General features: G+C 39.7%; 1 protein-coding gene across 12 annotated transcripts; it reads left to right on the top strand.

Annotated features, from left to right (window-relative positions):
* The first annotated feature begins 3,684 nt into the window (after positions 1-3,684).
* On the top strand, positions 3,685-27,171 carry ASNS (asparagine synthetase (glutamine-hydrolyzing)). 12 transcript variants are annotated; one of them, XM_074036597.1, is made up of 15 exons: positions 3,685-3,732; positions 3,824-4,497; positions 6,224-6,259; positions 6,863-7,134; positions 11,528-11,765; positions 16,598-16,783; positions 17,043-17,144; positions 17,588-17,715; positions 19,501-19,627; positions 20,874-20,980; positions 21,652-21,752; positions 22,598-22,679; positions 22,776-22,931; positions 23,458-23,667; positions 26,913-27,171. In XM_074036597.1, the coding sequence occupies exons 4-14, from the start codon at positions 6,886-6,888 to the stop codon at positions 23,665-23,667; spliced, it is 1,686 nt and encodes a 561-aa protein (XP_073892698.1). In that variant the 5' UTR covers positions 3,685-3,732; positions 3,824-4,497; positions 6,224-6,259; positions 6,863-6,885; the 3' UTR covers positions 26,913-27,171. The 12 variants fall into 12 exon arrangements, with proteins under 12 accessions (XP_073892698.1, XP_073892700.1, XP_073892696.1 ...); XM_074036599.1 differs by lacking the exon at positions 6,224-6,259 and having other exon boundaries at positions 3,824-4,133; XM_074036595.1 differs by lacking the exon at positions 26,913-27,171 and having other exon boundaries at positions 23,458-23,799.
* Positions 27,172-72,089: the final 44,918 nt, after the last annotated feature.

Genomic DNA, 72,089 nt, shown 5'->3' on the forward strand with positions numbered 1-72,089 from the left:
CATCAATGGGCTAGATATAGCATAATCCTCTCCCAGGGAAGGGCACTGCATATTTTTGAGCAATAATAGAACATACCAAAAGTGCATCCCTGTGGAGGCACACTCACTGTACCTGTCCTCCCCAGCCCTCTTATCCTTCTTCCACACACACTGTGCCAAACACAGAACCTGGTCCATTCCCCCGACGTCTTGACTCTGGCTCTCAGACTGCCCCAAGTTATCGGAGGCTCTGCCCTCTCTGACGGTGCCAGTCCACATTCATGCTTGGTTTTCCTCCTTTACTGGACCACCATGATGCCCATCCATCTTTTCTTTTTCCCCTCATTAACTCTGATATTTGTCTGTTATTTTCAAGTTCACCCTCACACCATCCCAAACCCTTCAGTACCTGCAGAAGATGAGCCTCCTGCTTTTTATGGAAAACAGGGGCTTATAAGTATGAATTCTTCTAAAACTTGTAAACCCTTCTCTGCATTCCTTTTCCCCTCTCTGTTCTGCTTTTCTCCACAGCACTTATATATCATCATCGACATACTTAGCTTATAAATCTTGTATGTTGGTTAACATTAGGCATCAACTTGATTGGATTGAGAGCTGCCTAGAGTATTGTTCCTGAGTGTGTTTGTGAGGGTGTTGCCAGAGGAGACTGACATTTGAGTTGGTGGACTGGGAAGGAAGACCCACCCTCAAGGTGGCTGGGCACCAGCCAGCCAGTCAGCTGCCAGAGCAGCTAGAACAAAGCAGGCTGAAGAAGGTGGGATAACCTTGCTAGCTGAGGCTTCTGGCTTAGAAGCCTCTTTTTTTCTTCTTCCCGTGCAGTAAGCTTGCTTCCGTTCCTCCTGCCTTTGGACATCAGACTCCAGGTTCTTCCGCCTTTGGACTCTAGGACTTGCAACAGCGGCTTCCCTGAGGCTGTCATGCCCTCAGCCTCAGACTGAAGGTTGCACTGCGGGCTTCCCTGGTTTTGAGGCTTTTGGACTTGGACTGAGCCAAATGAATATATACATAATCCATGTTTAATTGTGGGACTTTGCCTTGTAATCGTGTGAGACAATTCTCTCTAATAAACTCCCTTTTACATATATGTGTATCCTATTGGTTCTGATCCTCTGGAGAACCCTAATACATCTTGTTTATTTTTTCTCTGCTGCCTTCTCCTCTTCTTCTAGGCTTACCTAGACCACCACCATTCCTTCCCCCTTTCCTATTCTAAAGTAAAAGTTGTTTTTTCTCACTTAATGCATGGTATTCTGCCCATCTCCCATGGCTTCCCTCAGTCCTGCTCTGTTTATTTTTCTTGCTCTCTTGAGAGGAAATTCCTGCCTCTTCCTTGGCTTTTTCCAATTGGTCTACGTACTGGTTTCTGTTGTTCTCAGAGACACACTGAGACGTTTCACGTCTCACTGTCACTTCTTAGAAGGGCTCTCTCTACCTGGTCTGCCTGCCGAGCAACCTCTTGGGGAGACATGGGTACTCCTGAGTCATTGAACTTGAGCTGTTTGGTGTTGGCATGTTAATTTATCTTGTTACACCACTTCCCACTTCCTTAACGTCAAAAGACAAGAATAATTATTATTTTCCATGGTTGATGTGAAGAGTACAAATAACTTATACAAAATGCATTGCAGTTAGGAGAGAATAAATGGCAGTGAATGCCCTTATTAATGTTATTCTATCAGTATCAGCTCAGATACCATCTGTTCTGTGTGCTCGACTCTGAATCATATCTAGTTCTTCCCTGGGTTCAGTGTGCTCTTTTCTTAACTGCTTTAAAACAGTAATTATTCTGATTCTAATTAGTGATCCTTCCCAGTAAAATTTTACGTTTTTAGATCTCTTTCTCCCACCCCTGCCCCAGCCTTAGCAGTATTTTCTTATTTCTTTTTTGTGGGTACAGGTTAAATCACTGGTCTTCTTTTACTTGTGGCTAAATAAATGTTTTGCTGGAAGAGTAAAGAGTTCCCAGTTCCATGAGATCTATAGTTCTACAAAATGAATATACACATAATCCATGTAAATATTTCACTTTTAAAACAATTTTTAAATATTTAGATAAAATTTAATTTGTGCATGTGTGTATGTGTGTGAGACCAGAGATGGCGCGGCGGGGGTGGGGGGGGGGTCTCACTATGTTGAGCAGGCTAGTCTTGAACTGCTGGCCTCAAGCCACCCTCTTGCCTTGGCCTTCCAAAGTGCTGGAATTGCAGGCGTGAACCATTGCACCCAAACTCACTTTTTGTTTTTGTCTCACGCATCCGTGTGAAGAGACCACCAAACAGGCTTTGTGTGAGCAACAAGGCTGTTTATTTCACCTGGGTGCAGGCGGGCTGAGTCCGAAAAGAGAGTCAGCAAAGGGTGGTGGATTATCATTAGTTCTTATAGGTTTTGGGATAGGTGGTGGAGTTAGGAGCAATGGTTTGCGGGCAGATCTCACAAAGTACATTGGTGGATCTCACAAAGTACATTCTCAAGGGTGGGGAGAATTACAAAGAACCTTCTTAAGGATGGGGGAGAGATTTGTAAAATGTAGATAGAAGACCTACTTTCCCACATTGCTTTCCCACATTACTTTCCCACATTGGTCTCAGGTTTAAAATACATCAATTAGGATACAGCAAAGTCTGTTTGATACTGAAAACTTTCCAGCAAGAATGATCCTTAGAACAAGTCATCTCTCATCTTTGCTCTTGCCTGTAACTACTAAGCGACTACTCCATCTTCTGCGCTTAGGGATTTTAAATTGTTGGCATTTTTGATTTAGCCGGGAATGCGTTGTGTGGGGATATCAAACCTGCATGCTCCCCGAGCATTGACTGTAGTCTGATCATAGTAGGTCATGCACATATAATTTTACTATTTCTCAATTTATTTCAGTGCTGATGCAATTAGCAAAATACGATTTAAGAGTGTTATGATACTCTCTTAAATCGTGATGTCTTTTCTTCATCAAAGCGATACTTAAAAGCACATAATCATCTTGTGGAGGCAGGCTGACAAAATACTTTTTGAGATTCTAAAAGGAATCTTTGTACTTAAAATGTTTAAGGACCACTGATGTATTTTGGCTTCATGTATCAATCAGATTTAGATTTTATTTTATTGTTTTAGAGATGGGGGTCTCCCTTTGTCGCCCAGGCTGGAGTGGAGCTCACCGCAGCCTCAAACTCCTGGGCTCAAGCCGTCCCTCTGCCTCAGCCTCCTGAGTTGCTGGGGCTACAAGGTGTGCCACCATTTTTTGTAGAGATGTGATCTCGCTGTGTTTCCCAAGCTGGTCTTGAACTCCTGGTTTCAAGTGATCCTCTTGCCTTGGCTTCTCAACGTGTTGAGATTACAGGCGTGAGCCACCACTCTTGGCCCCGATTTATTAATAGATTTTATAAGGACATTTTAGGCCTCACGCATCAGTTTCTTAGAACAAGCTTTTCTCTGCACTGCATACTAAATCAGACGGTAGTGCGACAAATAAACGGTGATGATTTCCCTAAGAACAAATCAAGTACAGAAAACTCCCTAATTGTCAGAACAGCAGGTAGTCTGGACGGATCTCTGAGGCTATCCTTAAACAGGTGCACTGAGACGCAATGTGCTGGAAACAAAAGAGCTCCTCCTTGCGCCCTCCCACCGCCCCACTCAATCCTGCTCCGCCCTGGCCACCCTGCGGCCCCGCCCCTATGCGCGCTGGTTGGTCCTCGCAGGCATGATGAAACTTCCCGCACGCATTACAGGAGCCAGGTCGGTATAAGCGCCCGCAGTCTCGCCGCCCAGCACGCTGTCCGCTGCCCGGCCCCCGCTCACCGTATCTCCTTGACTTGCTTACGCCCAGGTGAGCCGGACCCTGCGCTCCGCGCCGTGCGCCCAGCGCCAGCACACTCCTGGTGTGCCCTGCGGCTGCTCCGGGAAGAGGGGGAGGAGGATGCGTCCTTAAGCCTGGCACCCGGCAGACGCAGTTCGGGGGCGCCTGCTGATGCTGCGGCTCCTGCGGTAGAGAGGGCGGGGCGGACGCCTAGCGATTGTTGCGCAACTGGCAGGTAGCGGAAGGACCTCTCTGTCCTGGTCCCCTGAGGCATCAAGAGGGAACCACGACCGGGAGGCCGGGCTGCTCCGGAGAGAAGGCAGCGGCGGTCTGAGTCCCTGTAAATGTTACATGTGTACTTTTTTTACTATGTGGCGTCGAAGCCTGTGGACATTTTCGCAGTCCGGGCCCCTGCGGCGGACTGGTCGGAGCGTGCTGGTGGCCAGGGCGCAGTCAGGCGTCGCGTGGTCCTGATCTAGGAAGAAGAGACTCTGGCTTTATTACCGCCTCGGTGTCTGTGCTTTCCCCTTCAACTGCCCCCGTCCTCACCTGGACCCCTCACCTTCCTCCTCCGCTCTCACCCCGCCACCCCTGCCAGTTCCCACCCCTCTCTGTAGACTGCAAGACTTAACAAGTGACTTGCTGAGCAAACCCTGCCGAGAAGAGGTCTGTTTAGGGACACAGGCGGCCAAGTACAGAAAAAGGTAGAAGAACTAGCGTGCCTTTTTTAGTGGATGTCATTTTACAGGGCTGGCTTCAGATGATTGTTATAGCTTTAAATAAAAGGACAGTTTTCTTCTCGGCCGTTGGCCTACATTATTTCTTTACTGTCCATTGCCCTGGGCGCTTGACTAATAATTTAACAGCAGTTTTTTTTTTTTTTTTTTTAATTTTAAATCATGATTCATAGCATTGCTGTAAGAGTAATTAGAGGTAAAATAGGGCTTGAACTTGTCTGTAGTTGGTTACTTACTGACATCTTAACATAAAAGTAAGGTGAGAGGGTGAAGTTTTAAGTAACGTAAAGTGGAATAGAAATTAAATGCCCTGAAACTGCCATGTCCGGTTCGGTAGGCGCTAGCTACCTGTAGCTGTTGAGCACTTGAAATGCTGGCTAGTCCTAATTGAGGTGTGTTGTGTTAAATACACTGGATTTTGTCGTTGGAGTAGGAAGAACAGTGTAAAATATCTGCTTGATAATTTTTTATATTGATTACATACATGTTAAAATGATACTATTTGGGACATATTGAGTTAAGTATATTTAAAATTAATTTCACCTTTTTCTTTTAATGGGGCTACTAGTATATTTAACATTACATACGTGGCTCACATATTTATTGGACAGCACTGCTCTAGAAGTTTAAGAAGAAATAAGAAAAATATTGAGAACAGGTTGCGGTAGTAGGAACTTTGCCCTTCTATAAGACCGATACCAATAAAAATAATAGGTTAGAGTTTTAATTGGACTTTTCCTACTAGAAAAAATAAGTGTACTTTACATGCCCCTTTGTTCTCCCTCTTTCCCCTCCAGTTTAGAGGTTAGCGTGTATTTATTATAGCAGGATTAATACAGGGATTCACTAAGCGGCGTTAAGAAAACTTAGGTAAATGATTCCCTGATGACCACACTTGATTTTCAAAGCACTTTCCTAACCCATTTTTAACTGGTATAGAGTCAAAGGCAGATGGCTTATTAGTAGTCATCTCATTTAAATCTTACGGAATTTTTCCAGTAAATCTCAAATAATTTGTTGTAGGCTATTTGGGCTATTTGGTCAAGTGCATGGAAGGGACAGCATAGGACATGTGGTACTTCATTTCCAAATTGCTTGAGATGATTTTCATTATAACCATATATTATTTGGTTCTGGTTTTCTGGAAAAGCCAGCTAAACCTTTGGTGCTTTTAGATATAAATGAAATATCACCAAAGGATTGCTCAAAGTGACTTATGCAACTTGAATATATATTTTTCCCTTAGGGTGTTTATCCCAAATTATCTGGGCATTTGCTGCAATTTGCAGTTTTTTTTTAAAAAAAACACCAAAATAGTTATTTTTCAAGTTAGAGATGTTTTAATAAAAACAGTCATTTTGAGCTGGCAGCAGCCAAATAAAACAGCGCTTTATTTCACAGTTGAGAATTGGAAATTGGAAAGTAATTAACATATGTGAGGATGACTTACTTGCTTCCTGGCTTATAGGGATGAGCCAAGTTTTTATTAGGGATGTTGTTGCTGTATATGTCCCACCTAATTTGCTTCCTTACTGAACAATGCAACTTTGAGACAGAAATATTTGAGAACATTTTTGTCACTTGGGACATTTTGATAGTGAACATTTTGTATCTTCTATTAACTTAAAATGTTTTGTTTGTTATAAAGCCAGGATATCTGATATCAAATTAAATTGTTTTCTTTTCCCTTTAGATTTTCTTCAATCACATCTGAATAAATCACTTAGAGGTAACCTAGATGTAATATGGTGAAATGCTTAAAAGAGCTGTGTATCTTAGTATTACACTTACAGCAGTATGATTTTCTGTTGTATACATTATATTGTACCTGCAGCTAGTTCAGATAAAGAGAGGGCATTTAACTGTCAAGACAACCTGAGAGGAGACTCTAGTAATCTGGAAAGTCTCTTGGATCTTTGAGGGATTTTGGGATGGAGAGAGTGGGGCTGGGATCTCTGGCTAGGCTGGAGCCAGCCTGGATTTGTATCTATATCTTGGAAGCAAACTTAGAATGCAGAGACAGATGTGGCCTAGATGCTGCCGGCTCTAGCCAACCACTAAATCCTAAGGTGGGAGAGATGCAGGCTTTGACTAGGTGCTAAGCTGCTGTAGCCCATTGAATGTAGAGGTCACTGTATTTTCTGAATACCTGTAAGTAAATTAAATCATCCTCTACTCCGTGTGCCTGCCAACCTAATGGGGAATCGCTATAGAAAAGATGGTTTGAATTTTAGTCTTTGAAGTGGTTTATGCATGTTTCTGGAATCAAGATTTAATGCAGACTGGGATTGGATATTGAATATTTTTGATTTATCTGCTTTTATCTCCACAGAGAGCTTATAGCTTCATTGTGCCATGTGTGGCATTTGGGCCCTGTTTGGCAGTGACGACTGCCTTTCTGTTCAGTGTCTGAGTGCTATGAAGATTGCACACAGAGGGCCAGATGCATTCCGTTTTGAGAATGTCAATGGATACACCAACTGCTGCTTTGGATTTCACCGATTGGCAGTAGTTGATCCGCTGTTTGGAATGCAGCCAATTCGAGTGAAGAAATATCCGTATTTGTGGCTCTGTTACAATGGTGAAATCTACAACTATAAGAAGGTAAGGAGAAAGAAACCAGATGTCTGGATGCGATTAAACTTAAGAGTTTGTTGGTCACGATGATATTACTTATTCTGTATCATGCTTTTTACTTTGCAAGGCACTCTATGTTCATTAACTCATTTGCTCTAAGTATGTAAATAGGGAACTGATGAATAAAAAGGTGAGTGAAATGACATGGTCACAAAAGAAGTGATAAAAATGAGAATTACAGTTCAGTTTCTTTGACTCTTAGAATTTTTTTCTCCTTCTCCCCAGCTTTTCATTTTGAAAAAATTTCTAACATATAGAAAAGAACAGAACAGCGAGCACCTAGATTGAATAGTCATTAATGTTTTGCCATATTTGCTTGAGTTTTCTTTTGCACACACACACAAACACACACACACACACACACATTTTTGCTGAATCATTTGAGAGTACAGTACAGATATTATGACACTCCTAAATATGTAAGCATTTATCTTCTAAGAATAAGGACATTCTTCTACATAACATCAATGCCATTATTAAACCTAAGAGTCCATAATACCACCTAATATCCAGTTTATTCTTAAATGAAATTTCCCTAAGTGTCCCAAGAATTTTTTTTTTTTTGAGACAGAGTCTCACTCTGTCACCCAGGCTGGAGTGCAGTGGCACGATCTCAGCTCACTGCAACCTCTGCCTCCCAGGTTCAAGCAATTCTCCTCCCTCAGCCTCCCAAGTAGCTGGGACTACAGACACCTGCCACCATGCCCAGCTAATTTTTTGTATTTTAGTAAAGACAGGGTTTCACCATGTTGCCCAGGGTGGTCTGGAACTCCTGAGCTCAGGCAATCTGCCCACCTTGGCCACTCAAAGTGTTACCAAGAATATCTTTATAGCTGGTTTTTGTTTGTTTTGAGCTAGATTTCATTCAAGGTTCATGCATTTGGTTGTGATGTTTCTTGGTGTTTTTTGAGACTTCTTGATAGATACCCTGTCATGCATTGAGAGAGATTTATATCCTAATCACATTTTGGACATTTTTATCTCTGAACAAAAGCTTTTGTCATTGTTTGTTGCCTGCTCATAGGAACACTCTTAATAACAGTCTTCTCGTTTAAAAAGTTTTAAAATAGTTATTCAAGAGATTCCTTTTACACATTTCTTTATTCCTTTATTAAAGGACCTACTATGCACCAGACATCATTTTTCTAGGTGATTGGAGATGAAATGGTGAAAAGGAAAGGCAAGAATGTACTTTCCTGCTAGTGGGAGGTGGAAGAAGAGAGTATTACAACTTTTTTCTTTCTGAGTCAAATCAGTGTCACATACGTGAGAATGCTAGGTGGTGCTATGGCATTGTCAGCTTGGCTTTCCCCTTAAATGAAATAGGAAACGCCCTGCTTCACTTGAACAGTGTTGTTTCTTTTCATTAAAAAGTTACAAGAAGTTAAATATCTTGAAAATAATTAATTTCTATTCTGAATTAGCCAAATGTTTCATTTGTAAAAGTAGAGAAGTTTGTTCCATAAGCATCGAAGCTTATGTAGTTGGGGCAGCTAGCAAACTGTCTAATGAACAGAATGTGTATTTTAGGCTTATATAAAGTATTCAAAAATCCCCCCCCACACACACCTCCTTTTTGGTAAAAATAAAGTTTACCACTACAATGAAATACAGTCAGAGGTGTGCTGGGAGTAGAGGGAGACTGAATGAAAAACAGGAGAAATGGGGTCAAGGCTAGAGCAAAGAGCAGGCCCTCTCCCTGCAGGGGAGTATCAGGGGCCTGCAGCCAAGTCAGATGACAGCATGAGTTCAGGAGGTAAGATTTGAGGGCTTTTATCTAAGATGCAGCATTGGAGTTTGGTTTCAGGGGAGTAGGAAGCGATACATCCATTACCCAAAAGACCCTTCTCCCTTTTAAATAAATTACCTGCAAAGTTTAGGCCAAAGAGGTGGGCAAGGTAGATTTTGGAAGCTGTTGCTTGCTAATATCAGTGAATGCTTTATAGTCACTAACCCTTCAGGCAGTTCAGCCCAGAACAGTCAGCAGAAGACTGTTTCCAGACCCCACCTGCTAGTTACAGATCATCCCTGATAGAGCAGAGAGGGGTGACCAGGTAGTGACTTTACAGTCACTGGAGGCAAAGCCCATTTTTGGACAGTTCAGTGAGGGCTTATAGACAAAAGATTCACAAATGATGGAGTGAGCTGGATGGAGTGTGAAGCGTATTTATGGGTCATGCACATACATGACAGGTTTACTTTTTGAAATTTGAAAGCATGTTTTAAGCTTATCTAGGATTTCCACCTGATTTAAACCTCTTCTTTCTCTAATGTCAGCCAAAAACCTGAGTACAAGGTTCAAAAAGGAATACATCCAGGACTTTTCATCCTCATAGTTTGCCAGTGATGGTGGAGAGTGTCAGAATTGGGGAGTAGCCTAATCAAACCTTCCTATTCTGCGTGCAGTGGCAGACAGTCCCTTTGCTGTTCCTTTGGGGCATGCAGACTAATAAAGCGCCACCATCATTTTGTCTATAAGTAAGGAGTAGCTTTAATGCTACTGCAGTGGTGGAAGCCCTGGGCATTGTCGTCCACCCCTGGGGACCAGCAACTTTGTTTTGGATCATGTATCTGTTATTGTGAGGTAGCCATTTATTTTTCATGGAATGGTGCCAAATGATGTTTGTCCCTTTGCTTTACATTTTTCTAGCTAGGACTTTGAAGCTGAACTGGAGGAACTTCTTAGCCAATACTATCTTCTCAAACCAAAAATGTTTAGGTGCAGAAGACATGTTTTTTAGTGTCATGGCAACCAGGCAACCTGTTATCTTAACTTACATTTAGAGGTTGAGCATCCCTAATCTGAAAATCTGAAATTTGAAATGCTCCAAAATCTGAAACTTTTTGAGCACTGACATGATACTACTGTGCATTTTGATGTCACAGTCAAAATGCAGGTGTAAAACACACAGTTTATTTGGCATGCCCTAGGAAAAAAAGACCCTCTCAGCCCCCTTCAGCTGCAGTATAACTTTTCTACACATGCCCAGATTTCCTCGTGCAAGCATGCCCACAAAGGATAATAGAATGGCACATGTGCAAGCTGGACACGCCAATGGCAGGATCCAGGATCCCCACAGATGGGACCCCTGCGCATTACCCATTGTGTATTTTTGCTTATTTTCTGCTCTGTGGTGTTAAGATACTGAAAATGTCAAAAAGACCTGTAGATATTTCTTTGAGCAGCAATGATAAGGAAAAGTAGAAACATAACACAGAAAGTCAAGCTATAGGAGAAATTGGACTGTAGTGTAAAGGTTTAGATTACATGATGAAAATGTGTGATAGAGATATTGAAAGGCTAGAGCTACCTGCATTCATAACAGAACAAGAGGTCATGCCAGTCTATAAAATCAAAGAGAGACTTCCAAGACAGAAGCCGTTGTTAATGAGGCAGATGACTCTGGAGAAACACTTACAAAAGTCATTTGGCCAAGTGCCTCCTCAACCTCAGAGGACCCGCTTCCTAGTTGCTCAGCTGCTTCTGATATTTCTTCTCACCTAAAAAAGGAAAAAAAAAGATACAGTGTACAGTAACCTTTTAATCAAAACACAGCATTGTCGGTGGAGTCTGAAAGCCTGCCATTGTTTGTACAGCTGTTTAACTGCTGATACAGGTATTCTGGTGATACTACTATGCTACTTATTATTTTCTTACTGTATTAATGGTAGGTCATATTTTTTACTTACGTATGAATAAGTGTATAAAAATGATTGTTCTTTAGTAGCATATAAATTCAGTCAGGAATGATGGGCAATGATGGCAAACAGCCACAGATTTTCCACATGGTAGCTGAGATAGTGATACCTTTGCTTTCTGATGGTTCCATGTACACAAACTTTGTTTCATGCACAGAATTATTTGAAATATTATCTAAAATTACCTGTAGGCTATGTGTATAAGATATATGAAACATAAATGAATTTCATGTTTAGACTTGAGTCTCATCCCCAAGATATCTCACATATATGCAAATATTCCAAAATCCAAAACACAACACTTCTGGTTCCAAACATTTCAGATAAGGGAGACTCAATCTGAATATATATGTATTACATACATAGTATGTATACAATATGCATTTTCATCCCTCCACAGGTTACTATTCTGGCACATTCCCATTATATTCTGTTTCTCAGACTGCAACTAAAATTTTCATGGGTTCAGCTTTATGTTGAACAGAATTTGCAGATTATGAGTTGAAGCAAACCCTAGTTTGATAATGCTGTGATTCTCCTAAATCACCAAAGTGCATGAAAGGATTATAGAGCTCAGAAATACTGAAGCAACTTGGCAATAAGAAATTATTAGTGAATGTACAAGGAATCTAACATTTTGGTTTTGCTATTGCTTCATAAGATGCAACGCCATTTTGAATTTGAATACCAGACCAACGTGGATGGTGAGATAATCCTTCATCTTTATGACAAAGGAGGAATTGAGCAAACAATTTGTATGTTGGATGGTGTGTTTGCATTTGTTTTACTGGATACTGCCAATAAGAAAGTGTTCCTGGGCAGAGATACATATGGAGTCAGACCTTTGTTTAAAGCAATGACAGAAGATGGATTTTTGGCTGTATGTTCAGAAGCTAAAGGTAATAATAAATTTTTCTATAGACGTTCATTATTGTCTTGGTTGTATGTTTGCTTTTATATTTGAAAATCTCTTAGAGAGCAATCCAGAATTTTACAAGTGACTAATTAAGTTATGAGTCTTTAACCTTTTTTTTTTTTTTACAAAAACAGAGGAGTTGTACTCTCCTTTTCAGCACTTAAATTCTGTAATACTTGAAGGATGATTCTTTAGTGCAGTCATTTATTTTTTGCTATGCTAATATGCTCTACGTCTAGCTTGATCCTAAGTGCAGTTTTAAGTTTTCCTGTGTCATACTATAATGGTAGGGTTGACTCTGCGATTATTGCACTGTGGTACTTTGCTGCAGTTATAGCACAGCAAATATTAGGATTTCTAAAACAGCTTTATTGATAATTCACATACCATGTAATTCACCCACTTGAAGTATGCAGTTTGGTGGTTTTTAGTGTATTCACAGATGTTGGTAACCGACACTCCAGTCAGTTTTAGAATTGTTTTTCCACCTCAAAAAAAAAAAAAAAAAAAATCAAATCCTATGCCCTTTAGCTTAGTTTTTGCTGGCAGGATCAACTAGGTTTTTTGTTTTTGTTTTTGTTTTTAGAGATGGGGTCTTGCTCAGTCGCCCAGCCCAGGCTGGAGTGCAGTGGTCTGAACATAGCTTAGTGCAGCCTTGAACTCCTGGGCTCAAGCGATTCTCCCACCTCAGCCTCCCTAGTAGCTAGGAGTATAGGCATGCACCACAACACCCTGCCTCCTGTGCCCTTTAGCTTTGAATTCCATCTCTCCATATCCATTATCTGCACCCCCGCAGTTGTAGCCCCGGCAATCACCAATCTTTCTGCCTCTGGATTCCCTATTCTGTATGTTTCATATGAATGGGATTATATATCATATGGGCTTTTGTGACTGGATTCTTTCACTTGGCATAGTGCTTTCAAGATTTGTCTATGCCGTAACATGTATCAGTACTTACTTTTTATGGCCAAATGATACTCCATTACATGGATACACTGCATTTTGTTTATCCACTTGTCAGTTGATGGACATTTAGGACATTGTTTACCCCTTTTGGCTATTACGAATAATGCTGCTATAAACATTGGTATACAAGATTTTGTGTAGACATTTCTCTTGGGTGTATATCTAGGAGTAGAATTGCTGGCACACATGATAACTATGTTCAGTTGAAGAACTACCAGATTATTTTTTGAAATGGCTGCATTATTTTTTATTCCCTCCAGCAGTGTATTAAAATTTCAGTTTCTCCACATCTTCACAAACATTTACTGTGCGACTTTTTAATTCTAGCCATCCTAGGGTATGTGAAGTGGTATTTCATTGTGATTTTGATTTGTATTTTCCTGTTGACAGTGATGTCCAGCATCTTATCTTATGCTTATTGGCCATTTGTGTATCTTCTTTGGAGAAATATTTGTTCAGATCCTTTGCCATTTTTTTTCCTGCTAGGGATCATTTTATTTGAAAAACATAATAGACTCTTTTTTTTTGAGCAGTTTTATAAAAAATTGAGAGGAAAATGTAGAGAGTTCACATATGCTCCCCCTCCAGTGCCCCCGCCCAGTTTTCCCAACTCTTAACATCTTGCGTTACTGTGCTACATTTATTAGATTTGATGAACTGATACTTATATATTAACTGAAGTTCATAGTTTATGTAAGGGTTCACTCTTTGTGTTTTATAGATTTTTGGATTTGACAAATGTTTAATGCCATGTACCCACCATTACAGTATTATGTAGAACAGTTTCATTGCCCTAAAAAATCTCCTGTGCTCCACTTATTGATTCCTTCCTGTCCTCTTCCTCCTAAATCCCGCCCCAGTCATTACTGATCTTTTTACTTTCTCTTTCACTTTGCCTTTCCCAGAATGTCATATAATAGTTGTAATCATATAGTATGTAGCCTTTTCAGACTGGCTTCTTTCACCTAGCAGTATACATGTAGGGTTCTTCCGTGTTTTTTCATGGCTTGATAGCTCATTTTTTAAATTGCTGAATAATATTCCATTTGTTTGCATGCACTGCAGTTTGTTTATCCATTCTTGAATTATACATCTCTAATTGGGTTACTTTGTCTTTTTGTTACTGAATTGTAATAGTTTCTTATGTATTCTAGGTAGAAATCCCTTCTGTTCATCAGGGTTGCAGGATACAAGATCAATATACAAAAATCAATGGTGTTTGACACACTTTAACTGAATACTACATACTTAAAATGAGCAATCTGAAAATTAAATTAAGAAAGCAACTTCATTTATAATAGCATCAAAAAGAAAAAAATACTTAGAAATAAATTTAAGAAGTGCAAAACTTGTATACTGAAAACTATAAAACATTGTTGAAAGAAATGAGAGAAGATCTAAATAAATGGAAAAGTATCCCATGATCATGAATCGAAGGCTTAACATTATTAAGATGGCAGTCCTCCCTAAACTGATTTACAGATTCAACTTGATCCCTATCAGAATCCCAGATGAGTTCTTTGTAAAATCTACAAGCTGGCTCTGAAATTCATATGGAATTGCAAGGGACTAAGAATAGCCAAAACAATCCTTTGAAAATGAGGAACAAAGTAGGAGAACTCATACTTACTGATTTTAAAACTTACTACAAGACAATGGTAATAAGGACAGTATAATACTGGCAGAAGGATGGATGTATTAGATGAGTGGGATAGAATTGAGAGTCAGAAGTGAACACATACATATATAATCAACTTATTTTTGACAAGGGTGCCAAGAGTATTCAGTGGGGAAAGAAGTTCAAAAACTGGCACAGTGGCAACCAGATATGTAAACATATGCAAAACCTGGAGTTGAACCTTTACCCAACATCATATACAAAAACTATGGATACAAAAAAATGCATCAAATGAATCCACTTTTAACTAATCCACATAAATGTAAGGGCTAAAACTATAAAATCCTGAGAAGCAGACATAGAAGTAAGTTGTCATGACCCTGGATTTGGCAAATCTTTCTTAAATATGAGACCAGAAACAATAATACAAATTGATGAATTGGACTTCATCAAAATTAAACAGTTTTGCACGTCTAAAGGACACCATCAAGAAATGAAAAGACAGCCCACAAGTTGGAAGAAAATACTTACAAATCATGTATAGCACTTTTTGATGGTAAACTTGAGGAAGACATTTATTTTTTATCCCTTACCTACACAGTAGTAACATCCTAAAATCTCTCTCCCTGCCTCTTTTTGCCATTCTTTAAATCCTTTGTTACTTAATTTTCAGATTTAATATTGGCCAAAGCAGGGATAATGAGATCAGTCAAAGGGGTACTTAGGACGCTAGTCACAGTGTTTGTACTGATACCGCAACTGGCTTATTTTCAGGCATTTCTACTGTGATCAGATGGCAAAGAGCAAGTATATATATGTATGTCAGTTGCCAGGACTGCTGGGCAAGCCTGGTAAAGAGAACAGCGGGGAAAAGCAGCCTCCTACTGCCCTGGGCCTTCTTTGAGCCTGATGATCACTTGATATGGAACTAGAATCACATCCAGTTTACCCTCTGAAATTCCTTGATTGTTGTTTTCTGTATCCTTGACACTGTCCTTTTCCAGACCAAATTATCTCATCTGGAATACTGCAATAGTTTTCCTTTCTCAATGCTTTTAGAATAACCTGTCGAAAAGTCATCTGATTATAGTGCTGCCTGCTTAAAACCTTTTAATTACTCCCCATTCCCTGTCTGGGCTGCGTAGCTCACTTGAGCTCTGCCAGCTGGTGAGGGAATCTGGGTCCTTTTTCTGGTATTTGAATTCAGTGCTACACAGGTTACTGGCTGGGTAGACAGTCTCAAATTGTAAATCACGGGTATTCCATGTAGATAGTCTGTTACAATCTACAATAAAACATTGATGTTTGTGTCAAAGATCATGGTGTTGTGAGGTTGGGTACTGTCTGTGACAATTTATGGAGGAAATTTAAGTTATATGGTTTTATTCACATATAGTATATAACAACTAGTTAAGGGATAGATGTCATCATATCTGACTTTAAAGTAGCTAAGAGTGGATCATTGTACTTGTTAAAGGTCTGGGAACCATGGCTATTTTCTTTTTCTTTTTTTTTTGAGATGGAGTCTCCCTCTGTCGCCCAGGCTGGAGTACAGTGGCCGGATCTCAGCTCACTGCAAACTCCGCCTTCCGGGTTTCCGCCATTCTCCTGCCTCAGCCTCCGAGTAGCTGGGACTATAGGCGCCGGCCACCGCGCCCGGCTAGTTTTTTTGTATTTTTTAGTAACACGGGGTTTCACCGTGTTAGCCAGGATGGTCTCGATCTCCTGACCTCGTGATCCACCCGTCTCGGTCTCCCAAAGTGCTGGGATTACAGGCTTGAGCCACCACGCCCCGCCGGCTATTTTCTGAAAATAACTCAGTGACGACAAATGACTACCAGACTATCATAACATTAGGACTCTAGTTCATCCCTTTGCTTCATAAGTATGTCTTTTCCTTTTGTATATATTTGCTTTGGTATAGAAAATAGATTTTCTTGATTAGAAATCTAAGAAGAAGAAATTGAACACTGGAGGTTTTTCTATTTCTTTGAATTACTAAAAGTTAGTGTAATTTGGCAGTATATCCCTATGCCATTATGATCTCTCCAGTAAGTAGACGGTAGGGCTTAGGAAAATAGGAATTTATTTTTCCTATTTTGCTTGTTTAATGGCCATGTGTTTGTATTAAAAAGGGAAAATAAATAGGAATGTAGAGGATGTTAACTAATGGTGACAGTTATTGGGAAGAGTTACCTAATTTGAATAAAGGTATCTTTTTGAATTTGTAGGTCTTGTTACATTGAAACACTCCACGACTCCCTTTTTAAAAGTGGAGCCTTTTCTTCCTGGGCACTATGAAGTTTTGGATTTAAAGCCAAATGGCAAAGTTGCATCTGTGGAAATGGTTAAATATCATCACTGTCGGGATGAACCCCTGCATGCCCTCTATGACAATGTGGACAAACTCTTTCCAGGTAGCAGACACCCATCCACCTATTCCCCATCCTTCTCCAAGGGAAAAAAAATTATAAGTTGTACTCTCCCATCATTTGAATGATTTTAGTTTCAAAACCTATTTCCTATTTTGTTTGGAGGGAACACATTACGATTTGGCACACTCCACCATTGAGTAAATACCATCATGATAGATGTTGATGATTGTGTATTTCGTTTCAATAACTGATCCAGCCCAAGATTTTCTGGAGCTGTTTGGTTTACTTGCTGTGTTTATAGGTTTTGAGATAGAAACTGTGAAGAACAACCTCAGGATCCTTTTTAATAATGCTGTAAAGAAACGTTTGATGACAGACAGAAGGATTGGCTGCCTTTTATCAGGTGAAATCAATTTAAAAACCTAATTATATTTCGTGTGTGTTTAATTGAAATGATTTGTAGTCATCCCTTTTATTTTTACTATAAAATATTTTCTGTATGATTTAATCTTTCCTTCATTATCGGATGGAAACATTTTTTTATAAGCTGCATTTAATAGTCATAGTCATACTGCAACTTGAGTTACAGTGTAGCTATGTTATTGGTGTTAAGAGTGAGCCAGTGGATGTTTGGAATTCTGTGTAGTGATTTTTAACCAATTCAAATGCTACTATTATCACAGTTTGTATATTTTTCTCTTACTGAAGTTGATTTCAGCTTATAAAACTTGCGGGTTTTAAATGGTAAAACTATGATCTTGGTGTTTATCAGGAATATACATCTTCTGTCCCTGTCTTATGCAAGGCACATAACTAGGACACTTCCACTTCCCCTTTTGCATGTAGGGGGCTTGGACTCCAGCTTGGTTGCTGCCACCCTGTTGAAGCAGCTGAAAGAGGCCCAAGTACAGTATCCTCTCCAGACATTTGCAATTGGCATGGAGGACAGCCCCGATTTACTGGCTGCTAGAAAGGTAAGGTGCTGTCTCTGTCCCTTGTGTAGTTAGAGTAGACTTATTATTAGAATGGAAATGGAGTCAATAATGGATGATTCTACTTCTGCTGCTGTATTGACTGGGACAATTGTTTTAAATTAAATGTATTAAAATAGAATGAAATGGCTGTTGAATATGCACTGTGTTGTACACTGTCCTCTGTGTACTTTTATCTGTTATGACCCATACAATTCTCACAAAGACCCTATGATGATAATTATGCTCTTTTGAAAGTAAAGGTATCTGGGCATGGTGGCCTACACCTGTAATCCCAGCACTTTACGAGGCTGGGGGAGGTAGATTACTTGAGGTCAGGAGTTTGAAACCAGCCTGAGCAATGTAATGAAACTCCATCTCTACAAAAAATGCAAAAATAGCCAGGCTTGGTGGCGCCTGCCTGTAGTCTTAGCCTCTTGGGTGATAGAGCCTGGGTGATAGAGCAAGACCTTGTCTCAAAAAAAAATAAAGTAAGTAAAGGCGTAAGTCAGGTGCAGTGGCACACACCTGTAGTCCCAGATACTTGGGAGGCTGTGGTGGGATGTCTGAGCTCAGGAGTTCAAATCTAGGCTGGGCAACATAGCAAGATGCCGTCTTGAAAAATTTTAAAAAAGGTTTTTTGTTTGTTCATTTGTTTTTTAAAAAAGAATGTAAAGGCATGGTATCGTGGCTAACACTGCAGGCTTTGGAACCTGACTTGTGATTTGAAATCCTGGCTCTACTCATTGATGTAACAAAAATAATAGTGTCTGCTATGCGGAAATTTTAAGGTGAAATGATATAATTCATGTAAAGTAAGTAGGATAGAACTTAACATGTAGTAAGTACTTAATGAGTGTTAGCTGTTATTATTATTTTAAAAAGTACTGTATTTAGAATACTGTGGGCAGAGGGCAGCTTGTCTGTATTCAGTGGGCGGGAGACCTAGTTCCCACTATGGAGAACTTTCATAGCATGGATGAGAAAAAGCTAGAGAGTAGTCTCAATGCAAAGTGATCAATGCCGAGAGAATCAAAATAGCCAAGGAAAGTAGAATGAGGGGTGCGGCCATTCTATATAAAAATAACATCCTGGATATAAAATTAGGCATTTCAGAAGGACCAAAAAAGACCAAGCTTAGTGGGACCATGTTGGAGTAGAGAGAGATGAGGGGGGTTAGGTAAAATAGGGAGGGAGGTGCCAACTGGGAGAATGGCTGAAGCCTTGGCACCAGAGGAGCTGAGGGGAGACGGACTTCCTGGTGGTGGAGTTGAAGCAGGCGAGGAAACAGTGCTGGATGGGGCTTGTATGTGGTGGGCTGTAAAACCATTTTTCTTTTTTTCCCACCATTGTTAATTCATAAAGCTTTGTGAACTCCCGTCCTGTTTGATTTTCAAGGGAAGTTATTTTCTTTAACAAATAAATGGGTATTTCTAGCCGGGCGCGGTGGCTCAAGCCTGTAATCCCAGCACTTTGGGAGGCTGAGACGGGTGGATCACGAGGTCAGGAGATCGAGACCATCCTGGCTAACACAATGAAACCCCGTCTCTACTAAAAATACAAAAAAATTAGCCGGGCGTGGTGGCGGCGCCTGTAGTCCCAGCTACTCGGGAGGCTGAGGCAGGAGAATGGCGGGAACCCGGGAGGCGGAGCTTGCAGTGAGCCGAGATCGCGCCACTGCACTCCAGCCTGGGCGACAGAGCGAGACTCGGCCTCAAAAAAAAAAAAAAAAAAAAAAAAAAAAAAAAAAAAAAAAACAAATAAATGGGTATTTCTTTATATAATAAGGTGGCAAATCATATCGGAAGTGAACATTATGAAGTCCTTTTTAACTCTGAGGAAGGCATTCAGGCTCTGGATGAAGTCATATTTTCCTTGGAAACTTACGACATTACAACAGTTCGTGCTTCAGTAGGTAAGGTATTATAATATTATTAAATAAAAAGCTTTTTCTAATACTGAAAAAAAGTAAGGTTTAAAAAATTTATTTCAAGCTGTAGTTTAAAAATGTTATTTAAGGATGAATACAAATTAAATCCCTATGTTACTGATTATTTAAGACCACTTAAGAATTCTCTGAATCTCTTTTGGAGTGAAGGGAACAATAAATACATAGTTCAACCTCCACATTGTTGGTATCACTGCTGGTGTTTCCCCAGGGAGCAGATACATATTTTCTGCCCTCTGCCTCCCATTTCTCTTAGAGTTTCTCGGACTACAGTCTGTATACAGTGAGGCAATAGGTCTATTTGGTAATGCATTTTTGATAAGAAATACTCATTTTAGATATATTTTGGTAAATATTCCATCACACAACTTACCAGTCACTAGCTATCATTGCTCTGTAAACAATATTAATTTTATTTTGTAGATAATGTATCTACTGAGATTGGAAGTATACCCCAAATTAGACTGATCCAATGTTAATGAACCTTTGTATGCTACTGCCTCCCTTGAGAGACTTGCCTTGGAGGGCAAAAATATCTTTGGTATTACGATGGTTTATGGCCCTCCAAAACATCACAATAAATAAGCAGATAGACAGGATAGCTCTGGTATTGGAATTTCATGGGGCTGGGGTGGGGTTAGGAAAATAAGTGTCTATCACCTCAGCTCTGTAGCTGAGGTGATAATAAAAACAAGGCTGAGAAGAAACACTGGTTTAGAGGGATGCAGTGCAGGACCAAGGAGGCAAGTTTAATAACTTATATAGTCTCCCTAGCTTTATGTGAAATCTGGTAAATGGGGAGTGGCAGGGGGAAAGTACCTAACAAAATTAACACTAAACCACCAAAATGTCTATTCTTATTTTTGTGTCATAATACCACTATGAAAGGCATGATTTTTAGGTATTTGAGTCATTGTTCAGCTTAGCATAGTTTTGAGGTGAACATTCTTGTTCTAAAAACATTAGAATGTTAAAACCTGTTTTTATAAAATGACAGAATGGTTCTGGGTTATTTTATTTTACAGTAGTGCTTTTGGATTAAGTACATATAAATGGCTTGTAAATACAAGGTCATTATTGTGGAAACTACTGTATACTAATATGAAGTCCAGTATGGTAGTAACGCATTCAATTATTTCCAAAAATCAAATCAAAGGAATTTTTTGTGGAAGGTTATGTTGACATTAAAGTTAATTTCTCTCTCTCATTTAAGGTATGTATTTAATTTCCAAGTATATTCGGAAGAACACAGATAACGTGGTGATCTTCTCTGGAGAAGGATCAGATGAACTTACGCAGGGTTACATATATTTTCACAAGGTAACTACTCTGAAGTGGAGGAATATTCGTGCTATATTAAGAAAACTATGAAATGTTTGACTATTTCTGTCATCTTTCAGTATGACAGTAATAGCTTTGAGTATCTCGTGAGGTTACAAAAGGGAACCTGATAATGTTTGCTTTCTATCTCTTGAGGAAGAAAGAAATTTTAATGTGTAAGATGATTTTTATTCTTTAAAACTAGTTACAGCTGGGTATGATGGCTCATGCTTATACCCCCAAGCTACTAAGGAGGCTGAGGTGGGAGGATCACCTGAACCCAGGAGATTGAGGCTGCAGTGAGCTGTGATTGCGCCACTGCACTCCTGCCTGGTTGACAGAGCAAGATCCTGTCTCTTAAAAAAAAAAAAAAAATGCTAAAAATAAATAAATAAAACTAGTTAAGCTTGAGAATCACCTTTCTGCCATTTCTTAGCATCCTGTGGAATTATGACTGTTGCCCAGTGTGTTCATTTTATTCTAATATTAGCAGTTTGGTAGGAAGGAAGGCATGTTTTGTAAAGCACTGCTTACCTCTGTTCAGTTATTTACTCCCTTCCCTAAATTTGTTTAACTTTTTGTCTTATCCAACTTTAGGATTGGAGAGGGAGAAAGAAAAACTGCTTTGTGTGCCAAAAGCAAAACTCTTGGTGTTTTTGTTTGTGAAATAGGCTCCTTCTCCTGAAGAAGCCGAGGAGGAGAGTGAGAGGCTTCTGAGGGAACTCTATTTGTTTGATGTCCTCCGCGCAGATCGAACTACTGCTGCCCACGGGTAATACTTTTAGAGGCTACTGTAAAACAAAAACAAACACCAAAAAAAAGGAAAACCAAACCAAAACAAAAAAAAGCTCAATACCCTGAAAAAATAAAAATCAATAGCTGGTTGGCTATATGTTGCATATAGTTGGCTATATGTTACAAAGTGTGACTTTTATAGAGAAAATGAAGCTGTTTCTTCACTTTGTCCCAAAAGAATTAGGCCACATTTCAAAGTGTTGTTGTGGTATATGGAGAGAAGTCGTCTTCCATAGGTTGTTTGAGTTGGAGTTTTCACCTTTAAAAGGTAAGAACATTCTGCTCACATCTGAACAACCAAGATGGAAGAGGGAAGGCTGCTGCAGCAGCTACTGTTAAGTGTTTTAAAGAGAAGTAAAGATTATAAACATCATGTGACAAGTACTGAGTGCCCACCATGCCTATTTGGTGCTGTAGTGACCCTGAGGGGATAGGGTAGTGAAGATGCAAGGGGTTTGATTACATTATAACGAGCCAGGTTTCTTTGGTATCATTTCTGGTTGTCTAGAGTTATGTTGAAGAACTGAAGACTTTTACTGTACAGGATAAACAACTGTCATTAAATGTTTTAGTTGCCTCTGCTGAATCACACCTAGATCAGGATATAATATATATATATATATAATTATTTTAAATGAAGATTTTTTTTTTTTTGGTATTTATTCATTAGTGTAGAGCAGTCATTAGGAGGCTTGTATGTGACTGTATGACCTTAACATTTCTTAGGATCTGGTTGAATTGATGGGAAGACTGAATCAGAACCTAAACTGACAGGCACTAAATACCCATTTTAATTTAGATTTTCTTCTTTTCTCCTTTAAGCCTTGAACTGAGAGTCCCATTTCTAGATCATCGATTTTCTTCCTATTACTTGTCTCTGCCACCAGAAATGAGAACTCCAAAGGTGGGTAAATCAACTCAAGATAAAAACTGTCCATTGCCATCAGATTATGTTTGTAATTTTTAACTGATGCTCCTTTTTTTTTTTTTTTCATATCAGAATGGGATAGAAAAACATCTCCTGAGAGAGACGTTTGAGGAGTCCAATCTGATACCCAAAGAGATTCTCTGGCGACCAAAAGAAGCCTTCAGTGATGGAATAACTTCAGTTAAGAATTCCTGGTTTAAGATTTTACAGGAATACGTTGAACATCAGGTATAATGTCTTTAAAAACGTTTTTAGGAATGCGACAGTTTGGATGCAGAGCTGTCATTGCTGTTCATTCTGTATTTAGTTTGAATGCTTTGTCCCTGTCAGAGAGATTCACAGTCTCTGTAAACACTTATCTCTTTCATAGGAATTACATAAGAATTAAGTAGCATGAAGGATTATAAAGTAGCATCTGGAATTGAAAAAGAGAGGAGACTTACTACTTATCATCACTGATCTTCATTTATCAGATATTTGGGCACCTGCTGGGTGCCAGATCTTGTTAGGCACAAATGACTAAAACAGAGCCACTACGTATTAAAAATATGCATATGAGTGTTCTTTAAAAGGCACTGCAGCTATCCATATTATGAATACTTTAGCATTTTCTAAGTGATGGGTGATTCAAAGGGTCTCATACAATTTACAGTCATGTCTTATCTGAATGTTTTCTGTTTTGTGAGACCAGAGTCAACAAGCATTTCCTGCCATTTTAAAAAACTGTTTTGCTCCTATATGCTTATTCTTACAGGTTGATGATGCAATGATGGCAAATGCAGCCCAGAAATTTCCCTTCAATACTCCTAAAACCAAAGAAGGATATTACTACCGTCAAATCTTTGAACGCCATTACCCAGGCCGGGCTGACTGGCTGAGCCATTACTGGATGCCCAAGTGGATCAATGCCACTGACCCTTCTGCCCGCACACTGACCCACTACAAGTCAGCTGCCAAAGCTTAGGTGGTCTTTATGCTGTAATGTGAAAGCAAATATTTCTTGTTGTTGTATGGGGACTATGGGTAGATAGGGGAACAATGAGAGTCAACTCAGGTTAACTTGGGTGTGAAAAAAATAAAAGTCCTAAATCTAAAACATTGCTATAGTCATTTATGTTCATATAGTCTCTTCATAAGAGGTAACTAAAATGTTTTTGCTGTATCACAGTAAAATGGAGGGTAAGCTAGGAAAAGGGAAAAGGATCTGATGTCTGCAAGAACTCACAGCCCTCTCCTGGCAGATCTGCTTTAGATGACATTTGCGTCTTGTACCCGTATGGCTTCCTTCCAGTCCTTGCCTCATCTTAGGGACGTCATCAAAGGACTACACTATTTTGGTTCTGCCTACATTCCTAACAGCTGCCTAATTAGACTTGAGACTTGAGTCTTCTATAGGAGTTCATGACAGCTGTATTTTGCAAGATAGTAGTTCATTTTTTTCTCTTTTATGTGGAGCCAAAGCCACTTCTGGAGACTTGTCCTAGAGCAGGGGTCAGGCTTTTTAAAAATTTTTTATTTGTTTTTAATAAAGAACCAGATAGTAAATATTTTAGGCTTTGTGTACCTCTTTTGGGACTGTTCAGCTCTGCCATTGTAGTGCAAAAGCAGTTACATAGACAATATGTAAATAAACGAGCATGGGCCGGGCGCGGTGGCTCAAGCCTGTAATCCCAGCACTTTGGGAGGCCGAGACGGGCGGATCACAAGGTCAGGAGATCGAGACCATCCTGGCTAACACAGTGAAACCCCATCTCTACTAAAAAATGCAAAAAAACTAGCCGGGCGAGTTGGCGGGCGCCTGTAGTCCCAGCTACTCAGAGGCTGAGGCAGGAGAATGGTGTAAACCCGGGAGGCGGAGCTTGCAGTGAGCTGAGATCCGGCCACTGTACTCCAGCCCGGGCGACAGAGCGAGACTCCGTCTCAAAAAAAAAAATAAATACAATAAACGAGCATGGCTATGTTCTATTAAAAGTTACTTATAAAAGCAGATGGTGGGCCAGATATAGCCTGTGGGCCATAGTTTGTTGATTGCTGTCTAGAGGAACAACCAAACTAACTAAGCATTTCTGGTAAAAGTCTAAACCTACTTGAAAGAGAAAGTGTAATAACACATTCAAAGAACAGGTAGAAGATTTTCATTTGAATGCTCATTGATTGTTCAGGGACAACATTTCAAAATACATTATAAAGGTGAATTTAGCTCTTAAAAACTTTTGAAAAGGGAATTGCCTGTGTACAGGTAATACAAGGATGCTTAATGGAGGAAATTAAGCAGAAAATTGTCTGGTAAGTTGGAAGAAGGGTGTATTTTAGGCTAGCTGTAGGCCTTTATGATTAAAGAATATCTCTGAGAAACTGAGGAAATATCATTCATACTAGATGACTTTTTTGTTTGTTTGTTTTGTTCTGTTTTGTTTTAGTCAGTCTTGCTCTGTCACCCAGGCTGGAGTGCAGTGGCGTGATCTCAGCTCACTGTAACCTCCACCTCCTGGGTTCAAGCAATTCTTGTGCCTCAACCTCCCAAGTAGCTGGATTACAGGCAGGTGCCACTGTGTCTGGTCAATTTTTGTATATTTAGTAGAGATGGGGTTTCACCATGTTGGCCAGGCTGGTCTCGAACTTCTGGCCTCAAGTGATCTACCCACGTTGGCCTCCCAAATTGCTGGGATTACAGGTGTCAACCACTGTACCCAGGCCTAGTAGATGACTTTTAATAATAATCTTGTGTTTGTAGGTGCTTAAGTTGCCTAAACCTAGAATGATTTGATTCTAGGCATATTTATTCCTGGTAAAGCCTCAGACAGCCAAGCTAAGTGACATCGAAAATACTTGGGAAACTTCGTTGAGAATGATTACACAATGTACATGACAAGATTAATGTATGACATAAACCCCAAACTGCCAGTTTTCCAGGGAGTGGGGTTTGGCTCTAGATTTTTAACTTTAGTGACTGAGATCTGGCATATTTAGTTACCACCCAGAAGTTTGATAGTAAAGATACTTAGTTAAGCCAATTTCATAGCAGCAAACTATAGGTCAATTATAATGGTAGCACCTTTCTGGATTTCAAACTACACCCAAGGCTTACAGAAGGTTATTGGCACAAAGAATAAAGCTAGCTTTTTCTCTCTTTTGCAATTTAAATTGTAGAAGATTTGAAGAAATGGTGGCCTTTGAGTTGTTGTGCACATGACTTACTAGCTCACTTATTGGCCAAGCCTGTTTTCCTGGATATTGGTAATTTAGTGCCAAGGAGGCACTAATCTACACAGCATCTCTAACAACCAATAGTCCAGTTCTTTTGAACATAAACTAAAAGATTATTAGCTGATGTCATTCTGCCATTTCAGTCTGATGTGAGCACTGTCGTGAATGACCTGCCCTTTAGAGGTTTATTTCACTTTCTCTTAAAATCTGCTAAAAGGTACCATATAGTTTGACAGAATGATACACTTCTATTTAAAAAAAAAAAAAAGTAAAATCCACCTAAAATCTACTTGTAAAGTTTTAACGTTTTCTTGAAGATCTTTTGCTATAAAGGGACAATTGTACATGTGTGGTAGATGATCTTGGTTAACATAAGGCCTGAAAGTTTCTTAAGTCCTTTACAAGGAAAAATATAAAAAGGAATTAATCCTAAGCTTATGATAGCCCAGTCTCCAAAGGATTATACTTTGTGGGAAATTTGCTTGTATTAGACTGTGGTATGAACATCTTGAGGCCACAGAGTCAGAGCATGCTCCTGAATGCCTCCTGTCTTGGAATTGCCTTAGTTTGGTATAGAATCTTTGATAAAGGATCCTTGGAGCAGGTCCCTAGGAAGGGAAAGTCTGGCCACAAAGAAGCAAAGTGGAAGCTGGGCAGGGAGGCAGTTATATGTGGTTCTAGACTGTGTGGTGGAAAAATCAATACCAAGCATGTAATTAGCAGCTTTTCGAAGTACTTTTATTGTGTCAGCTCACTCTAATCTTAGGAAGTGTGGCAGATTTTATTTTCTAAAAGTGGCCATAGCAGTGTTCCTGGTCCCGTGTACTCTTCCAGAGCCTGGCTGCCCCTCTGAAGAAGCAGCCTATTTCTTCTCTCCTTGAGCCTGGGCAAGATTTTGCAATTGCCTTATAGTAGAATACAGTGGAAGTGATGCTGTGTGACTTCTGAAACCAGGTCACAAAAAGTGATGTAGCTTCTGCTTTCTGTCTTTTGATGTATAAGGAAACCCAGGCCACATGGAGAGGCTGCATGTGAGTTTGGGCTGACCGCCCTAGCAAAGGGCTCAGTCGACAGCCAACAACGGCCACCAACTGCCAGCTGTGTCAGGGAGTGAGGCTCCAGATGGTTCCAGCTGCTAATCTTTGAGTCTTCTACCAGGAGCCCACACATGGAAAGGAGAGAGGAGCCATCCCTGCTGTGTGCTCTGTCCAAGTTCTTCATTCACAAATCTGTGAGCATAATAAAAACCTGTTTGACACCATTAAGTTCTGTGGTTTCTTACACAGGCATGGTAACTGAAACAGATAAACACTGTTATCCCCATTTTACACATATTAAATACATTGCTCATTTGGCTAATTAGTAAGTGGTGGAACCTTAAATTAGCCAGGTAGGTTGACTGCAGAGCCTTTGAGTTGTTCTTTTCTAAATACTGTCTTGTAATGTCAGCCTGAAACCATAGTCTAGGTCTCTGGTGTGAGTTGGGAGACTAAGGAAAAGGGCTTTTATTGGGAGCAAGACCCGGGATTGCAGGGAATCTCCCAGGGATTGCACTGAGGCTAATTTTTTTCTGTAATGACATAGGCTAGGTGATACTGAAAAAACAATCCCAAAATTTCAGTGCATTACCACAAAAGGGTTTTTTTTTTTCCTCAAACTGTATGTCCACCTTGGCCTATGGAGGGCTCTGCACATTGTTGAGGGGGTTATAAGCACTCTGGAACCCAGGCTGATGGAGGCACAACCTTGACATAATTCCACCATCAGCAAGGCAGGGGATAAAGTGGTGAATTAGTTACTGAAACTTAAAGCTTCCACTCTGAAGTGACACATCACTTTTGTTCACGTTATGTATAAGTCATGTGGCCACACCTAACTTCAAGGGAGCATGTACCAGAAAGGAAAATAAAATATCTGGAGAATAGCACTAGCGACTCCCCAAATCTGCTCTTCAGTAACAAAATATTGAATTCACTCTCCTGTGAAAGAAATATATTCACCCCCTTTGGAGGGTTACAACTGAGGAATTCCACTGTGCAAGGACTCCAAGCCCAGAGTTTAGGATCTTTGGGTGATGTACTTATGTAGAAATCTATTTCAGGGCTGGAGATGGTACTTCATGAACTAAGAAAAAAGTGATCTCCCCATCTGTCCACTATATAATTCAGCAGGAATAGAATAACTGCAGCAACAACAAAACATATTTAAAAAGGATAAAACAGAAGAAATATAGCAAACCCTACTCAGGAGCCATTTTGACATCCTGCGGTCAGTCATTTGAGGGCCTCCAACTCCAGCAGAAAATTACCCTTCAGAGGTCACCAGCAGCCAAGACATCAATGTGTTGGCAGAAGGAGGCAGATTGAAAGAACTGGGAGAACCAGTATCTGAGCACAGGTGAGAAACAGAACAGTTTGAAGGGGAAGAGTTGATTTCTAGCAATAAAGCCAATTTGCCACATACTATTATAATTGTGGTTATACAGAGTGAGTGTTAACATTAATTGGTTACCCTTCCTGAGTGCCAAGGACTGCTCTAAAAGGTATAATCAGTCTTCACAACAGCTTGTGAAGTTTGTTCCTTTGAGCTCATCCATGTTTTGTGGATAAGGAAAGCAACATACGGAGGTGTTACATTGCATGCCTGAGGTCACATAGCTAACACGTAATAGAAGTGGGATATTGGATCCCAGGTTTCAGGGTTTTAGAGACCTTATGCTTAACCCCTACTCTGTTACTTTTCAAAGGGATAGACTATAGAATATAATTATGTACATGGAAAAAAATATAATTCCGTATTTTTTCTCTACTTCTGTCTTGTTAATGGGAGTATATGGTCTATTTTATGGGTAGCTCCTAAGTTATTTAGGATATATACAAATTTAAGCATAAGATACTATTTTAATTTTTAAAATTTGTCATGAGCGTGTATGTGTGCGCATCAGTGGAATAATTTAGATCTTCTGTGACTTAGATGTGATTTTGATCTTTGTGAGTTGTTACCTGATTTCAGGCCCTACCTCGTCAATAAATTGATACCAATAAATTAATTCATAGTCCTCTTTGCAACTTGGTGAATTTTTAATAATACTAGGAAGAAAACCATACCTAGAAATTGCCAGTATATTTTAGAAATTGGTTGTGGCAGTATAAAATATTTATTTACTATCTGAGGGCTACAATATAAAACAAAACCACAGGGTGGCAGCCACAACACATATTTTTCTCTGGAGGCAATTTTATGCCTTTTCTGAAAGGTACTGGTGTGGGGAAAGTATTTTGTGCTAAATTGAAGAGATGACATCTTTATTTCATAAAATCATCCAAGCACAGTAGCTCTATAATTCGCTATAAGTAATTAGTGAGCAGTTTTAATAATTTGCTATAAGTAGTTAGTGAGCAGTTTTAACTTGTAGACATCATATGACTGTTGTACAGGCCACTATGAACTTGTATGTGTATTGTTTTTGTGAACCTTTTATCTCCCTCTTCTTTGATCCCCTAGCCTAAACACACCTGCACAATGTGCATTCTTACATAAGTGAGATCCTTTATACTCTGGAAGGTAAGAAAAGATGTGAACAACCTCAAATCTGTTATTTGCTTTTTGAATGTAGCAAAAATCTACATAAACTCATTTTCATAATCACCCACTCTACTAACCCCTGACTTGTCTCAGTTTATGCAAATGTAGCTAAAAGACAAAATGTGTATTGAGCACTTAGTTTACACATAATACCAGCTAACATGTACTGATGACTTACGCTGCACCTAACACTGGTATACGACCATATTCAGTCTCTATGACAATTCTGGGAGGCAACCACTGTTGGTGCCATCCCCATTTTATGGTTGAAGAAACAGTGCCCAAACACTGAACAAGAAGATGGTCAATTTGTGGCCATGATATTGCTTGTCAATTATAATGGATACCACAGAAAAGAGTTCTATATTATAAGGCAATTTTTGTATGTAGACAGATGATTCATAGAACTTGGTGAGCCCCCATTACAATGACCTTCTTTCTGTGCAAGAAGTGCCTTTAGTTCCTCCCAGCAAAGCTATATCCTCTATCCATTAACTTTATGCTTCACAGAATTGAACTGACAGGTAGTGGTTGCAGTGGAAATGTTGGAAGTTATGGAGCAGCAGGTTTGAAAGTGGAGGGGCAGGGAAGAACCCAGCATGTGTGTTGGTCCATTTCAGGGAGTGAGAAGAAAACACAGTTAAAAAGAATGATTGAGGCTGGGCACGGTGGCTCACGCCTGTAATCCCAGCACTTTGGGAGGCCGAGGCAGGCGGATCAACTGAGGTTAGGAGTTGGCAACCAGCCTGACCAATATGGAGAAACCCCGTCTCTACTAAAAATACAAAATTAGCCAGGCCTGGTGGTGCATGCCTGTAATCCCAGCTACTCTGGAGGCTGATGCAGGAGAATTGCTTGAACCCAGGAGGCGGAGGTTGTGGTGAGCCAAGATCATGCCATTGCACTCCAGCCTGGGCAAAAAGAGCAAAACTCCATCTCAAAAAAAAAAAAAAAAAAAAAAAAAAAAAAAAAGAATGATTCATTATTGCATAAAGTGGCTGGGTTTCTGGGGCTCTGTACCAACTGACCAGATCAAATTCAATGAACTGCTAGCTTCAGAGCTTTGCTAAACACACCAAAGGCAACCTTATAGCAATCCTATTACATTATCCTGTGACCAAGGATAATGTAAGACATTATCTGTTGTAGATACAATTATCTTTATCTATTTGGCACAGGAGTTATCTAGGTGTATGCTCCCAAATGACCACAAGGTGGAGCAAGATGATACTCAACTGACTGTCCCACAAACAGGATAATTTTCCTGTCGGTTTTAACATCTGAATCTTGTGCATCTGTTAATTTGTAGTTTAGCACTTTTCGTGGTCACAGATTAAAACCAAAACCCCAGCTAATGACCTTGTACACATCTTTGTCATACTGTGCCATGTAATACATAATGTCACAGACCTTGGATTGCATTGCAAAGCCACCTTTCTTCCATCTGCCCAACACTATTCCCCGTGCTCCACCCTGACTCTGATTCACCTTGGCTAGTGGTGGGGGAGGTGGTCTCCCTAGCTGAGATAGTGAATACAGGAGGAAGCAAGGGTTGGGGAGGGCCACTGGGGAAGGAGGGGAAATGTGAGTTCTTCTTTGTGCAGTAATATGGTTTAGATGCTTGTCCCCTCCAAAATTATGTTGAAATGTGACCTCCAATGTTGGAGGTGAGCCTAGTGGGATGTATTTGGGTCATGGAGTCAGATCTCTTATGAACGGCTTAGTGCCATCCCCTTGTTGATGAGTGAGTTCTTGCTCAGTTAGTTCACATGAGATCTGGTTGTTTAAAAGAATCTAGACTCTCCCCCCACCCCTGCCCCCACTGTTTGCGCCCTCTCTGGACATGTGACCTGCCTGCTCTTCCTTTGTCTTCTGCCATGAGCGAAAGCTCCCTGAGGTCTCCCCAGAAGCCTAGCAGATCCTGGTGCCATGCTTGTACAGCCTGCAGAACTGTCAGCCAAATAAACCTCTTTTCTTTATAAGTTACCTAGTGTCAGGTATTCCTTTGTAGCAATGCGAAAGGACTTAGAACAGCAGAAAAGTTTGTGATGACGCCAGTAGACATATGGACCATGTGATATATAATGTGATATGTTATCACCCAACCAGAAATTACACACTGATATGCTGCAACGGGCCAGGCAGGTGGACATGTGAAGCCTCCTGAGCAGGGGTGGGGAGCTGTGGCCAAAGGCAAAGAAAGCCCAGGCAGTCTGTTCCTCAGATCCAGCCTTTTGATGCCATGTGGCAACACTGGTGGTCTTTTATTGTGAGAGAATCCAGAAATCCAGATTTTTGTGAAAAACAAAAAACAAAACAAAACAAAACCTCCTGATTTTAAAATATTGATTAAAATGGTCATTTTTATTATTATTTTTTTTGAGATGGAGTTTTTCTCTTATTGCTCAGGCTGGAGTGCAATGATGTGATTTCTGCTCACTGCAATCTCTGCCACCCAGGTTCAAGCGATTCTCCTGCCTCAGCCTCCCGAGTAGCTGGGATTACAGGCATGTGCCACCACACCTGGCTAATATTGTATTTTTAGTAGAGATGGGGTTTCTCCATGTTGGTCAGACTGGTCTTGAACTCCTGACCTCAGGTAATCTGCTCACCTCAGCCTCCCAAAAAATGTCGGTTACAATGTTTAAGAATTTTCAGGTCAAACAAACCATGTCCTATGTGCTGAAATTAATCTAGATAGATTAATCTACACATACTCTGTATAACTCACAGAATCAGTAGCCCTCCCTTGACTCCTCTTCTTAATATAAAGACCATAACATTGTTAAACACCAGAAGGAATTTTGTGCAGTTTTATTTCACTTCTGCATTGTGGCATTCCTTCAATAAACCTGTGTTGAGCGCCTTCTTGTTGGGCGTCACTCTACTCCATGGAGAATAAGGGCTGTACGTGTAGGGAAGGAAAATATCTTTTCCTCATCCATCCTAGGTTCATGGCTGAGGCTCCTATAACAAAATACAGATTAACAAGAAAAAGGCATACACATTTATTTATTTGTTTATTTATTTATGAGGCAGAGTCTTGCTCTGTCACCCAGGCTGGAGTGCAGTGGTGTAATCTCGGCTCACTGGAACCTCCACCTTCCAGATTCAGGCGATTCTCCTGCCTCCACCTCCCAGGTAGCTGAGACTACAGGCATGTGCCACCATGTCCAGCTAATTGTTTTTGTATTTTGGTAGAGATGGGGTTTCACCATGTTGCCCAGGCTGGTCTTGGACTCCTGAGCTCAGGCAATCTGCCCGCCTTGGCCTCCCAAAGTGCTAGGGTTACAGGCGTGAGCCACTGTACCCTATTGGGGGAACTTGCCCCCAATATTTTAACATAGGTTCTTTCTATTTTCCATAAGTATTGGCTGGCTGAGAAATAAAGAGAGACAGTACAAAGAGAGGAATTTTACAGCTGGGCCACCGGGGGTGATATCACATATTGGAGGACTGTGATGCCTGCCTGAGTCTCAGACCAGCAAGTTTTTAATTAAGGGTTTCAAAAGGGGAGGGGGTGTAAGAACAGGGAGTAGGTACAAAGATCACATGCTTCAAAGGGCAAAAAGCAGAACTACTAATAAGGGTCTAACAAAGATCACATGCTTCTGAGGGAACAGGACAAAGGGAAAAAACAGAACCACTGATAAGGGTTCAACAAAGATCCCAGGGCAAAGGGCAAAAACAGAACCATTGATAAGGGTCTATGTTCAGTGGTGCATGTATTGTCTTGATAAACATCTTAACAGAAAACAGGGTTCGAGAGCAGAGAATTGGTCTGACCACAAATTTACCAGGGCAGAGTTTTTCTAACCCTAGTAAGCCTGAGGGTTCTGCAGGAGACCAGGGCGTATCTCAGTCCTTATCTCAACTGCACAAGACAGACATTCCCAGAGCAGCTGTTTATAGACCTCCCCCCAGGAATGCATTCCTTCTCCAGGGTATTAATATTCCTTTCTAGTAAAAGAACTTAGCAATATCTTTCCTACTTGCATGTCCATTTATAGGCTCTCTGCAAGAAAAAGAATATGGCTCTTTTTGCCCAACCCCACAGGCAGTCAGACCTTATGGTTGTCTTCCCTTGGTCCATAAAAATCGCTATTATTCTGTTCTTTTTCATGGTGCACTGATTTCATACTGTTCAAACACACATGTTTTACAATCAATTTGTATGGTTAACACAATTATCACAGTGGTCCTGAGGTGATGTACATCCTCAGCTTACGAAGATAACAGGATTAAGAGATTACAGTAAAGACAGGCATAAGAAATTATAAAAGTATTATTTGGGAACTGATAAATGTCCATGAAATCTTCACAATTTATGTTCCTTGGCTGCAGCTCCAGCTGGTCCCTCTGTTCAGGGTCCCTGACTTCTTGCAACGGTGCCCAGCCAAATTTATTTAATATAAATTTTTTGTGACATGAGAAACTTCGTAAGAAATGAAGACCCAAAGAAATGATTTAGCCAGTATATTTTTATGTTAGATTTGATGAACAGCGGACAGTTGAGAAATGTGATAAGACAAAGAGGGCATGATCTGATGGCAACAAACAGGGAAACTTAAAGGGCTGTTTGCTCAGATTCCTTTGTGATCCTTCATCTTTAGAGATAAGGACATGCCTTTCCTCTGCGTGTAGAGGACACTTCTTCCATAAGGGCCTTATGTCCTACTTCAGGGAAAGGTGAAAGAAGAAATCCTTTCTAGGTTTTATGATCTACTCCAGGGAAGAAGGGGAGCAGGGGAAACTCAGAGACTTCCCTGTTTCTGCCAGTTTTCAGTGTACCAAGGTATTATATTTTGGGATAGCATGTCCTGAACTCCATCCTATGTATCTGCCCTGTCATATATAGGTGTCTTGATTCTCTTGTCTCTGACAAAATTTTTAATTCCCAGTGGTCATGAACCATAGTGCTTTAGTTTTAAATATAATATGAAGCTTAATTTGGAATCGTGAGGGTAAAAGACTCTGAATAAAGATGTTAATTGATTTATGTACCATTTGTACTTATTCAAAAGACATCTATGTCTCTATTTTGCAGAAAGACACAAAGATGTTTTTATTCTGTGGAACAACTGATAGAGTAATAGAAATAGAGTCAATCTCAATTCTCCCATCCGTTCTTATTTGCCCCTAGAACTAAAACTTCATCAGATGGTTTGGTGTTAAACGTGACAAATATATCAGCACCTTAGACTCATATCTGACTTCCTGTTAGGCACCTCCGCACGTCCTCTGGTGTTATCACAAATTTTGCTGTTCAACTCAGATCTCACATTCCCACACCCCAATTTCTCTTATATTCCCTATCTCAGCTGGGAGACTACCTTCCCCACCACCAGCCAGGTAAGTCACAGATCAGGAAGGAACACTGGGCGTGGCATACTTTAATGTCAGGAGCATGGAAGAAAGTTGGCTTTGCAATGCAACCCAGGGTCTGAGAAAGACACAAACAGTGCAGCCTTGGACCATACTGACTTCCAGTCATACAAATCATTCATATTTTTCAATGTTGACATTAGGACGATGTATTTGTCAAGGTGGTAGGATGGGACATATTTTATTGAGCAGTTGTGTTTGCTTATTTATAACTTTTGCTCATTTAGATATGCGATATGTGGGATTCCATTTGTACTCTTGTACCAGTATCCACAACTGTTAGTAAGGTCAAAGTGATGCTGGTGGTGGAGGTGACAATTTATTACCTGGACCCTGTGGCACTATGGATGGGAGATTCCTGCTTGTTGGGAGAGATGTCTGAGGCTTCCTTTGCCAGATTCTAAGAGATAACCAGAGAAAAAAGAAGATCACAATAAGAGTAGGGTTACCTTCCAGCCATCCTCTGCTCCTCCTGAGGTTAAAAGGCTTCCCATACGCCTCTGCCTAGCGGCAGAAATGAGTGGATGAGCGAGGATGGCTGGCATGGATTCACAAATGGAACAGGAGACTGTGAAAATGTGTGTGGCCCAAGAGATATTTTGGGACTTGCTTACTTCTAAGAGAACATTTGCAGTCTAGCAAAAATGGGGGCATTGGGAATGGGGACTAGACATGAAAGACTTGGAGATAGTCGGGAGAAAGGAGTAACATGGAGCAGAGAAGACAGGTACAAACAGGATGGTTTTCAATGGCCTCGGAAAAGTTCTTTTGTCCCATCCAGAAGGTGTAGTGAGATCAATGCCTTCTTAAGGCATGGGGAATGAAAAAGTCAGTGGGGGAGAGACACTGATTTATTACTGGGTGCAGGGGGCACCTGATATTCAATCCCATCTCTTACATCTGTATTATTTAGGTTTTTTCACTAAAAACCCTGGTAAAGAACTGCTTGAAGTGTGTGTGTGTGTGTGTGTGTGTGTGTGTGTGTGTGTGTGTGTTTCTTAGGCGAGACGCCCATCAGTAGAGGAAATAGATTACCTGAAATCTCCACTGTGTCTCTCCACAAGAGCAGGCATTAGAGACACATCCCAGCAAAAAAATGACAGATCTGTATTATTGATTTAAAGACAAGAAGCCTAATGGGATCACAGGTGTGGAATAAAGAGTTGACCAACCTCCCTCTCTGCCTCTATGGTCCCCACAGTGGTACATGTCACCTAAGGCAGGGTACAAGGTAATCTGTTGAAATGCAGGGGAAACTGAACTTCTATTTTTCATTTTTTTCCTTTAAAATTTCTATTTTTGTACATCATTTACAAAATGTATGACATGTCAGTATATTAATAATTAAACATATATCATGATCTAAATTTTTTACTGATGGTGTGGACAAATGTTGCAAGATCATGGCACTCAAGATAAAGTTCACACTCCCTTCATACAGCTTATAAGAAGTCCTTACGTGATTAGGTTAAATGCCTATCTCTCCAGCTCATAACTCACCATGCTTTGTTTGCATGCTCAGGCAACTCCAAATGGTCTGCAGTTCTGCCACACATCAAGAAGTGAGGAAAGCAGTCCGGGTGCAGTGACTCATGCCTGTAATCCCAGCACTTTGGGAGGCCGAGGCAGGCAGATCACCTGTCAGGAGTTTGAGACCAGCCTGGCCACCATGGCAAAACCCCATATAATAAAAATACAAAAAATAAAAATACAAAAAAATTAGCCAGGTGTGGTGGTGCACGCCTGTAATCCCAGCTACTTGGGGAGGCTGAGGCATAAGAATCACTTGAACCTGGAGGCGGAGCTTGCAGTGAGCCGAGTTTGAGCCACTGCACTCCAGCCTGGGGGACAGAGGGAGACTCCGTCTCAAAAAACCCAAAAAACCAAATGAACAAAAAAAGAAGTGAGGAAAGCAGAAAATAGAACAGAGGAAAAGTTAAGCAAAGATGAAGTTTCTGCTGTAGTTCAGCCTTAGCCTGCTCCCACAGAGTTTGAATGGCATAACAAAGTCGTCATCACCTTCAGGTGAGGGCGCCAGGTTTTGCAGGCCTGTATGTCAGCCCTCACCTGCAAATGCCTTTGGAGGAAGTCAGAGTCTTCCAGAAACTTCCGGGTGAATAGCAATTCTTCAGAGAAGGCTGCAGTTGTGAGCCATTTGTGGCTATCATTCACAGCAGCTGGCGAACTTGGAGTACCAATCTGGTAAGGGTTTGGTGTGGATGAAGCACCAACAGCATTATTGCATTTTGCCACACCGATTTCTACAAATGTGTAATGAGCTTTACAGGAATGGTAATCATGCAGGAAAACTGTTGTTTTATTCTTCATCAACATGCTAATTGTAAGTTTGGTAACTTTTTTAGTCTTGTGTGTTTTCTGCTTTAAATACAGTTTTATTTTTGGTTATCCAGCCCTTCTAAAACCTAACTTATTTTCTAAATACCTTAGTTTCTGAATCTTTCTTTGCACCTAGATAATTTCTATTAATCTTTGAGACTTACCTTAGATGTCAGTTTCTCTGGAAAGCCTCCTTCAATCCTCTAAAGCTGAGATACTTTCCTGCTACTCTGTTCTCATAAAATCTGATATAGTCTGGTTTTCATGACACTATAGCAAAGTTGTAGAATTATCTAGCTATGTGAATTATCTAGCTATGTGTCTGAGTCAGTCAGGGTTGGTCAGGAAAACAGAAGGCACTCCATGTTTTGCGGGCAGAAGGGGTTATTAGGAATTAGGGGCTTGCTTGACTATTTTTTTTTTTTTTTTGAGACAGAGTCTCGCTCTGTGCCCCAGGCTGGAGTGCAGTGGCGCAATCTTGGCTCACTGCAAGCTCCGCCTCCGGGTTCACGCCATTCTCCTGCCTCAGCCTCCCGAGTAGCTGGGACTACAGGCGCCCGCCACCGCGCCCAGCTAATTTTTTGTATTTTTAATAGAGACGGGTTTTCACCGTGGTCTCGATCTTCTGACCTTGTGATCCGCCCGCCTCGGCCTCCCAAAGTGCTGGGATTACAGGCGTGAGCCACCGCGCCCGGCCTTGCTTGACTATTGGAAAAGCTGGGGAGTATTGAAGGCCAGGCAAGCCAGTGGGAAGGAAGCGGACACTGGAGATGTCATCCTGAGGCAACAGGGCAGCGGATTCTCAGGAACTTCCAGCAAGCTGCCGCAAGTCTTACGAATCTCTGAGAGGCCCCCCTACTGCCTCCCAGTGCAGCAGCGACACAGATGGGGGGGTCTCAAGAGCTCCCCAGGGAGCCACTCTGAATCTCTCATTTGCTTCAGGCAGGATGCAGTTGCCTCTAGAGAATAAAATGTCTCTTTTTCTTCTGTCTTCCAAATCTTGAGGGACTTCCATGGGAAACTCCACGTCCTACGTAAATGGATTATGGGAGAAGACCTTAAAAGGGATGATGGTGGTGTCTAGTTGACAACATGATTCAGCATAGTGTCTCATGGTAAATGTCAAGAGACAAAATTGCAACAAGTTTAGTTAAATGATCAAATTGGCTTTTATTTGTAATTCATGAGTCAGGTAGCATCTCATCTAAAAAATAGAGTGGTGCTCTGTAGGGCGTGATGGAAAAGTCAGTTTTTAAAAGCTTGAGCAGGAACAAGGAAACAGCATAATACAAAAAGCAGATTGGTTAACAGCAGGTTACTTTCCTTGTAAGGGTTAAAGCAGAGGGGACTTTCTTATCGTATTGGCTAAAACTGGCCTGTTTGGGGATTTGGCTATTATTTCTTTTTCTTTCTTAATTTCTCAGAAGGTCAGATTAACAACTTAGTTTCAGTTTGGTGATGTGGACCTTTAGCACGGGTTACTCCATTTTGGTTGGTCTCTTGGGGCCTAGTGCAGGAGCTTAGTTCAAACCAATGGCCTTCTAGAATTTTTACTTAACAGAGTATGAGCTTTTCACCAGCTGGAGAATGTATCTTTCTCATGTTGTGTTCCCAGAGTCTAGTGCAGTTCCTGGAAAATAAAGGTGTTCAATAAATGTTCATTAAATAACAGAATAAGTGATGAGGAGAGGACAATAGCTCCCTGAAACCAGATAATTTCAGTTATGTTATAAACGATGTTTTCAGAGATCAGTAGTTAATCTCCAGAAGAGCCTCGTGTTTAGTAATTTATGGTAGAGATAACGGCAATTCAAGTTGATATTTTTTCTACGCTGACCAAAACTGTCACACTTCTGAAAGCTAAAATCCTAGGTAGAAGGAAACCTTTGCAATTCAGGGCACTGAAGCTGTTGAGGCATGCTAGGCCAATCTGCAATATTATTACCTCTTTTCTTTTTCTTAAATTTCTTCCAGCTCTCAGGAACCATGTGTATATTAAGTGAGTTGCCACGAGGTGGCACTCTTGCTTGTTTGTTGTAGTAGGCCACTGCCTTCTTTTTTTTTTTTTTTTTTTTGACTGCATCAACAATAATTTATTGTACATTTTAAAATAACTAAAAGTATAATTAGATTGTAACACAAAGAAAGGATAAATGCTTGAGGTGATGGATACTCCATTTACCATGATGTGATTATTATGCATTGTATGCCCATATCAAAATATCTCATGTACCCCATAAATATACACACCTACTATGTACCCGTAAAAATTAAATATAATTAAAAATATATATTATTGAACAAGCAATTACATAGATGCTTAAAACAAGTAAAGCAATAGAAAGTCTCAGCAAAGAAACACGATATACAAAAGAACCAAAAGGAAATTTCAGAACCGAAAAATATAATTGAAATTTTAAAAGCTTTATGAATGGGATGAATAGCTGAGTGAATGGGATGGGGAAGAGTATGTGAACTGGAGACAGAAGAATAGAAAACATCCAAGGGGAAAAAAAGAAAAAATTTGGACTTGTTAAATGTATTTCCATTTTGTTCTTTGGTTCTCTAAGGCAATATTTGTTAGGCCACTGCCTTCTAAACAAGGGATGTGATGGAGCCAGAAATGTTAAGTCTTAAAGCAACTAAACTGTCCCTGAAATTGTAACATTGTCGTTAGTTGAAGATACACACATTGCTTCAAATAAGAATTAAAGCCGACGCAAAAGTGAAAGAGAAAATCAGAGCCTAACGTCATTGTCTATAATGCTTTCACCATCTGAGTTACCTGTCAACTGGCACTAGAATCTTGTTCTCTGAGGTGTCCCCAGGGGCTCTTCTCCTTAGTTACTCTGTCCCAGCTTCCTGTGTAAGGTGGGATGATTCAGTAGTTTATTACCTCATCTTACTTCTGAAGTCTATGAGGGACTCAATCCTCTTCTTCTTCCTCCTTCTTCCTTCTTCTTCTTTCCTCTTTCTTCTTCCTTCCTTCCTTCCTTCCTTCCTTCCTTCCTTCCTTCCTTCCTTCCTTCCTTCCTTCCTTCCTTCCTTCCTTCCTTCCTTCTTCTTCTCCTCCTCCTCCTCCTCCTCCTCCTCCTCCTCCTCCTCCTCCTCCTCCTCCTCCTTCTTCTTCTTCTTCTTCTTCTTCTTCTTCTTCTTCTTCTTCTTCTTCTTCTTCTCCTCCTCCTCCTCCTCCTCCTCCTCCTCCTCCTCCTCCTCCTCCTCCTCTTCCTCCTCCTCCCCCTCCTCCCTTCTTCTCCTTCTTGTTTGTTTTTGAGACAGTACCTCCCTCTGTCATCCAGGCTGGAGTGCAGTGGTGCGATCATGGCTCACTGCAGCCTTGACCTCCATCCAGGGCTCAAGCAATTCTCCCACCTCAGCCTCCTGAGTAGCTGGGACCACAGGCATGCACCACCATGCCTGGCTAATTATTTTATTTTTTATAGAGACAGGGTTCCCCTATGTTGCCCAGGCTTGTCTTGAACTCCTGGGCTGAAGCTATCCTCCTGCTTCAGCCTCCCAAAACGCTGGGATTATAGGCATGAGTCACCGTGTGTGGCCTGGAATCACTTCTATGGGAGAAAAATCCCAGCAGGTGAGTAGGCTTTTAAATTAGCTCAAATTACGGCTCAGAAAGTGTTGATCATGACTAATAGAGGCACACTTGCTGTAGCATGACTGAAATCCTTCCCTTTAAGATCCACAAATTTCTTTCCAACCAAATTAAAGCTTTCTGTAGGACTTACACTTTTTTTGAAATCACAAAAGAAATCCATGCTCATTGTATAAAACCACAAAAATAAATATAAACAAAGAGAAGAAAGAAAAACATAATTAATCTCAGCGTCAATAACCAATAGCATTTTAGGGAATGTCTTTTATTACCAATTTATTTATATATGTGATTGACTTGGTACACTCTTAGCACATACTCTGTTCCAGGCACCATACCAGGTCTTGAGTTTGCAAAGAAGAACAAGATTTTCTCTACAAGACAAATATAGCCCCTCTCTCTCTGATTATATAAACACATGCATATATAAGTTTTACAAAAAGGTCATATTTTACAAACAGTGGGCCCTCTGTGTCTGCCGTTCTGCATTCGTGAGTTCAATCAACCACAGATCAAAAATATTTGGAAAACTTTTTTACAGTACAATAGAAAGTAATGCAAATAAAAAGCAATATAGTATAACAACTACTTACCTGGAAATTGCAATATATTAGGTATTATAAGTAATTTAGAGAAGATTTGATGTATCTGAGAGATTGTGTGAAGGTTAGATGCAAATACTATGCTAGTTTATATGAGGGATTTCAGCATCCTTGAATTTTGATATCCACTGGGATCCTGGGACCAATCTCCACGGGTGTGGAGCCTTGCTTTTCCCCATTAATGATATACTAAGAACAGTTTTCCATGTCACTAAATAATTTTCAAAGGCATTATTTTAAATTCATACTATTTTATTTTCTACATATACCATAGTTTATTCATTAAATTTTCATATTCTTGAAAATATATGTGTATCTATTCTTTTGTTACAAAAAATAATGATTAATGGCTATGAATATATAGTCAGAATGAGTAAGATCTAGTATTTAATAGCACAACAGGGTGACTACAGTCAATAATAATTTATTGTACATTTCAAATTAACTAAGAATATAATTGGATTGTTTGTAACACAAAGAAAGGATACATGCTTGAGATGATGGACACTTCCATTTGCCCTGATTTAATTATTATGCATCATATGCCTATATCAAAGTATCGTATATACTCCATAAATACATATACCTACTATGTACCCACAAAATAAGAAAAAGAGAATCAGTGAGCAATATTGTAGCCAATTTTTTGCCCACAACCACAATTATATTCCTAGTGTAAATTGCCAAAGTTGGGGTTGATGGATTAAATGACTTGCAAAATTTTAAGACTTTGCTAGCTATGGCTAAATTTCCTTCATAAGGGCAACATCAATTTTGTCCCTATTCTTGCACTTCTGTGAATCCTCACCAATACTGAGTATTTTCATTTAAATTTATTGTCACTGTAGGTAAAACTTATAAATATATTTATATTTCATTTTTGTTTAAATGTATATTATTTATCCTTGATTACTAATGAGGTTAAATATGGTTTTTAATGTTATTAGCCATTTTTCTTATTGTTTGCTTGCTAATTCCTCAGTTCAGTTTTTTATTGGACATTAGTTTTTTCTCATTGCTATGTAGGGATTTTTTGTATATTTAAGTTATTAACCCCTGCAATTGTGTTTCTAGTTTCATATTTGTATTTTATTTTGTATTCTGTTTTTGTCACACAGAATTTAACATTTCATAAGTATTTTTATTTTATCTTATTTTTTGATAGGTTTTTTCCTTTAAACTTTCTAATTTTAGATTAGAAAATCATTTAGGCATCATTTAGAAAGAGGTAGAAGCAAGGATGAACACTTTAATTTGCTCATTGGAAATTATCCTCTAGAATTAGCTCTCTTTTCTTTGATTTAGAGTTTCTCAAATGCTTGACCATACAATAGGGTAATTACTAAATCCTTCAACTTCTTTCGGGAAGCCTTCCCAAAGGTTGTTAATTGGGAGAGAGGGCAGCACTGTTTCCTTGGGGGCCATTCTGAAATCTATGGGAGCGTTTCTGGTTCCCACACATATATGACTGGGACAATCTACTGGCACTTAGTGGGTGGGATCCAGGAATGCTAAACGTCCTGTAATGTACAGAACGATGAAGAATTGTTACTCCTGACTGCCAATAGCAGCTCCCATTGAGACAAACTGTTAGACTATTCAAAGACATCTTTAAAAAATACTGTTTCTTGAAAACATTGTATCAAAGCACATTTCCAGCTGAGATGTGGTAGTATTTTTTCCACAGTGTATTTATATATGCAAACGTAACGGGTTGGAATACATCAAACCTTTGCTTTAATAAGGTTTAAATTACTTTATCCAATCTGTCAAGATAACATAGGCTTGAGTTGAGAATGGACACTAGACAGGTGACTGGTTATCAATTTGAGTTATCAGGTAAGTTAAATTACTGATTTGCTCAGAAAGAGTTGCAGAGGGGGTTGGAATTAATTAATTGGACTTGTAAACTGATAGTAGTTATAATCTTAGTGATGCTAAAAAAATGCTATTGGGGATACCTTTCTTTCCCATTTCATCATACTGTCGTTCTGTATTCTTTAGTAAAGCTTGTGACCTCATGGTTGCCAATGCAACTGCTTTTGCTCAGTATTATTTTTCTGATTGCTCTGGGTGCTGTTTGCGCCAATGCAAATGTAGAGGGCAGGAAGTAGACAAGTGCGTTTTTATCTGTTAGTGCATTGTTCCCTGGAAATATAATTATTTTGTTCACCTGAAACTGCCTTTGATCAAACAAGTTGGTATAAACCAGAGGATTTTTTCTGTTGCCTGCAGATGGCAGTGATTATTAACTTGTCATTCCAAATACAAGGTGTTGGTTTTACCCGGGAGTCTAAAGTGCTATGTTAATTGCAGGGTTTATTGTGTTCTAATAAAAATTAGTAAGAGTCACACCCTGTCTTTGGGGGAGAGGACTGAATTTACATGCTTGATATAATGTCGTTTAAAATAATAGTTAGCAAGACATGGAACACAGAAGAGTTATGAAATTAATTTCACTTGAGTATGCAAACTATTGAATAGTGACGAGGATTTAACAACAAAATTTGATTATTGTGAACAAATCAAGTAACATGTCTTGGAAAATTAGATTCAAAAATATACTTAGAATATGATAAACTTTGTTCTCTAAGTTTTAGCTCCAGAACAGGATGTAGCAGTCAGTAATGGTTGATTGTTCTTTGCAGACACTGGCAAGATACATTCTGCAATACAGACAACAAATGATACAGTCCAAATGGAAGGAATCATCAAAAAGGTAATGGAAATCAAACTACAAACACTACCTTTCTGTTATGTAAGTTCTTGGATAATGTATGCAAATCTGAGGAAGATATAGTGGAGTTGTAGAAGTCTAGGAAGAGTCCACTAAAATGGTCCAAAGAAATGAACAGGAACCATGTTAAGGCAGACTCAGAAGATGAGTCTGCACCAAACAATAAAGGGGAAATGGGAATGTGATCAGAATAATTTTTCCATGATCATTGGGCATTGCTTTACCTTCTAAAGAGGTTAATATATGCTTTCAGATGTGTACATTCATGGAATTGGCATATCAAGAGTGTGTAGAAGATAAAATTGCAAACATGTAGAAGGTGATGCATCTAAATAAGGTGTTTTCCAGTAAGTTTCCAAAGGGAGAAAATGAAAGTTTTGGAGATACATCCCATCTTCGGAGGTTGAAGTAACTGAGTGAAGATAGCTCTGCCTTTCTGCAAATGACTGTGGGTTATGGAGACAGGTCACTTGAGCTAGAAGAACTCAAACCCAGTGCCAGGGATTATGTTTAAATTTTTATCAGAATTACAATTCAGTTTGGAAAGGTAAATGCAAACCATTGTACTATCATGAGTCTAGAAAATTAGTAGATTGAATTGACTCTTCAATTCACATATTGAATAGTCTTATTGGAGGTGTTCAGAGGAAGCTGGACAGATTTTATGGGAGATGCTAGAAAAGACTTATGCATTTGATGTGACCAGATTAGATTTGTGATTCTGTGACTTACTCTTTTGAAAGGACTCTTAAGAAAAGAAAATGAAGATCAATCTTATGAGTAGTATGAACCTAAATATAAAATGTTTTGATTTAGCAATAGACAATGGAGCTGCAAGTTCTCTTTATTTCTTTTATTTCCCTGTCTCCAAATTGAAATTACCTCATTTATTTATTCAGTAGATATTTGTAAAGCTCCTACTCTGAGCCAGCACTGTAGGCCAACAGTAGATTCTCAATACATGTTAATTTAGTGGACAAATTATAACTAGTAGGAGAACAAGGAAGATCAAAGCATAGTTTCCCTCCTCACATGGGCAGAAAAAAATAATGAGGAAGAGTGGAACAGAGCTGAAGAAATGGGCTATAGATCTACTGAGAAAATAACCATAATGTGAAGTGCTAAAAGTTTCCCTAAGTAATTCTTTAACACTATCCCATAAATTTTGAAATGTATTGTCACCTGTTCAAAATACTTCCCAATGTCCCTGTTGATTTCTTCTTTGACCTGTGGATTTCTTAGAAGTATGTGATTTAGTTTTCAAGTATTTGGGGAATTTTCCAGCATTTCTTTATTTGTTGATTTCCTATTTTATTTCTATTATGGTCAGAAAGCATTGTTTGTGTGATTTGAATTACTAAAAAATTATTAAGTTTTTAAAACTTTTATTTTAAGTTCAGGGGTACGTGTGCATGTTTGCTATATAGGTAAACCCATGTCATGAGGGTTATTTTGTCATCCAGGTATTAAGTCTAATGCCCAATGGGTTTTTTTTCTGATTTTCTCCCTCCTCCTATCCTCCACCCTTTGATAGGCCCCAGTATCTGTTGTTTCCCTTTATATGTCCATGTGTTATCATCATTTAGCTCTCACTTATAAGTGAAAACGTGGTATTTGGTTTTCTGTTCCTGCATTAGTTTGCTAAGGATAATGGCTTCCAGCACCATCCATGTTGCTGCAAAGAACATTATCTCATTCTTTTTCATGGCTGCATAGTATTCAATGTTGTATATGTATAACATTTTCTTTATTCAGTCTACCATTGATGGGCATTTAGGTTGATTCCATGTCTTTACTATTGTGAACAGTGCTGCAATGAACATGCATGTGCATGTATCTTTATGATAGAAGGATTTCTATTCCTCAGCAAACTTTCGCAAGAACAGAAAACCAAACACCGCATGTTCTCACTCATAGGTGGGAATTGAACAATGAGATCACCTGGACATGGGAAGGGGAACATCACACACCGGGGCCTATTATGGGGAGGGGGGAGGGGGGAGGGATGGCATTGGGAGTTATAACTGATGTAAATGATGAGTTGATGGGTGCTGACGAGTTGATGGGTGCAGCACACCAACATGGCACATGTGTACATATGTAACAAACCTGCACGTTGTGCACATGTACCCTAGTATTTAAAGTATAATAATAAAAAAAAGAAATAAAAATATGCAAATAAAACTACAATAACTATGCCCATTTGAAAAACATGGCTGGGCAAGGTGGCTCACGCCTATAATCCGAGCACTTTGGGAGGCCGAGGTGGGCGGATCACGAGGTCAGGAGTTCAAGACCAGCCTGACCAACATGGTAAAACCCCATCTCTACTAAAAATACAAAAATTAGCGGGGCATGGTGGTGTGTGCCTGTAATCCCAACTACTTGGGGGGCTGAGGCAGGAGAATCGCTTGAACTTGGGAGACGGAGGTTGCAGTGAGCTGAGATCAGGCTTCTGCTCTCTAGCCTGCGTGATAGAGCAAGACTATCCCCCCCAAAATTTTTTTTTTTTGAAAAACATAATGAGCCCAAATGTTAGCAAAGATATGGATTGATGCATATCCTTTTTATTTGGCTTGTGGAAGTTTAAATTGGTACATCAATTTTGGTGTGTAAATTGGCAGTATCTAGAAAAGTTAAAGATAAGAATACCCCTGAAACAGTACCTCCACTGCTGAGAATATATCCTAGAGAAACTCTTATCCAGGTATCCAGGGAGATGTATACAGATGTTCTTCACAGTTATTTTCAATGAGCATTTTTCTGTTAGTGTAATTTAGAGCATGCTGCTCAGACTAATTTTAACAGTAGAATGATTTAGCTGTCTCCATCTTTAATTGATCAGTGTGTTAATGTAAAATAATTTTGATGGCCAGCAAAATTACTTAATGATTCTAATTCACATGTTTATTTTCTTTTGCATTTATTATGTGCCTACTACATACTAGGTGCTATGTTAGATGGTGGAGTGAATAAGGCATAGTAACTACTGGCTGTTACTTTTCAGTTTTAAAAAATTACTTAAATATTTCTGTCTCTGTTCTTATAAACATCTCTATTCCAGAAGACAAGTTCCAGCTTTACAGGAAGTGTAATATTCTCCAGATTAACCTGCTTTTGTTTCCCGTCATCTATATCTTGTCATGACCATGGAGGATGCTCAGTAATCACTGGTTGGTGGTGATCAGTGATAAAGTTCTTGTCTGCCTATCTCCTGGGCTCTCATCTGTAAAGAGACATTAAAGACATTCATTTAGTCACTAGCAGGAAATGAATAAATGGATACAGAATGGCTTGTGAAACTACAAAACAGACAAGAATAATTTTCTGAAGTTCCATCTTTCAGAGCTGTTCCATGCCCAGCTTCTGAGACGCAGAAAAAATAAGAATAATAAAATATGAAAAAGAAAAAGAGAAAGAACTTCTGGTGTGCTCTTAGTATACTTTTTAATGCATTGCTTCTAAAGCATTTCCAAGTGAAAATGAAATGCATTTTTAAAGTTTTTTTTTTCTTTAGAGGATGTTTGTTCTCTATTTACCAAATGCAGTATTCTATATATTTGAGACAAACCAATTTTTCTATTCCACATATTCATCAAATTGTTGAACATTTCCCTCTCAGTTGGCAGATTGGATTTTAATCTGATAAGCCTGATTTCAGAGTCTGCAGTGTTCATCTCATCAAACCTGCCAATAAGATGGAAACATTGCAGCCAAGCAATGAATAGTTATTAATAATTTTGTGTGAAGTTTTGGGGAAAGTAACCTAAGATTATAGGCAACATGAAAAAATCTCTCCCTTGTGACAAAATAATCTCTGCTTGTAGCATACATATCCAAACTATGCACTTCTGGCTGAATTTTTCCTGCTTTGTGTGGAAGCAATGAAGAGCACAGATACATTTTGCTTCTCTTTGGTTTTCCTCCAAGGAAGCTGATCAGACTCAGGATGGTCATCAGCATCTATAGCAAAAATGTGTTAATTTCATAATAACAGTGCATGGCAGAGAGGGTAGATAAACTCTGAATAAACTACACCTTCACTAGTCCTACTCAAACACTTTGGGAGAATTTCTGCTACCCACCATAACCTCCTTTGCTTTATTGCTACTGAAGAGTTCTACTTTGTGAGGTCCTGGGGCAAGAATGTGTCTCTTATATTCAAATATACTATATGTTGTTACCACCCTGCAGAAGCAGAATTGGCCCCCACCTACAATTTAGTTTTGATGTCAAGATCAATGATGCTACATAGACACAAGGTCTGAAATGTTTATTATTTATATAATGAGGCTTTCTGAGGAGAGCAAAGCTTAAGAGAGCAACGAAAGGAGAATGGCTTGGAGTTTTTGTGGTGATTAGTGGGTGGGGTTGGGATTAGATTGGAATTGCACATAGGCAGAGGCTTGTCGATATGGTTTGGCTATGTCCCCACCCAAATCTCATCTTGAATTGTTGTTCCCATCATCTCCACTTGTCGTGGGAGGGAGCTTGTGGGAGGTAATTGAATCACAGTGGTGGTTCCCCCATGCTATTCTCATGATAGTGAGTACGTTTTCACAAGATCTGATGGTTTTATAAGGGTCTTCCCCCTTCACTTGGTTCTCATTCTTCTCCTTCCTGCCTCCACGTGAAGAAGGCTGTGTTCCTTTCCCTTCCACCATGATTGTAAGTTTCCCCAGGCCTCCCCAGCCATGCTGTAGGTCAATTAAACCTCTTTCTTTATAAATTATCCAGTCTCGAGTATTTCTTCATAGCAGCACGAGAACGGACTCATACACTTGTGTAATTTGAATTTCCTGCTGGAGCCAAAGGTGGAAGTATCCCGGGTTTCTTAACAGTTTGCCCATACATGGGGCAGAAGGTGCGGCATAAAAGTTCTCATCAACGAATAGTGTAAGACTTTATTATACCATCTGTATCCTCTTCTTCTATCAAGCAAACCTCCCACTCCTTAGACTGGGGAGAGGGGATAAGGATTAAATTGCTTTTTTTCTACCAAGACACTGACATTTAGAAATTCAATTCACTTTTAATGCACAAAGTACATTACATCACCACTTCTTTAATGTGAGCTTATTCTCTCTGCTTAGTTGTAACATCATGCATTGTATTAAACTTTCTCTAAATTTAACGTTTGTTTACATATTTTTGCTTGCTTAAACTCCTCAGTACTTAGAGTGTTCAAGTACAGTTTAAAAGTACATATTTATTGGCCAGGTGCAGTGGCTCACAAATCCCAGCACTTCGAGAGGCTGAGGCGGGCGGATCACAAGGTCAGGAGATCGAGACCATCCTGGCTAACACAGTGAAACCCCGTCTCTACTAAAAAATACAAAAAATTAGCTGGGCGTAGTGGTGGGTACCTATAGTTCCAGCTACTCAGGAGGCCAAGGCAGGCACCTGTAGTCCCAGCTACTTGGGAGGCCGAGGCAGGAGAATGACGTGAACTCGGGAGGCGGAGCTTGCAGTGAGCCAAGATCATGTCGCTGCACTCCAGCATGGGCGACAGAGTGAGACTCGGTCTCAAAAAAAAAAAAAAAAAAAAAAAAAAAAACCATATTTATTAACCTAATCTGATTAAGCAGTCTAAATATGTGCTCTCAATTTTAGGCTAAGTAATAAGTCTGGTTTCAAACAATGATATTCAAATAATACTTGAGGTAGAGGGTGGCGTTAATAGGAAGAAAGTAGAGAGGACACAGGGCTTTCTTCCTTCCGTAGCTGTGCAAGAGAATCCAAGATATGAAAAAAAAAATTAGATAATAAGATGTGCAGAGAGGCACACCTTTGTCTCTTCCTCTGGTTAAAGAGGATGAGGGGTTTCTAGATAGGATGGAGAAAATCATCGAAGAAGAAAGCCAAAGAGGTAAGTATTCTGGGGATTTGTGACCACTGTGGATGGAAAGTCGGTGAGCAGCAAGTACTCACAGAGGTGGGAAAACACCCAGGCTCACTTCAGGCAAAGATCTGCGCTGGGGCTGGACCAGACCTGGGGAGAGGCTCTTCTGCCTGGGAAAAATGTGGAGCAGCTCCAACAGTGGGGATAGAGAATGAGAAGCTTTTCTGGACCAGTGCTTCAACACAAAGGTGACAGAAAACTGGCCAGGGCTTTCATGAATTTCATGAGGCTTGGGAAGAGAATGATGGACAAGAGACAAACAAGTATGCTAAGTAGAAATGCAAGGAGATAGGTGAAAACTTCCTATGAAAAAATAGGAAATTGATACATTGGAGTCATGTTTGATATCAGATACCAGTAATGTATACAAGTGGAGATGATACCTACTCTTAGGAGAAACAGTGTAATAAGTTGGGATCCAAGTTCCAGACTACATTCATTTATGTGTTCCCTCATTCGGTCTTCAACAAATCTTTTCAAGTCCTTTTTATGTACCAGGCTGTGTTTCAGATATGGGAATAAAAATATATGGAAGATGAAGAGTCTATTTTCAATAAGTCTATGGTCTTGTTTAGTGCCTGGAAAAATGGAGGGATGAAGTCTTGACTACGTTCAAGTCCCAGGAAAGTCAGCAGGTAGAGAACAAAAGTAAGCATATCCCACATTTATATCTACCAAGGCTTTAGAAACAGAAGACTCATTATTTTTTGATTGATTGGGAGCTGACTATAGATGTGTTTTTCTAGAACTAACATATAATTAAAAATATAAAAATACAACTTAAATATCAGTAACGGGCTTCTCTACCCCTCAAGACTTAGGCAAAATGGATGTAGAACTTCAGTTTTCTGCGAAATCCTTAAGGCAGGAGTGTGAGTGGTGCTAATTGATCATCTTAAGGTCACTTCACCTGTGCAGTTATGGATTGTCACCATTGCAACCCTTGCACAAACTTTGCCTTTTCTTCAGCTTCCAACCCTGCGACACCTGAATTATTCACTGGCAAGGAGAAAGATCACCATGATTAGATGGCCTTAGAGCAGAGTTTCCCAACCCCAGCCCTATTGACATTTACAATTCTTTGTTGTAGGGGTTATTCTTTGCATTGTCAGGACAATGTTTAGCGACACTTCTGGCCTGTGTTCATGAGATAACATTAACATGATAGTAGCAACCTCCCCTCAACTTGTGACAAACAAATATTTCCCTGGTGTTAAAATCACTCCCGGTTGAGAACCACTGGCTTAGATTATTCATTCTTCACTTTGGAGTGGGGTTTTGGCAATGGTGTGGGGCTAGAGGGGTGATTGTGGGATGGATGTCAAGGAGTGTTGTGAATATTTGCTAGTTCAGGGCCAGCCTGTCACACAGCTCCAGAAGGCACCCTTCACTTTGTGTTTTATGTAATGGCACTCCTAGCACACATATCTCTCGTGAATCGTGTTCCCAGAGTAGTTTAACACAGAAGTACCATAATAATTATCTGTGCAATATACAATCTCCCCTTTCATTCTCAGTAACAGATTCAGGCCCTAATCTGTCAGGAGCATCAGCTCCAACACACTGTGGATTAGACAAAGTTCATCTTTAGTGTTCTCAGCTTTCTCTGTCTGTTCCTCTTTGCCTTCTTCAACTTTTCACACCCAGTTCAATCCTCAGGTGTCCTGGCACTTACTGTCCTCTTGTCAAGGACAAAGTCCACTATGAATTAGTGTCATGGGTCTGAGGAGGGTCTGATAAAGGAGTGAATCTCTCACAGTGGAAGCACAGGCCCTAGAACACTTGGTGATCATAATAATAGTATTAGCTAGTATGTCGACCACTACTAGATGTCAGTTACTTTGCTAGACATAGTATTTGTATGTCTCATTTGATCTTAACTACTATTTTCTGAGGCAAGTGCAATTCTCATTCCCACAAAGCAAGGAAGTTTCCTAGTGTTAAACAGCTATTAGGTAACAGATTTGGACATTGAACCCAGGTGGTCCAACTCAAGGGTTGGGGCTCCTAACCACTTTTCTGTAAAATGGCATCTCAAATTAGATCACACAAATAATCACTGTGGAGATAAACACTTCCTGCACTCATGTCAAAGTCTGGTCTTGTCCATTCCAGTAACAGAGACAGAACTGAAGAACTATGCTCTACCTTCAGGGATTAGGGTGAGGATTTGAGAAAGCCAGTGAGAAGCACCAGCCAGATAGGCTGGCCCTGGGGTAGTCTCAAGGTCAGGCTTGACTCAGCTGAGATAGATACCTGGGGGCAGCTAGACACTGTATATGGGTAAAGTATGAGGCCAGATCAAATTTGAGCTGGAGAGAAGAATACCAAAATGTATCAAACAGGAAGCCAAGCACGCCTGGAGCTGGTGGACTGTGGAGGCAGATGTGGAAGGGAGATCCAGTGGGGCCTAAGGTGAGCACTCAGCATCCAAGATGCCCGAGTGTTTTTAGCTGCGTGTCCTGGAAGCTGGCTCTCCTGGGAGGTTGGACCTGAGTTAGAGGCAGAGAGTTGGTGATGGTCCATTGTATGGTCCATGGTACCATACAATGTGCTTCCATGGTAGCACAGCATAATCCAGATCTTCCTGGGGTGGTAACCACAAAAAATAAACATAGAAACAGGACTGTACCCATTCCTGTAAGACCAACGTTCTATGTGGCTTCAGGAGCAGATGGAGTTATCAGTTACTCAGCTGGTGAAACTTAGAGAAAAAGAAGCACCAAAAAAAAAAAAAAAACAAACACCGTTAGCCTCCAAAATCTCTCTCCTAGCTGCCTTTTATGGCTTGTAAAATTTTGCCACCATAGATTCATTTATTTGGATTAGAGCTCATGTAAATGGCCATAAAAGGTAAGATGGCAAACTTTCATCTTCCATTGGTTACTTCAGAGAGGATGAGTTTCCATTGTGAAAACAAATGAGTGATACGGTTTGGCTCTGTGTCCTCGCCCAAATCTCATGTCAAATTGTAATGCCCAGTGTTGGAGGAGGGGCCTGGTGGGAGCTGTTTGAATCATGGGGGCAGACTTCCTCCTTGCTGTTCTTGTGATAGAGTTCTCCTGGGATCTGGTTGTTTAAAAGTGTGCAGCACATCCCCACCCCCACTCTGGCCACTTGAAGACCATGCTTGTTTCCACTTCTGCCACGATTGTAAGTTTCCTGAGGCCTCCCCAAAAGCAGAAGCCTGTACAGCCAGCAGAACTGTAAGCTGATTAAACCTCTCTTCTCAGTAAATTGCCCAGTCTCAGGTATGTCTTAATAGCAGTGTGAGAACAGACTTATACAACAAGCCCTTGTAGAAGGTACACGGAGCAGGTAAGTTTAGAGGGTGGTCTAGAAGGGAAGGACAGATTCTGGGTTTTAAGAAATGCTCAGTAGGCCAGGCGTGGTGCCTCAAGCCTCTAATCCCAGCACTTTGGGAGGCCGAGACGGGAGGATCACGAGGTCAGGAGATCGAGACCATCCTGACTAACGTGGTGAAACCCTGTCTCTACTAAAAAAATACAAAAAACTAGCCGGGCGAGGTGGCGGGCACCTGTAGTCCCAGCTACTGGGGAGGCTGAGGCAGGAGAATGGCGTGAACCTGGGAGGTGGAGCTTGCAGTGAGCTGAGATCCGGCCACTGCACTCCAGCCTGGGCGACAGAGCGAGACTCCGTCTCAAAAAAAAAAAAAAGAAATGCTCAGTAAGAGCAAGACCAGGTAGGCATAGCCATGGTAACTCGTTTCAGTGGGGGGCAGAATGAGGACACAGGGACACAGTGAGATGAGGAGTTACTGGGAATGAGAAGAGGAACAGAAAATGTGTGGTCACAGGGGAAGGGTTGGTGATACATCAGAACTCGACTTGTTAGTTACCTCAACATTTGAGGGTCCCAACCCTTTGATTAGGGTCTTTTCTGTTGTTGAGCTTCATTTTGAATATTTTTCCCCAGTAATCATGGTTTTTTTTTTTTTTTTTTAGTATGTAAAATTTTCTTTGTTGTCTTAAGTTAACCTCTCTTTCTTTCTCTGTGCATATTGGGTGTGGGAACATCACTTAGTATGAGTAACTCAGACCAAAAATTTCCCTGTAAAATGTCCTTGCCAATTTTCAGGGAATTCAAACGTTTCCAAAACTCACAATGTTCTTTGGTAGTAATGCAGGAGTGTTGTGCAGCAAAACACTCTTAAAGATGATATATTATGGCATCATTTCACCAAATGCTAGTTCTGCTTTGAGTATTTTGAATATTTTGCAGAGTATGGGAAAATAGTTCCAATGGTGGCAATAAAGAGTTGGAGCATTTTTATACTTAACTATTAAACGTGGAGTTACAGATATTTAAGCAGACTATCAAATGAAAGCAAGCTGTGTACATGAACAAGGACTATTCAAGAAAATAAATAACTCTGCAGACACGATCAGAAGCTCAGTAATGAGAACATTCAGTAAATGCTCGTGCTGGGAGGGATGTTTTATTAATGCCATGTCATTAGTAGTTTCAGAAATGTCTGTAAAATATGGCTCTTGAAGTTGAGTTTCATGAAATTGAGATGTACCCGAGAAAAGTGGGAATAGCTGGAGTAGGCTGTCTGGGGTTTCTTTTGGCAGGAGCCTGGCAGGACAAGAAGATGCTGTGGGATGGAAATAGCTGAGTAGGGGGCACAAGACATGGCATACTAGGAGTAGTGTTACCTGAAGGCAAATATGAGGAAGGAGCAGCCAGGTTCTAGGTCAAGGGAGTGGTCCTGCAATGGAAGTCAGAAGCATGGTCACATCTGACAGAGTCAGTGTAACTGGGTGTAGAGTGTGCACCTAGAGGAGGGTGGAGTCTTGTCCAGGTCTTCACAGAGGAGTCTTTTAGATGGCCTGCCCTGCTCACAGCATCCATTTTAGGTTCTCTCTCTCTTTTTTTTTTTTTTTTGTAACAAATAGATTTTTAACCTTTAATTAAATTAAATATGAACTATTTCAGGCATAGAAACAAGGATTAGGAGCCTAATAAACTCCTATATATGCATCACTAAGCTTGGAAAATAACCTAGTACACATACTGTTGAGGCCCCTGTCCAGAGGTAAGCACTATCTTGAATTTCATGTTTACCATTGCTACTAGTCTTGTGAGAGTTCTATGACATATGCAGATGTCAATGTATATAGTATTGTTTTATAGATCAAAAATTTTTAGGCTAAGTGTGGTGGCTCATGCCTGTAATCCCAGCACTTTGGGAGGCTGAGGCGGGTGAATCACCTGAGGTCAGGAGTTGGAGACCAGACTGGCCAACATAGTGAAACCCTGTCTCTACTAAAAATACAAAAATTAGCTGGGCATGGCAGTGTGCACCTGTAATCCCAGCTACTCAGGAGGCTGAGGCAGGAGATTTGCTTGAACCTGGGAGGTGGAGGTTGCAGTGAGCCAAGATCATGCCACTGCACTTCAGCCTGGGTAACAGAGTGGGACTCCATCTAAAAAAAAAAATTGTTTTTAAATTAAGGGTATATACTTTCTGCAAAGCTCACTTATTTCTGCTCAACATTATGTTTTTGAGATTTACCCATTTTAATCATTGCATAATATTCCATTGAATAAATATTCCACAATTCGTTATTTATCCTCCTACTGATAGATGTATATGAGTTTTTCTAGGGTAAATGCCTAAGAGTGGAATTTCTAGACCATAGAATTTGTGCATGTAAAACTTATCCAGATTATTGCAAGGGACAGTTATTAACTCATAGGAGTTATTTATTTATTCTAGACTCCGGTTCTTTACCAGTTTATACATAACAACCAGTGACTTCTCTTTTATTTTATGGTGTCTCTCTATAAATAGGCATTGTTTAATTTAGTTGAATTGCTGATCTTTTCTTTTAGATTGTACTTTTTTACCTTAGGGTTATAGAGATGTTCTTCCAAATTGTCTTAAGTTTTAAAGTTTTGATTTTTAAATTTAGTCCTCAATCCATTGAAATTTGTTGTTGTATATAAAATGTGAAGTAATAAATAATGTTTTAAATATGGATGACCCATTGTCCTAACACAATTGTTGAAAAGTCCATCCTTTTCCCACTGATCTGTGAAGGCAACCTGTTTCTATATATCAGTAGGTACGTTAGCAGCATCCAGATTCTGTACTATTTACTTGTCTATTCTAATGCCAGCACTACTAGGTATTATTTACTATAGCTTTTATAATAAACCTTGATATTAGGGTTTTTTTAAATTTAAAAACGCTATTGCTGAAAAATGCTAACATTCATCTGAGCCTTCAGCAAATCATAATCATTTAGCTGGTGAAGGGTCTTGCCTCAATGTTTGATGGCTGCTAACTGATCAGAGTGGTGGTTGCTGAAGAATAGGATGGCTGTGGCAATTTCTTAAAATAAGACAACAACGAAGTTTGCCACATCGACTGACACTTCCTTTCACAACAAGTTTTTCTATAACATGCAGTATTGTTTGATAGTATTTTACTCACCATGGAAATTCCTTCAAAATTGGAGTTAAATCTTTTAAACTCAGGGATATTTTTGACATAAGGTTAGATGAAGCTGGGTTGGATAGCAATTAAATAAACATAGGAGAAAAAGGCAGCAAATTATATATACATATTTTCCTGAGAGTTTATTCTTATTTTACGTATTTATCTTGATTATTATCATTTGCCTTTTGCTTTTTCATATTAACTTCTGAGAGGGTTTTAAAATTCCTTCAAAAACTCTGATGAAGAGTCTGGCAAAGTTTGTAGTTAGAGAAGTCAATTACTTCTTCAGAAACAAAAATGTTTTGGGGCTTAAATCAACAATGAGATACCACTATACACCTATTAGAATGGTTCAAATCCAAAATACTGACAACACTGAATGTTGGTGAAGATGTGGAGCAATGGGAGGTCTAATTCATTGCGGGTGGGAATACAAAATGGTATAGCCACTTTGGAAGACAATTTGCAGTTTCTTACAAAAATAAATACAGTATACTTTTACCACACAATCCAGCAATTGTGCTCCTTGGAATTTCTCCAAATGTGTTAAAAACTTATTTCCACACCAATAACTGCACACAGGTGTTTGTAGAAACTTTATTCATAATTGCCAAAACATGGATGCAAACAAGACATCCTTCACAAGGTGAATGGATAAACAAATGTTATAGCCAGACAATGAAATACTATTCATTGATTTTTAAAAAATGAGCTATGAAGCCACACAAAGTCATGGAAGAACCTAAATACTTATTGCCACATGAAAGAAGTCAATCTGAAAAGCCTACCTACTGTATAATTTCAACTGCATAATAATCTGGAAAAGGCAAAAATGTGGAGACAATAAAAAAGATCAGTGTTTGCCAGGGTTTTGGGGGAGGTTTGGAGGAATGAATTTGTTCAAAAATGTTATTGGAGAACTAACTTTCCGAATGAGGTAATGAGATTGAACTAGATTGAGTTGGATATCCCTACTATTTGCTTTCATAGCACCTTGTTTTCACCCAGAATATGAGATTTATCTCATTCCGGTAATGAGGGGCTGAGCTTCTTGAGGGGAGTGACCAGTTTCATTTATTGTTTTATTGCCGGTGGTAGTGGGCAACCCAGTGCTTGGCTGGTGCTCAAAACATTTGTGAATTAATGTATTGCTCCGATGATGCGATATAATAAGAACTTATAAAGGAGATGGGAGGAAGACTACAAGGAAAAAATACATAAGATGAATGAATGCTCATTTGTCATAAACAAACAGAATAAAAATGAAACAATAAAACCAAACCTTAAGCCCCACTATATTTTTCACTGTCACACTTTATGCTTAGATGTGAAGATTTTGCTTTCCTCGGATTCACCTGCTTCCATAGAGATAAATCTGCAAGTAGAGGATGCTGCCATAAGTTTGTGAGAGTGCCTTCTGGAAGGTCTCTAGGGTGGAGGCAAGCATGCTTTTCTTCCTTACAAAAATCCCCCTAATATAGCTAACTTAAAAAATGTTAGTAAACATTACATTCAAAGGAAAATAATGTAGATCAGGTGTCTAGAGGAAAACATCTGGGTGTAATTTGGTGCCATCTTCACTTATACTTAAATGTTGCCCAGACCAGCTTATTCTAACCTCATACCAGACACTGACTCTCCTTGCTACTATGACTTCTTGTTCTACCTGCTCCAACCCCAAGCTTTTAGTATTCCCTGTAAGCCCTCTTTACCCAACCCCCAACCAACCAACCAACCAGCATTATCTCACTTATAGACATCAAAGATGCCATCAAGAGGGGGACAGGATATGCCATTAACTGGGAAAACCTATTTTCAGCACCCTGGTTAACTAACAAGGGGTTAGTGTCCAGAAGAGATAAAGAACGCTTATGAATAAATAAGGAAAAGGAAATCAATCCAGTAGAGGAAATGGGCAAAAAAAAAGAACAGAAGTATGGGCTGGGCACGGTGACTCACGCCTGTATTCCCAGCACTTTGAGAGGCCAAGGGGGGCAGATCACTTGAGGTCGGGAGTTTGAGACCAGACTGACCAACATGCAGAAACCCCGTCTCTACTAAATATACAAAATTAGCTTCATGTGGTGGTGCATGCCTGTAATCCCAGCTACTCAGGAGGCTGAGGCAGGAGAATCACTTGAACCCAAGAGGCGGAGGTTGTGATAAGCCAAGATTGCACCGTTGCACTCCAGCCTGCAAGAGCAAAACTCCATCTCAAAAAAAAAAAGAGAGAAGTGCTACTGAATGCTGCCGAATGAGTCAATTAAATTGGCAGAAGCTAGAAAGACTGATAATACCAAGTGCTGCCAAAGATGCAGAGCTGTGGCAACTCTCATTCAGTGCTGGTGAGCATGCAGATTGGTACAACCACTCTTAAGAAACACTTTGCATTACCTAGGAGAATTGAACATGACTATACTGTATGGCCCAGCCATTCTACTACCAAGTACTGGGAAACTTTGGCATGCATGTACTAGGAGATGGCTACCTAAATGTTTAAAGCAGCATTGTTTTTAATAGGCAAAAACCTGGAAACATCCAAGTGTTTATAAACAGTAAGATCCATATATAAATGTGGAATAGTTAGACAGCAAAATTATACTGCAGTGATAAGGAATCAACTCCAGTACATACATCAATATGGACAATCTCAAAGGTTTGAACTTGAACAAAAGATGCAAGTTATAGAGGAAGACACAATGTTATTCCATTGCAAATGTTTAAACATAGGGGCACATAGGTCATAAAGACTAAAAGGAAACTAGAGAATGGTTACAATTTCAGGAGAGTGGTTCCCTCTAAGAAGGTTGTTGGGGTGCGGTGTTCGATCACAGAATGACTTCTCGGGATGGTAATGTTCTATTTCTTGTATTAGGTGGTGGGCATATGGGTGTTTATTTTATTGCTGCTCTCTATTTTTCTATTTTAAAAATTAATTAAGAAAATTTTGAGAGATGGGGTCTTTCTCTGTTGTCCAATTACGGTGCAATTATAATTTACTGCAACCTCAAACTGCTGGGCTCAAGCAATCCTCCTGCTTCAGCTTCCCAGGTAGCTGGGACTAGTGGTGCATGCCACTGTGCCTGGCTAGTTTTTAAATTTTTTTTTTTTTTTTTTTTGTAGAGCCAGTGTCTTTCTATGTTTCCTAGGCTGGTCTCAAATTCCTGACCTCAAGTGATCCTCCCACCTCAACCTCCCAAAGTGCTCAGGTTACAGGCATGAGCCACTGCGCCTGAACTAGTTTTGCTCCTTAAACTGTACAAATGCTTTTTATACAAACTTGTGTGTAAGTTATATTTTATAATTCTAGCAAAAGTCACCTATAGATAGATAGGGTAGTAACCTCCCACAGATTTAAGATCAGCTTTTCATCAGCCATGAACCCTTTTGTCTTTAATGCCTTTGCTTCATCTATTCATCTGTTGATCTTGATGCCTTAACTTTGGTCTTTCTTTTCAAGCCTTCCCTTCCCCCTCTTCAGGCTTCTGCTTCTTTATTTCATTTCAGTTTTCAGTAGTTCACTGTCTCCCTGACTGCTTAGTACTCTGCTCACGTGCCACAAACCTGTGAACCTATCCCACTAATGTCCCTCTGTGGTCCTGGAGAGCGGTAAAATGCAGTGCTGCATGAGAAAAGTACCTAGGCAAGAATAGAATTACATAACCTGATAATTAATTATGTAAGCTCATTTTTATCAGAGACCTTTTGTGTGCCAAGCTGTTTGCCAAGTATGAGGATACAACCTTATCCCCAGCAGGAGACCCACAGCCTATTACAGTCTATCAGGCGTCTTTCCCCTGGCTTGCTAATGCTGATGAATTGGAGGTGGCTCCTGCTAGTAGGACTATTTTGGGAAGCATTGTTCTGTCTTCCATAGGGGAGGAAGTAACATCTGTGTAATAGATTTGCTATCCCTAGATTTAAAGTCCAAGCACATAAAAGAAAGGTGAAGAGGACAAGAGTGACTCTACAAAGAATATCTGAATGTATCAACATGCACATGTGTGTTAAAAATAAAACAGATAATTTAATATCAAACAGAGGAAGAAAAAGTTCGCTCAATAAACCCTGGCTATGAAATCTTTTTCATGTGAGCGTCTGTGGTACGGTTTGTATTTTCCATTTATTTGGCATTAGCCATGAACCCTTTTGTCTTTAATGTCTTTGCTTTATCTGTTCAACTCAAGTATTAGCTTTGTATGGGAAAGAGAGCTTGCATTTACATCTCACATGGAAATTAATGGTAAGCTTGTATATTATAGGTTTAAGTAGTATTTATTGACTGATTTGTCTAACATGATTTTAGTACCAGGACTGAACCAAATATTAAGTACCATTTAGATATAATGGCTCGCAGTGAGCCAAATTTCTTCCTTTTGGTTTATTTTTCTAAGGGGAGTGGCTTACATTTCTTGGAAATGAAATAGCCTTAGACTCTGATTCTAACTTGTAAACCAATGATAAACTTATTATTGTGTGGGGAAAATTAAAGATGCTTAATAATTGAATTGTTTCTTCCATAAGGAAACCTTTTTTTAAAAAAAAAATAATGTAGCACTGTACTTCTTTTTATAGCATTCCACCTACATAGTATAATTTAGGGTAAGTGCTTTATAGCATATTTCAAATACAGGTTGTCACCTTAAATATATATTCTTTATCTTATTGCTAGAAGTTGTTAGGTAGTTTGTATGCTACAGAACAAACATTGTCCCTCTCTGCCTTAGGAACATTTCCTTTAGGCAGAAACATGTAAACAGGAGATAACAGAAATGAACCAGAGAAAATATTTGAGCATAGTAAAGCTTAACTATATGACACTATGTTTCTGACTTTTTGATAGAAGATTTAGATCTGGGAAAGACATATATTTTAGAATCAAACGGAAAGCGACAACTAAGTAGAACAACTTATTTGAAAACTTGATCTACTAAACCAGAGAATAACATTAGTTTTTTTCTGCATTTTAAGAACATTTTTGGGTTTAAAAGGACTGGTCTCATGGGTCTGCCTGTGTCTTGTGATTTCAGGTAGATCTGGACCTCTCTCCTGCTCTCCAAAAGCATTCCCCATCTGCTGGTCGATGCTGTAAATTTCTACGACAGTAGGCAACTCATTCATTCTACTATTAAATTTAAGATTTAAAGTGAAGTTTTCATGGGAGAATGTAACACAATGATTTACTATCGAACTAAGAATTCCATTACTGATAACCACATTCTTGATTAGAACAGATTTTGGTAGATGAGCAAGGGAGGAGAGCATAGAAAGGATCATACTAAGCATGAGAAATCCAAACTAAAAATTCAATTTACAGCTGCTTCTCTTCTAAAATGTCAATGTCACAAATAAAAATTTTTAGGGCCCGGCCTGGCGGCTCATGCCTGTAATGCCAGCTCTTTGGGAGGCCGAGGCGGGTGGATCACCTGAGGTCAGGAGTTCAAGACCAGTCTGGCCAACATGGTGAAACCCTGTCTCTACTAAAAATACAAAAATTATCTGGGTGTGGTGGTGCACACCTGTAGTCCCAGCTACTTGGGGGCTGAGGCAGCAGAATCACTTGAACCCAGGAGGCAGAGGTGGCAGTGAGCTGTGATTGTACCACTGCACTCTAGCCTGGGTGACAGAGCCAGACTCTGTCTAAAAAAAAAAAAGAAATTCTAAGTGTGTGTGTGTGTGTGTGTGTGTGTGTGTGTGTGTGTGTGTGAAATATCATGTGTAAAGTATTTAGGAAAGGTAACTTTGCTCCTGATGTTGGCTAGTCCCCAGTCCCTTATTGCCAGTGAGCTTCTTATCACACTCCAATCCTGACAATCATGCTGGACACCATAAAAGTGTTTAATAGATATCTTTTATTTATTTTTATTTTTTATTTTTATTATACTTTAAGTTCTAGGGTACATGTGTACAATGTGCAGGTTTGTTACATATGTATACATGTGCCATGTTGGTGTGCTGCACCCATTAACTCGTCATTTACATTAGGTATATCTCCTAATGCTATCCCTCCACACTCCCCCCACCCCACGACAGGCACCAGTGTGTGATGTTCCCTTCCTGTGTCCAAGTGATCTCATTGTTCAATTCCCACCTATGAGTGAGAACATGCGGTGTTTGGTTTTTTGGCCTTGCAATAGTTTGCTGAGAATGATGGTTTCCAGCTTCATCCATGTCCCTACGAAGGACATGAACTCATCCTTTTTTATGGCTGCATAGTATTCCACAGTGTATATGTGCCACATTTTCTTAATCCGGTCTATCATTGATGGACATTTGGGTTGGTTCCAAGTCTTTCCTATTGTGAATAGTGCCACAATAAACATACATATGCGTATGTCTTTATAGCAGCTATAATAGACATCCTTTAAAAGAGACAGAATATCAGCTCCTTTTTCTGCATGTCTGTGCCATGGGACAGTGATAGAAATCAATAGAAAACTATTTTTTCTCTCTTGGAAGCTCTGTTGGGGAACAACTCAGCATTGGCAATACCAATTTCATCATAACTGTGGATAAATATAGGAATTAGTATTATATAATTTTTATCTCTTTAGTATATTTCTTATATAATTGGTATATGACAAAATTAATGGATGATAATGAGAAATTATTTGATATCAGTTGTATAATGGGCAGAGTTGGTATAAGAATATTTCTTAACACTGGTTAAACATTGATAAATTTGAAAATAAAACTTGAACATTTTGTGGTAGACAGAGAAACAGCCTAAGCTTTTGGTTTTTGTTTGTTTGTTTGTTTGTTTTTGAGATGGAGTCTGGCTTTGTCACCCAGGCTGGAATGCAGTGGCGCCATGTCTGCTCACTGCAAGCTTCGCCCCCCGGGTTCACGCCATTCTCCTGCCTCAGCCTCCTGAGTAGCTGGGACTACAGGCGCCCGCCACCACGCCCGGCTAATTGTTTTTCTAGTTTTAGTAGAGAGGGGGTTTCACCGTGTTCGCCAGATGGTCTCGATCTCCTGACCTAGTGATCCGTCCGCCTCGGCTTTCCAAAGTGCTGGGATTACAGGCGTGAGCCACCGCGCCCGGCCAAAACAGCCTAATCTTTATTAGACTTGTGGAAAGTCAGTTTGAGAACACTTATTCCAGACAAAATCCACTGCTTGGGTCAAGTGCAGTTTAACTGTATGTCATGAACAGATCTTTTCCTTGGTTATTTACTGTAGGTTTTGAGAGAAATTTCTCAATATGACATAAGCAATGGTTTGGCTACAGGAATAAAAGGAAATAGTATTAAATTTCCTGCAGAGGAGAATTACAGTTGGATAGCAGTGACATCCTCAGAATTAGGATTTGAAGAAAGTGCATGGGTCAAAATATCGTGAGTACTCAGATTTAGAAATGGCCGAATGAAAGCAGTGAGTAGAAGAATGACCTGGGAGCATCCCCTTAGTGTTTCAGTTATCCTTGAAGCTGGGCTAAATCTGAGGCAGATGCAGGGGCCTTGAATTACTCAAAGGATTTGACTTTGACTTTTGTCCTGAATGTACAGGTTAAAAGGACACATGGTCATACCACTCTCCAAGATAATATTATTATCAAAATGGGTAATACAATTTTTGTTTGAGAAGCAAGTAAACGGAGAGGTCAATGTGGGTTAGTGTTTTTAGGAGAAGTTTCTAGTTAGGATAATAGATTGAAAATAAGTTACAAAATCATCCATCTCTAATACTTCACAAAATTAGCAAAAATAAATACCAAATAGCGGGAAAAAAAATCATCCACAGCAATCAAACAAAAAGAGGCATAAGGTAATACAATCAAACACAGCCCCCACCATCAAGAAGCCTGGCACCTGAGGAAGAAGCAGAAGGCTCTTATATGCTTATGCAGACAGAACAGCGGAGCAAAGTAAGTTCTTAACCTCCATGCTCCAGAAAGCATACAGGTGAGTCTGCTAAACTTTGACAATACTGAACTGTCAGAAAAAATTGTGAAGTTTTTTGAAATAGATTTTTAAAAAAGAAAAAGCATTAAAGATTATACTTACTGTCCTGTTTAGTGCTCTCTTCCAGGTTATCTCCACCTTTTACTGTTTTTGAATTACTTTACAAGTCTATAATTTGTAGGGCAGTGATAGTAATGCAAATGCTTTATTCTATAAAAGTATAAATTATGTCCAGTGCAATGCAACTGATTATTGCCCTGTGGATTCTGACCAGTTTCACGGTTTTGTATCTATATATAAATTCATTTTAGCATTTCTTATCTGCCTGTATGTATGTAATATTTTGAATTCTAATTTGAACAGGTTTTAATACCTTATAGGTTCCTTCATTTAATTAATGAGTTAAATAAAATCTTTGGCATGCATTTATTTTATATCTATGTGAGTCCTGATTATACCCTCTTTTAATAAGTATCCTTTAACATTTCCAATGTTTTAGGTCTAAAAAAGACCAATCTGACTGGGCATCTTTATGTTTTTCTCCCTCTGACTGGTGAGTAGTGAAAACATCTGGGAAGAAATAGATGCAATGTGTAAAATGTACTATGGAACTGATTCTTGGTGATAAAAATAAGTGCTCTAAGGTCACATATTGAACAGGGAACATGCTGGAGCCACCTCTGCAATCCTCCTTCCCCACCTCTAATTCCTCCCAGCCCCAACCCACTGCCTGCTGTCAGCCTTCACGTATGGAAGTAAGTGGAGTGAAACCTGATTAAAAGCACTTATGAAAACTCAGAAGTGAGAATGGAGCCAGGATACTGCAATAAATAAAGAATATTACCTTAGTCATGTTCTTCTCCTTCCTACCTACTATTTAATCGCTGCCATTCCTTCAAATTACAGACAAGTGGATAGACTTAAAATACTCAGCTCTTAGACTGTATCCCTAACAGTAAAGAAAAACTGGTCTCATATTTGAGAAAAAATCATAGCAGACAATCATAGCTTTTCTAGCTATGGTACTTTGCCCACACCCTTCAGAGCACTACCAGTCTACCATTTGCCAGTATCTTTAACTGTTTTGCTTAAGGCCTCCTCTGAATTTACAGGAGGCTTCCTGGCTGTGGGGTTGGGGCGGGGCAGGGGACTGTTAGCGCTCCTCTGAGAGCCGGCCTTGACCAAATGACTGACAGCAGTTGATGTGTGAGTATGCCAGCAACCTTGCTCCTTGGGTTGGATGACTTTGAGGAGCATATTTTGAATTATTTATTAGAATCTACCCAAGGAATTAAGCTCCAGTTACCTCCAGTAGTGGCTAGCCTTATAGACACACCCTTTATTCAGTGACTTCCCTTCTAGCTCATTGCTCTACTCCCTGCTGGACTTTTATACTTCCCCAATAAATTACTTGCTATGGAATATTTGCTGTAGGATATGCTTCTGATTACCGAAATTAAGACAGGATTCAAAAAGCCATTCATAATATACCAAAGCACATACAATGCCTGGCCAAAGCTGTCCAAGTGCATCAGCTAGGGTCCTAGCAAAAATGATGGCAAATTCAAAGGTTTTAACTGAAAAGCATTTATGGAAGAAACTATTTACCAAAATTTGAATGATGTTAAGGAAACCAACAGGAGATGGAGAAGCACTGGGGACTAGCAGAGCCAGAAAGATATTTCCTAAAGAGAAGAGGAGAAAGAATTGTGCTAGTGGAGTCATGTCAATGATGGAGCCATGGAAGAGAGGCCACCAGCAGAAGCTGCGACAATGGAGGGATGTGGTCGTTGTAAGACCATGGCAAGGCAGGAAAGGAGTGGGGATAAGTACCTTGACTTTTCCCTCTTTCCATCTTCCAACCTCCTGCCAATTCTTCCTATTGACAGAACCCAGTAAAAATTCAGAGGGCAAAGGAGGCTGCTGTGGTAATGAAATCAATGTAAGTCAGCCTCCTTGGGCACAGAGCATGTCAGAGGAGGATATAAATGGATCTGGGCATGGTAAGAAGAAGGAAAATAATAAGCATACTAAGTGAGCAATATCTAAATAAATGGAATGGAAACTACACAAACATTTGACAGCAAAATAAAAAAGGAAATAAGCAAGTACGCAAAAGATAGCCAGTTCACTCTAAAAGAAAATATCAACCAAGGAACATTTGCTTTACACTATAGAACAACCTAATAAAAATTTGAATCTGATACAGAGTTCAAAGATAAGATGCTAATACAACAAAATGAGATTAAAAGAATATTTCCAAACCCAAGAAAACAATTTGAGGATCAAAATCTCAAAATAACAGAATAAATGTACAGCAATGACAGAATTAATATAGCTGATACGGAAAATAATGACAAAGGGAAATGAATAATCACAGATAATGTTGATTAAAAAAACCAAAAAGATTAAAACAATTAGAGAAACTAATAAGTATTGAGGACAGAAAAGATCCACCATAAGAATGGCAGACATCTTTTCAGTAGAGAACACATGAAAGTAAAATAAGTATCAAAAATATAAGATAATGTCCCTATAATAAAGAATAAAAATTCTGATTGAAAATACGTAATGAATTACAAGTAAATTTCATCCATAACACTCAACATGAACATATTCTAGTTATAATGTTGTACCTTAAGGATGAAGAACACTCTAAGCATCCAGGCACAACAATCAAATCATCTACAAAGAGAAAATAAAGAAGTTGATTATCAGATTTCTCAATTGAATACTGCAAATTTGAGAGGCATTGGAGAAATCTCTATTCCAAGGGAAACTAGGTGTAACTGAAGGATATTGTACCAGCCAACATGTTTTTCAAGCAGAAATGCAATAGGCAGATGTTCTTAAGCGTTGTTAGTAAAGGTTCCTGAAGGAACTGGGGTTTGTGTGCATCCTGATGATGGGCGTTGGGTAGGCTTGGAGGAGAGTAAGGAGTCTTTTTAAGGAAGAAAAGAGATCATTGGCAAGGATGTGGAGGGTGATTCTTGAAGACAGCAGGAAGACAATGATGGCTAGAACTGAGTGCATGTCTTGGTAAGTGAGGGAGACATAGTTACACAGGTAAGGTAGGCCCAAATCATGGAAGGTCTTTAAAGGCAGGATGAAAAATTACTTGTTTCAGTGGGTTAAGAATGGGTCAATGGAGATTCCTGGGAGGTAGATGACATATCAGTCATGTATCTCTCGTGGATAGTTATACACATAGTTGCCATTTTCTGCAGAGCTTAGGACTATAATCAATTACTGCTTAGATTATCACAATACTATAATACTACTACTCTGGGTGACCAATAGATTATTTCCCTCAGTACTTATGTAAACCGATGCAATTACAGTCCTGCTTGTAAACTTGGTGTTTAGACATGTTTGTGGACTCTTTCAAGTCACTGGATGAATTATTGTTCTGTCTTATTTGTGCTCTCTTAAATTTGTCATCATTTCATATGTACTTTACTTACGGTTGCAGAATTCTACACGACCCCTCAGTAACCAGAATATTAATTCATCTTCCTAAACGCTGACATACTACCAAAGAGATGATTAAGCACTTGACGGTATGGATAAGTTATTTCTCAATTGGTTAACTATAATAAAGTCTTTTTTATGAGTGGATTTCAGAACTTATTTGTTTCCCATTCTCAAGAAGAATAAGTCAGTATCAAAACAAAAGAATGAAACATTTATCCCTTTAATCAACAAATGTATACATAGAGAACTCATTCTGTAGAAAGCTCTGCAAATGAGAAAGACAAGATTCATGCTTTCAAGGAACTTGCTACCTAGTGTATCCACAGTACAAAGAACAGGTAGTGAGGTGAAAGTGAACAAAGGGTTATTGTAGATAGAGAAGAGGCTAGGTACTTCTGAGAGTTCGGAGGTTGCTGGACTGGGAAAAACAGGTGGGATATTTACAGGCTCAGATGAGGCTGAGGAGCAGAGTAACAGGAATCAAATTTGGTCACTGTGTGCAAGTTGAGTAAAAAAAATGAAAAAAAGGGACCCTAAATCCCTGGCGAGAGGCCAATGCAGAGTCCAGGAGAAAGATAGAGAATAACGGAAATAGAGTTATAGCTGTGGAAATGGACAGATGGGACAGCTACCAGCAGCAGGCGACACATTTTGGTCTGTGTAATAAATGCATTTTTTACTGAGTTCAAAAAAGAGGCTTAAGATCATCATAGATGGAGCATTGTTTTTGCAATACGCAAAGCCATCATTTGCCATTTCTTTTATTTTCATGATGAAGGGAAGAATCATAACACAGCTCTTTTATAGGAAGAACATAATTTTGAATAGTTGATATATATAATCTCAAACTAGAAATTATAAAGTGATCCTGTTTCCTTCAATAATCTTACGAAATTTAGTTTTGGTATCTCTTCCTTACATAAGACTTTGTAAGCCTCGAAGTTTTGTTTAAAATTTGGTGAGTGAGCAAGAACTTCTGTAGCTCATTAATCTCCATGCCCATAATCTTCATAGCACAGCCTCAGAAATGTGCTGAATCCTGATATGTCTTTTGTTTTAGCTCAATGAAGCTCACAGCTGGGCCAGTGCTGTGGCAAGCTGCTGAATTGCCTGGTTTCTGTGGTAGGCAAAATCCTAAGATGATCTCCAACCCTCGAGTGTGGAAGGGACCTGTAAATATGATGGGTTATCACTCCCATGATTAGGTAATATAATATGGCACAGGTGGCCTTAGGGAGATTACTCTGGGTAAACCTGACCTAGCTAATCAGGTGAGCCTTAAAAGAGACTGGGCTCTTCCTGGAGAGAGATTGGAAGTCTGGGAAATTTGAAGCATGAGAAGATTGAGTTCGAGACAGATTTGGCTCCGTTGTTTGCTGTGGACCACAAGGCTAGGAGTAAGGCCAGCCTCTAGGAGTTCAGAGCATCCCCCAGGTGACAGCCAGCAAGGAAACAGAGACTTCAGTCCTAAAACCACAAGGAACTGAACTCTGCCACAACGACATGAGCTTGGAAGAAGCCCTGAGCTACAGGTGCAAGTGCAGCTGACCAAGACCTTGATTGCAGCCTAGAGAAAACCTGAACTGAGAATCCTCCATGGCATGCTTGGGCTTCCAAACTACAGAATTGTGAGCTAAGAAACAAGAATTGTTTTCAGTTGCCAAGTTGGTGATAATTGGTTCTGCTGCAGTAGAAATGACATCAAATTCTAAATCTGAATTTACCTGGGTTTAAGAAAAGCCAATAAATGATATTCCCACAACTACAACTAAATAATTATCCTGAAAACTAAGTAGAAGGTCTTCTCCTTGCTGCTCCAATGTCACTGATGGGCAGTATGACTTCTCTGTATGTTGCCTCCTGGCTCATAAATGAAGAAGCTAGGTAAGATGGTATCTAGCTTCTCCAGCCCCATTATTCTATGATTCTCTTCTGACCACTTCACCTATAACTGATAAAAAGAAAGCTATTACTACTAGAGTAATTCCATTTTCTGCTTGCAACATTGAGCAGGGAGGAGGAAGTGCACCTGCTGGAAATAATTCTGCAGTGCTTGCTGAAGATACGGTTTTATTTTTCTTTCCCTACTTCCTGGTTCACTCACCTGTGCCACACATGAGATAGACATTGAAACCTATAGGGTCAGTACTCTGAGCAAACATTAAAACCTGTACAGATGGTTTGGTCTTTCTTGGGAGATTTATGAATAGAAATATTTTGAAAGGTAAATGTGTCATGTTACAGGTCTGTTATCTCAAGAAGTTTCATCTTTACATTATTTTATTTAAAACAAAACAAAGCCAAACTGCACAAAACAAGAAATTAAAAACATGTCAGTTGATCCAATAAGGCTGTGTCGTCTCTGCTTCATTGGCAGATGGAATATGCAATTTATTTCCAGCATAAGACTCTTTCCCTGTTGCCACGTGCACAAAAACGTGTGGCATGCTCCACACACCAACTAAATGCTGAGAAAGAAGAGTGATGAGATGATCATTGTATTGCTTCTAAAGCCAGGTGTCCTGACCTTCAATAAACTGGTTTTGTGCTGCAACTTAATAGATGGTAATGATTAAACACACTCAGTGATTCAAGTTTTCCTATAAAGCCTAGATGAAATTCTAACTTGTAAAATCTCTATACCTGCCTCACTGTGATTTGGGACTCCTATTAACACAACAATCTGAGTCTTAGGATTTGTTTTCTTTATTCCTCTTGTTGTATTTGAAGACTAAGAGGATATGTTTCCCTTTTTTAAACTACAGAATTAATTAAGGTTCATCGTAGAGATATTAATAATGCAGACAAAAAAATTCTACAGTCCGAATTAGAGAAAAATCATTGTTAAATTCTGGATATGCTTCCTTCCGCATTTAAAAAATGAAGACACTTATTTGAATGTTGTCAGGTTTGGCACATCCAGGGCCTGTCTGTGCCACGGTACTAAATTGCCACTCTTCCACCTTCCACTTTCCCTGGCCTATTTCCAGCAGCTTCTGACCCAGAGCTCAGAATAAACTCATTCACCTTTCCCAGCCCACTTTTATTCAGCCATGCCCCACCGTAACCACTTTCCTCTTAAGCCAAGGGGTGACCTTCTTACCTAGTCCTTCCTCCCTCCTTTCAGTCCCTCAAAACCTTTCCTTCCCTGCTCTCCCGTCCCAGGGCTTTTCTCTATTCACTGCATATTAAGGACATCAGTCCATGTCTGTAAATGTTGACTTGCATCATTATTTTAAGTGGTTGCATATTATTTCTTCAAATGCCTGTAATGTAATTTGTTGAGCCAATCCTATATTGTTAAACAATTTTTAGTTTTCACTGTAAAAAAAAAAATCAAAAGAAAACCACTATGATAAATGTCTTATTTGCAAATATTTGCATTTTTTTTTTGAGACAGGGTCTTGCTATGTTGCCTAGGCTAGCCTCGAACTCCTAGGCCCAAATATCCTCCTGCCTTAGCCTCCCCAGTAGCTGATGCAATGCAGAGTCCCTGGTTTTTCGGGTACCACTGTGAAAAACTACTTTCTTATAACTGTTGCACCTGGAATTCTTGTTGTTTTAAATAGCTCCAGGAAGAAGTTTAAGCTCTGTAAAAAAAAAAAAAAAAACAAAAAAACCCAGCTGTATCCAGAGTGACCTGAGTCTAAGATGAACTTTGGCAAACTCTGCTAATCACCATACTAAAAATCCTGTCCAGGGAGGAGCTCATTTGCCACATTCTATTCATGGGACTGTGCCAGTGCTACGTACAATGACTCAGCTAACCAGCCTATTAAAAATCCTGTTTTCACTCCTGTTCAGGGAGGAATTGCTTTGGGGAATTATCCCTGGTGTCCTTCTCACTTGTTGCAAATGGTAAAATCTCCTTGTTAATTAAATCCTCCTTGGTTGTGGTCATCTGACTGTCACCTGCTGAACCCTCCCCTTGTCTGGGTAACACTGGGACTACTGGCATGCACCACTGCACCTGGCTATATTTGTATCTTTGTCCAGTTATTTTCTTGGGATAAGGTACTACACATAGAGTTATTTAGTAGAGATGGGGTTTCACCATGTTGCCCAGGCTGGTCACGAACAATGTTTCATTGGTCTATATCTCTGTTTTGGTACCAGTACTGTGCTGTTTTGATTACTGTAGCCTTGTAGTGTAGCTTGAAGTTAGGTAGCGTGA

Source organism: Macaca fascicularis, chromosome 3, assembly GCF_037993035.2.
Source record: "Macaca fascicularis isolate 582-1 chromosome 3, T2T-MFA8v1.1".
Taxonomy (NCBI): Eukaryota; Metazoa; Chordata; class Mammalia; order Primates; family Cercopithecidae; genus Macaca; species Macaca fascicularis.

Bases quoted from the DNA above. Each gene is read 5' to 3' on its own strand.
- ASNS (XM_074036597.1), top strand. From the start codon at position 6,886: ATGTGTGGCATTTGGGCCCTGTTTGGCAGTGACGACTGCCTTTCTGTT. The intron at 11,766-16,597 runs GTAATAATAAAT...TTGAATTTGTAG, and splicing joins TGTATGTTCAGAAGCTAAAG to GTCTTGTTACATTGAAACAC. The intron at 16,784-17,042 runs GTAGCAGACACC...CTGTGTTTATAG, and splicing joins TGTGGACAAACTCTTTCCAG to GTTTTGAGATAGAAACTGTG.